At 47.6% G+C, this 71,732-nt stretch overlaps 4 protein-coding genes and 1 long non-coding RNA gene across 5 annotated transcripts; 1 reads left to right on the top strand and 4 right to left on the bottom strand.

The window, feature by feature from the left end:
• Positions 1-2,056: 2,056 nt before the first annotated feature.
• Positions 2,057-5,781, bottom strand: LOC127345726 (rac-like GTP-binding protein 5). The gene is made up of 7 exons (XM_051372228.1): positions 5,517-5,781; positions 4,532-4,619; positions 4,305-4,414; positions 4,153-4,216; positions 2,844-2,908; positions 2,681-2,746; positions 2,057-2,573 (listed from the first exon to the last, which is right to left on the bottom strand). The coding sequence occupies exons 1-7, from the start codon at positions 5,613-5,615 to the stop codon at positions 2,472-2,474; spliced, it is 594 nt and encodes a 197-aa protein (XP_051228188.1). The 5' UTR covers positions 5,616-5,781; the 3' UTR covers positions 2,057-2,471.
• An 11,861-nt stretch (positions 5,782-17,642) lies between these two features.
• On the top strand, positions 17,643-18,239 carry LOC127338871 (uncharacterized). The gene is made up of 2 exons (XR_007874528.1): positions 17,643-17,868; positions 17,943-18,239. It is a non-coding gene; the product is annotated as an uncharacterized lncRNA (long non-coding RNA).
• A 17,577-nt stretch (positions 18,240-35,816) lies between these two features.
• On the bottom strand, positions 35,817-37,141 carry LOC127345722 (glucan endo-1,3-beta-glucosidase GI-like). Its single transcript, XM_071828679.1, has one exon. The coding sequence runs from the start codon at positions 36,927-36,929 to the stop codon at positions 36,003-36,005; it is 927 nt and encodes a 308-aa protein (XP_071684780.1). The 5' UTR covers positions 36,930-37,141; the 3' UTR covers positions 35,817-36,002.
• Positions 37,142-41,123: 3,982 nt separating this feature from the next.
• On the bottom strand, positions 41,124-42,455 carry LOC127345723 (glucan endo-1,3-beta-glucosidase GI-like). Its single transcript, XM_051372226.2, has one exon. The coding sequence runs from the start codon at positions 42,234-42,236 to the stop codon at positions 41,310-41,312; it is 927 nt and encodes a 308-aa protein (XP_051228186.1). The 5' UTR covers positions 42,237-42,455; the 3' UTR covers positions 41,124-41,309.
• Positions 42,456-46,434: 3,979 nt separating this feature from the next.
• On the bottom strand, positions 46,435-47,680 carry LOC127345725 (glucan endo-1,3-beta-glucosidase GI-like). Its single transcript, XM_051372227.2, has one exon. It carries the CDS (start codon positions 47,545-47,547, stop codon positions 46,621-46,623), a length of 927 nt encoding a protein of 308 aa, XP_051228187.1. The 5' UTR covers positions 47,548-47,680; the 3' UTR covers positions 46,435-46,620.
• Positions 47,681-71,732: the final 24,052 nt, after the last annotated feature.

Below are 71,732 nucleotides of genomic sequence, written 5' to 3'. Positions count from 1 at the left end.
TTTTCACCTGCAATATAATGCTTAATATGTTTTCCATTAACAACATGAGGTTTACCTTGTAGTCCCCGTGAAGACGAATGGCTCCAGAGCGATACACCTCCTGCACAACTAATAGACCTTGCCATCTCGGTGTTAATTTACCTGCATAGATCTTGAAACGAGAGTTGAACTATAAAACTTGATCTCCTACTTTGAATTCCTTCCTCTTTATCTTTTTGTCATGCCAAATTTTAAATTTTTCTTTGAATAGTCTAGCACTCACATATGCTTTATTTCTCCACTCATCTAGTAAACTTAAATCTAGGATTCTTTTATCTCCCGCAGTTTTAGAATCAAAGTTGAGTTGTTTAACAGGCCATCTAGCTTTGTGTCCTAGTTCTACATGTAGATGGTATGATTTTCCGTAGACCATTCTATAAGGAGACATACCCATAAGATTTTTGAAAGTAGTTCTATAAGCCCATAATATTAGTGTACGAGTTGGGTTACGTTTGTGTCGAATATTAGTGCACGAGTTGGGTTACGTTGGATTCTGAGTTGTAATAGATGTGGATATGTTACGTGTAATGTTCAACCCTGGACCATCCATATAATGTGAGGGCACCACATGTCGTAACCCATAATGATTTGATAGCAGTAGGCGTGCAAGGGGAGACGGCGACCAAGGCGACCTGTGCAGCAATATCAATGGGGAGGAGCACCCATAATCATGCCCCGCAGAGTAGGCAAGTTGCCAAACTACGTTAACAAATCTCGGTGTCGTCATCGTGTATTGTGATTGCTTGATTTCTCGGTGGATTGATTGTGCGCCTACAACGATAATACAAGCTACTCATCAACCGTAGGTTATAGTCTAGCCAAAGAAACACTAGCATGTACGGAGTAGTACTGATTATGGCTTGATAATTATTACCGGAGCAATGTGCATTAACTTGTAGGGTTGATTACGAACCATTGGTTGAGAACTGTAGATCTGTGATGATCCAGAGATATATAATTGTTGGTACTCCCGGAATGCAGGATGATCGCGCCTAGTAGCCAAGTTTATTGTGATGACTGTGCAATAGCTTCTTAGTTCAGTTTTCATGGGAGTGGTGTTTTGGCACATGGGAGCATATGTTCCCTTTATTTTGAAATACATGTAACACATATTTTAAAATTTCAAAAAAGTTGAAACGAAAAATTCGTATGTACATCTTCACATGCTACACGCTCACAAAGTCGTTTCATGAAAAATCGACTTGTCGTGTGGCTTGTGTAAAAAAGACAAAATTCAATGCTTAAAATAATGCTTTTCAGAAGATAAATTTTCTCTTTTTTACATAGACCACAAAAAATATTGATTCCTCGCGAAACTTGACAAACACACGGTATAATATGGAAATGTACATATAGAATTTTTTGTCAAAATTTTTTGACATTTCGAAACATAATTTTTTGGTATAGGGAGCATATGCACCCGGGAGCCGAATTGAATTTCCGAGTTTTCATGCGCTATATCTTTTAGCTTCAGCCGCGTAGAGTAATCTTTTTTTTGGACTTTATTATCTTAAGGTTTGCCTGGTAGTTTATTTTTGCTATGATCCTATTATGATACAAAACTAGAACTACTTGGAACTGTTAACAGTTTCCTCTCAGTGTAACATATACACAGTACGATCGTGTTTAAAACAAATGTACATAGAATTCTCTTGCACACATCCTATTTCACTTCAACTCAACCCACCTCGATGATTTTCTATTTGAATTTTATGAGATCAGTTCACTTATTGTAATAGACAGTGCTCTTGACACCCCCAACTTATACAACATCAGGTAGATCTTGTAATGATTTCTACCTATTCAATGAAATGAACCGCAAAAGCTTTTTTTGTTTTCTTGAAAAACCATCAACTTGGATCTGCTCCTCCTCCTATTGTGCATCCTCTCTTAGCTGGCCTTGTCATGTTTTGCAACAGCTCAGTCATGCTTCCAAACTGTTTTTTTTTTCTCAGTCCGAACATTGCGTTGACACTGCAATTTCATCCTATTACACTAAATTTACAGCCAGGACTCGTCAAGCAAAGTTATATACGTATTACATGTTGACCACAAATCCATCATCTACTTTCCATCGATAGCACAGTAGCACAGTAGATGGCACTACACACCAAGTGCATCACCTGGATCTTACAGGACAGGCCGGAACATTGAACTGTGATGTTTTACTTTCAGCCTGAACACTGAACTCACACTGCAGTACCATCCATCACAAACAAGCACTCCATTTACAGGGCTGAATATGTATTACAGACTAATTTCCATGGATACAACCAGACAACCAACAACAGCGAGGCGAGGAACGATGGTCCTTTGAAGCGAGAGACTACAAAACCATCTGCCCGGCACCAGCCTGCCTCAGTCTACTTGTGTACCATTTCAGTCATAAGATGGCCCGGCACCGGCCTGGTTCAGTCTACCTGCGTACCATTTCATAAGATGGCACACCCTTTCCGCGCCTTCCTCTTCCTCCGCCTCTGCTTCGGGGGCTGGAGAACCACCTTGATCGCCGCGTCGAAGACAGCCTTGATGTTCTGCATGTACGTCGGCGTGATGCAAACAAGCGAGCACCACTCAGTAACCAAAGCTTTGAGTACCAGTCTTGTAATACCGTATAAAAAGAGAATTCTTATCAGCTTACCTGCTGCGTTTTGGAACTGCACTCGATGTATGCTGTCGCGCCGATTACCTTTTTCAGCTCCTCGCCCTGCATTCATTAATCAGTGAAACAGTTTACCGCCCTTTGTTTCCCTTGCTGCTGGGAGGCAACAGAGCACGGGAAGGTACAAGTTTTGAGTGACTACCTGAGTGGTGGAGATAGGAACCGCACCGGGGTGGTCCACGAAAAACTGTTCGTCATCCCGCAGATCTGCTCACAGTAACTTGATGGTTAAGCACCACTCATTATACTAACGTTTCTCACAGGCAGACCAGTAACAAACAACCAATAAGCAATGGACATTTTTTTTTAAATGATGCGTACAGCCACTGATTTGACAGCATTTCTTCCTGTTTTGTCAAGTGGCTACAACAGTTGGGCTCTAAGAACAACAGGAGTTACAAAGTCATACTGAAAATTTCCTAAAGCTCAATAAAAACTGGCCTGGGTAAACTTGGACATGAGCTACAGACTTTGACTTCTAACCAGACAGAACCTAATAATAATTAATTTATCTTAATTTCACAACCAGCAATTACAAATTAATCAAGGATGTCATATCACGTCAAATCATAATTTCACAACAAGCAATTCAAAATTATTAAAGAATGCCATGTCACATAATATCTTAATTTCCCAAACAGCTCAAAATTAATCCAGGATGCAAAGTTTACAGTGTAAAATAACTCCAATCACTAGTCATTATCTTGTGTAATGCCAACAATCTCTCAGCTTAACCATGATTTGATCCTTCATAGAAGCCAAAACTGCATATTTCAGTGGATACCCAAATAATAAACAAATAGGGAGTGGGCATCAAATTCCAATAGCTTGTTTTTCTCAAAATTTTGTGTGCAGATTATTTAGGTAAAGATGATACATAAGTATCATAAGCATCTGGACAGCCAAAACTGCATATTTCAGTGGATAACCAAATAATAAACTAATAGGGAGTGGGCATCAAATTCCAATAGCTTGTTTTTCTCAAAATTTTGTGTGCAGGTTATTTGGGTAAAGATGATACATAAGTATCATAAGCATATGGACAGCCATGAATAACAGTACAAGTGAGTTTACAACAACAAACGATTCACTCCAATGGTGGTTTAAATAAGTTTTCTAGTTACCTAAATCAGAGAACAGCAGCTATTTACTCCAATGGTGGTGAAGCGCAACTGTCAGGTATGTGGTAACCATAACTCAGTAAAGCGTTCCAGCATATTTACAACAAAGACACCTATACTTATAAGTTTTCTAATTACTTAAATCAGTCAAAAGCCACTATTTACTCTAATAGTTAGGAAGCACAGCTATCACGTATGTGGTAATAACAACTTAGTGAAGTGTTGCACTACAGTACACATATAGAGGAACATGACATTTCACACAAATACAACGCAACAGGAGATGTTTGTATAAAATAAAATGCAATAATACGAGACGAAGGGCATTACCGAGCTTTGTGCCAACAAGAATGATGGGCACACCAGGAGCATAGTGCCTCAATTCAGGAATCCACTGCAAAAAAGGTATAGAATTTCATAAACCCACAACAGCTCATCAAAGAAAGAGTGTTAGAAGCGAGGAGAACAGGATCAGTGCATGCCTTCTTGGAGACGTTCTCGTAGCTTGCTTTGCTGATGAGGGAGAAGGCGAGCAGGAAGACGTCGGCTCCGCGGTAGCTCAGCGGGCGTAGCCTGTTGTAGTCCTCTTGTCCTGTGAAATGCATCAGATGGAATCAAAGAATAAGATTTGCTGGTACTCGTTATATATGTTCATCAGTAAGTTAACAGACCTGCTGGCACTGCAAAGAAAAACAAATCAGAAGCATACCTGCTGTATCCCACAAGCCCAGGTTGACGGTGCTTCCATCAACGACGACGTTTGCGCTGAAGTTGTCAAAGACAGTCGGGACATAATCCTGTACGTCCCGAGCAATATATACTAAGACGTGAGTCGGAAATGCTATACTAGATATGGTTACTGTATTATATTGATATATTGAGATATGCAGATAGCTTGCAGCTGGAGAATATTCACAGTGAAATAGAGTAGAGAACTAAGTTGTTTTGTTTGGCTGGGAACAAGAGTGGTACTAGTGAGATTATACTATTTTTGTGTTTGGGTATTCAGGTGGATTGCAGATATATAAAAAGCAGAGGCGGTACTAAGTAGTAAGACATGTATGTACATGGGCTGTCATAACTCATAAGAATGGAGAAAATCAGGCAAATAATTGAAAAATTAGGCGTGGAAACTGATGCGAGGGAAGCCACTAATTCTGTCAGTCACATGAACCTCCATCCACATATATTGATATACTGCATAAATACTGCTGCCTAATTCAGACATGGAAAAACAGGGGCACTACTAGTAAGACATGTACACAGGTTGTCCCTAAATAAGAATCAAGATAGTTAGCCATGGAAAATTGATGCTAGGGAAATCACTAATTCTGTCTCTGACATGTAATTTGGTTGGCCTAAGAATTTAGATAATCAGCCATGGAAAGTGGCTCTAGGGAAATCACTAATTATGTCTGTGGCATGAACCTCCATCTCTCTAGATTAGAAGACGCATGAAATAATCTTAGATACTAGTTATGCAAAGAATGGGATCTATCCACCCATCCTAACCGAGAATAGAAGGGGGCAAGGGAAGGAGTTGGTACCGACATACTAGGCAAGAGACAAAAGAACCTACTGTGTGTTTTAGATCAGAAGAGAGACGAATTAAGCTTAGCAGAATCGTACTAGCTAGGAGAAGAAGGGATCCCCGCGGATTCTCAGCTAGGAGGGAGGAAGAGAGAGGTGCTGACCGTGGGGAAGGTGTTGGAGGTGTAGGAGATGAGGAGGCAGGTCTTGCCCACGGCGCCGTCCCCCACCGTCACGCACTTTATGAACCGGGACGCGCTCATCGCCGCCGCCTCGCCGCTCAGCTCCCTCGCCCCTCGGCCCACGCAATCTCCGCCGGCGAATCCCTAGGTAGGCCGGCCGTCCGTCGGAGAGAAGCAGCAAGCGAGTGGGGGTGGAGACTACCAGCAGCAGCAGCGGCGGCGGAGGAACTCCACTCTTGCAACCAGGTCCAGCAGAAATACGTATATTCTATTCCCGCTCTGTTCTGCACCAAGTCAAGTGACCGCGACTTTTCTGTTTTGTCCTGAAAAAAATAAAATAAACCCCCTGCCGGCCGGCCGGCCGGCCTCATCATGCACACTAGAGCGCAAATAAACAGTAATGTCTCTCCCTCACAAATTTTGCCAAATGCAGAATACTCTACTGTACTCAGTACATGTATATGTCTCTTCTCCTGTTGCTCTTCATTGATGACAAAAGAGAGAAATGCACTTCAGTACATGGAATGTCGAGGACCTGCACTTTTTGAGAGCATGTGTTTCATTTTTTTTAATTACCACATTTTTTTTACTTAATAATACAGTAGACAAAAAGAAAGAACCACTTTATGTTAAAAATTTCTATTGCAACTATAGTTGTGTTTTTTTTGGAACCCTACCCCTATAGTTGTGTTTTTTGATATATTTTGTTATTCATTCTTATGCTCTACCCACATGAGTCAAGTGTTGACCAATTAAACTAGCAACATAGAAACCATTTGCAAATCGGTAACTTTGATGACTCAAAATACCTTGTAGACGTGTGTCGAGAGTGGGAGGTGAGGGCACAGTTAAATTAGCGAGGATAACAAACTCGGGATTTGGGTTCGTGAAACAACTTGCCACGAGAGAAGTGGATATTTTATAAAGTTCTCTTTGTTTGGTGTTTTGTGAAGCCCCCTCTAGTTGTGGTTTTGGGATATAGTTTAATCTTCTTTCTTATTTTCTACGCGGATAACTTAAGTTAGCCTATTAAACTAACAACATACGTATGATCGAGACTGACAGCTTCGATAAATCAATGGCTACCTAGCATGAGCGTGCCGAGAGTGGAAAGGTCAGGCATGTCTATGGGTGTAAACATATCGGATCAGATTTTTCTCATACCATATCTTTTACCATATATTTTTCTCGGATCTGGATCGAAGCGGATATTGACCGGTTTCGGATTTGAATGCAGATATATCGGACTGTGGATTTGAATCGGAAACGGGGCAGACTTGGACCAGAAACAAACATAGTCAGATATATGCTCTCATTAGTAGATAGTTATAGTTCTTGCAAATCTTGAGAAGGATTTAAACCTTTAGTCTTCTGTAGTTAAGAAAATAAGTTAGTGTTGCGGTCAGAAACCCACCGGCGAGCAGCGACGGGCAACACAGTAGAGCCGGGAGGCTCCCAGGACTGCGGCTGGCCCTGGTCCCTCCGAGCGACGGCCCGCAAAGACTCGGCACGCACGTCCGATGCTGGTGCAAGGGCGTGCCACCTGACCTATACCTGGTCAGGAAGGTGATGGATGTGCCTCGCTTAGTTTCCTGCATGACATACACGTAAACATTAAATACGAGCCTCGATCGGCTCTCAGGTTGTCCTGAGCCGATCCACCCATGATCCGTACGAGGTGTACGAATATATGGTGGTCCTGCTTGATCAATATAAAGCTAAAACGACCTACTACGATTTAGGGTTTTCACCACATAATCGGAACATCCTACTCGTGATTGAGCCTGGCGGCCACGCACGGTGATCGTAAACCGACCCTAGACAAGGCCTAAAAACCAACACGAAGTTGATCCCCGGAACATCCTGTCTAGGGCTAGCAAACTACACCCTACGCGCCACTGGATCTTTCAACCCGTTTGTAAGGTCTAACTATGCAGATGTTAAACTAATCCTTGAAGAACAAGGAGCAATCATAACGGATCGGATCTACTAAATAATGATCAAGCGGGGTGCCGCCCTTACACCTAAGATAGGTGTAAGGGCGGCTAGATGTCTAAGGGTTGCACGACGACAGCATATGATACGATGAACAATGCTAACCCTAACACATCTAAGATAACTACGTTGCTCGCCATCAACAAGGCTTCAGCACGAGCAACGCATGAACAGCGAATAAGCGTGTACTGCCTAGATCGCAAGATGCGATCTAGGCAGCATGATGCTTACCCGGAAGAAACCCTCGAGACAAGGGAGTTGGCGATGCGCCTAGATTGGTTTGTGGTGAACGTGATTGTTGTTTATTTCATAAACCCTAGATACATATTTATAGTCCGTAGACTTTCTAACGTGGGAATAATCCCAACCGGGCACGAGCCAAACTCTATCTAATCGACACGTATCCTACTATATTACAGATACACGGGCAAACTAGCCCAAACTTTGCATATAAGGCCGATTCATGTATTCCTTCCATGTATATTCTTCAAGCCCATCTCCAATCGCGGCCCACCTTTGATCCGGTCAAATTCTGGTGATAACACATGCCCCCTGGTTTTGGAAATGACAATTCCAAAATCATTCTGCTTTTCCGTCATCGGGTCATGTCGTGGCAGAGCAGAACCGTCGCAGTATCCATCATCATGATGCCTTGCCTCCTCCGCTTCTCCGCGTGACCTGGCAAATTTTTTTTCTTTGGGCACCACTTCCTCGGAAACTGCTGTGGCATTGAATCTCCACTATATCTCCTTTTATTTAACCGCTCCAAACAGTTTGCTTCTTCATCCCCTTCGCATTAGCACTCCAAAAGCCCTCCTGCGCCACCATGTCTTCTTCCTCCTCTGCCTCATCGGGTCTTTCCACCCAATCCTCCTCCTCCCGCGAGCCGACGCCGGAGTAGGACCCAGAGGAGGCCCATGCGGCCAACACCCGCCGCGCCATCGAAGCCGGGGAGGAGTCCAGTCACGATTTCTCCGTCTGGTCTGAGGACGACAAGTCCTCGACCGACGGGGAAAGTGACCTCCGCTTCCTTGCCGACGGGGAAACGGAGGAGGAGAGCGATGACGATCGCTTCTCCTGTGATGACTTCACCTCCTCCGAGGAGGAGGAGGGGGAGGAGGAGGACGACACCTCCTCCGACGAACCGCCGGCCAAGCGCTTCTGCCCCTGGCCGGGGAACCTCAGCGACTTCGACAGCGACGACGACGACGCTGACGAGGAGGACGAGGACAACGAGGGCCCTGCCGGCGGCCGCTGCAGCAGCGACGATGAGCCCGCCGGGAGTAGCGCCGACAGCGGCGACGACGGCGACGACGAGGGCAGCGACGGCCCGTAGATAGGACCCTTAGCATAGGATCAGTAGTAGTAGATGGGGCAATGTATCCCCTAGTACTTCCTTTTGAGAGCAATCAGCTCTTTATGTAAGAAATCCTGTTTATCAATGAAGAATTTCCCCCAACTTGATTTTGCCGATTTCCTTTAAGCTAATTTAGTCGATTTCCCCTCATACTGACTTTGCCGATTGTTCACTTAGCCAATGCTCAATGAGCCGATGGCAACGCATCGGTCCTTCACAATCTACCCTTCAGCTCTTCGACTGATGACTTTGAGATCTGGTGGATAATGTGGAAGACCCTTGTCTTCAAGAAAGCCCTTAAATTCCTCCCACCAGCTCCAGTGATCCTCTTCTGCAAGAACTCACCATTTTTGAAGAAGGTTGCGACGCAGGACCAGCCGATGACACCCCAATCGGCTTCTAAAAACAGAGCATCTACCAGGCCAGCTGCCCCCGAGCCTCAGTCAAGGCGAGAATAGCGGTGAGGACGCACAGATCAGACAAAGGGCTTTGAACTCAGGTAATTCTGAGACAGCCACCATGCAGAGCCAGCCAAACTTGCCCCCATCGATCACCTTTTCTTCCGTTGAAAGCCGATATTGTAAACGAAACACCAACGGCTTAACTGGCGCAAAGGGTTGGAAGTCCTCGAAGAGAAGGTTCGGGCACCAAAAATTGGCTCATTGCAGCCGAGGAAGCTCTCATTGTTCACTCCCTCAAGGAAGCAGAAGGCCTCGAAGCTGAACTGAAGACCGACTTGGTGAAAATCCGCGTCTTGAACACGCAGCGGGTAGATCCTGTGTAATTGTACTAGAGTCGATGGCTGTGCATCGGCTGTTCATCGTGAAAAATATTTTTTTTTACTGGCCGATTTTTCTATCGGCCCCCCCCCAATATTTCACTGCACATGTATCACACATGTTCATCTGATTAGGTGCCCCCCCGAGCCGAATCTGCCAGGTAACTGCGGATATCGGCTCTGTAGTTAGCCAAGGCACTGTATTTGAACATCGGCTCCATTAGGACCAATGTTGACTTTTTCCAGCTCATCAGCCGACGTAAAACCGCTGCCCATTAGATCGGCGTTGAACACATGCAGAACGTATGGTGAGGATAATTTTGGCCGATTGCTGGAATCGGCCTCCATGTTAATTGAATCGCTCAATGAAGGTTTTGCAATGTTCCTCCATAGATCTTTGGGGCCGATCCCAAGGATCGGCCTTGCCACGTTTGTCCAAAGGTTTGTTCTTACTATACAGTCAGGCCGGTGGATAATACCAGCCTAACCCCGTCCTTCGTCACGTCGATGCGCTCGCAGTCGTCCAAATTGATGCCTGAGAGTGGCTCTTGGCCTGTTGTCTCCCAAACGTTCATGCCAGCCGTTGAAATCTCGGCTGAGTCATCTGCATGGACGACCTCTACTTCATCTCCATCCCACTGTATTAAGCATTGGTGCATCGTGGATGGAATGCAACAGTTGGCGTGGATCCAATCTCTTCCTAGCAGGACAGCATAGGTGCTCTTGCTGTCGACAATAAAGAACGTCGTAGGGATGGTTTTCCTTCCTACGGTCAGATCCACATTCAGAACACCTTGTGCGTCAGACGCTTGGCCGTTGAAATCGCTCAGTGTCACGTTGGTCTTGATCAGATCCGAGCTAGAGCGTCCCAACCGACGTAGCATGGAGTATGGCATAATGTTGACTGCCGCTCCGGTGTCCACCAGCATCTTGTTGACAGGCTGCCCATTGATATAACCTCGCAAGTACAGGGCCTTCAGATGTCTGTAGCTTCTTTCTCGTGGCTTCTCAAAGATAATTGGTCGTGGGCCGCAGTCAAGTTGTGCCACAGGTGCTTCGTCTAATCTTGGAGCACTAAACTCCGTCGGAAGGATGAACACCATGTTTGTGCCAGCCGATGTTTCATCATCGGCTTTCTTTTGTCTGGGGCGCCACTCTTTCCTTTGTGGCCGACCTTCTTCGTCCAGGGTTCGCTGAATTTTAGCGGCCAGATCAGGCCGCGCCTTCCTCAACGTGTGCAGGTATAACCTTTCGGCTTCCTCCAAACCACGTAGTCGCTGAACCCTACGCTTTTGGGAACGGCTGAGTCCATTAGGGCACCACCTTGGCCGGTGGTACTTATCTTCTTCTTCTTCATCATCGTCTTCCAATTCCTCGAGATCTTCCACCCGAGGGGACTCAGCGTGCTTGTTCCGAGGCGGGAGAGGCCCTAGACGTTTGAACACGGACACGTTAGCTGCATCCTTCTTCTTCTGTCCACATTCTGGGCAGTTGCCGATTGTAGGCAATCGGCTCATTCCTGAATCCCAGCAGTGTCTGAAGAAGGGACAGTCCCAGTGCCTATCCTCGTCGTCTTGCTCTCTTGACCTTTCCTTGGCGTGGCGCTCATATCTCTCCTCGTCGCGATCATGCCGACGATGTCTCCTGGCGTCCCTAGCCAGACGATCTCTTTCATCATCGTCGTTGGGTCGTCGGCGTTGGTCATATTGACTCACATACTTGTTGAGGAGGTGATCAGAGAGAGGTCGCTGATATCTCACATTCCTCACTTCTCCCTCTGTGATGTAGCGCTTGCCATCGTGACGGAGCCGATCGCGTGGAACGGCTTCCTCTGTGTCCTTGCTATGAGAGCAGCTGCCCTCGTCTCCGTCCTTACCAGAGTGGTGTCCAGGTCCTACCATGTTGATGTTGAACGAGAATCCTGGCTGGCACCCTCCAGGGTAAGTGCACTCCACCATGTTAACGGCGAGGAAGGGGTGTGTGTCGACTTTCATGGCGTACTGGCTGAAAATTAGACGCCCTTGTTCTATCGCCATTTGGACCTGCTGCCACCACACCCTGCAGTCGTTGGTGGCATGGGTGAACGTGTTATGCCACTTGCAGTATGGCTTTACGTTCAGCTCCTGCGCCGTGGGGACCTTGTGGCCTTCAGGTACCTTTAGCTGCTTCTCCTTAAGTAAGAGGTCGAAAATCTGCTCAGCTTTGGTAACGTCGAAGTCAAACCCTCTTGGAGGACCTTGTGGCTTAACCCACTTGCAGGACACGGGGCTTGCCCCCCCGAGTCCATTCAGCCACTGCTACCTCTTGATCTCCCGCAGAGCCTTCGTCTTCATCTGCCTCAACCAGGACCACCGCACGCTTGAATTTATCCTGGTATACATCTGGGTGGCGCTGTTCATATATCGATGCCTTCGCACCATGTGCGCCCAGTGAAGGGTAGTCTGCTTGGGAGGCCACGTCCTTGATCGGTGATGCGAGACCCACCACCGCCAACTCGACTGCTTCTTTTTCAGTCACACGAGCCGAATAGCATCGGTTCCTAACGGTCCTGAAGCGCTGGACGTATTCTGACACTGTTTCTCCGCGCTTCTGTCGTACTTGTGCTAAATCGGCAATGCCAGCCTCGGAAGCCTCTGAGTGATACTACATGTGGAACTGCTCTTCCAACTGCTTCCAAGTCCGGATTGAGTCTGGTGGCAGCGATGTGTACCACCCGAAAGCCGATCCTGTGAGGGACTGTGCGAAGAACCTCACACGCAGCTCATCTGATGCTGAGATCGTGCCCAGCTGTGACAAATATCGGCTCACATGCTCGATGGAGCTGGAACCATCTGATCCATTAAACTTGGAGAAATCAGGGAGCCGATATTTGGGTGGTAGCGGGATCAACTCGTACTCGTTGGGGTACGGCTTGGAATAGCCGATTGTCCTCCTTTTCAGCACCATGCCGAACTGGTCTCTCAGGATTGTACTGATCTGATCCGCGGTGCTGGCTGCAGGAGTCGAACTCTGAAGATTCGCCGGAGTGGCATACTTAGCCAGCCATGCTTGCTTTTCCAGCTCTGAGCCAACTGCAGGAGCTGTGCTCTGGAGGTTTGTCGGAGTGGCATACTTAGCTAGCCACGTCTGCTTCTCAAGATCTGTTCCCGAAGTTCCTCCTGCTGTTCCATAAGTCCCTGCTGTTGCGATGCAGTTTGTGAGTGCCCGATTCTGCGATCGACACGTATGTGCACGTGTATCCGTGAGGGATCTCCTTAGGCGCCTCATGCAAGAACTGGTAGTCACTAGGGTCACCACCGATCTTGTAGACGACGTATGCCGGTGAATTCGACACTTCTGGTGCTGCCAACGCGAATGGCAGCGGTGGACGGGACTGGAGTGGCATCTCTCCTTGGTAAGTCCCTAGAGCTGGTCCTGACGGAGAGTACTGATGCCTCATGATTTCCTGGATCACCCGAAGAGCGACACGCTCGAAAGTGTTCACCAGGCTCTCAGAATGGCGGTGCAGCGAATGAGCTACCATGAAGTTAATCTCCTGACGTAGAGACCTGGTGCGTTCTTCTGACGGGGCGGACAGGTCCACTCCATCCAGCGCGCCTTCAGGTGAGAACCCTTTCCACCTGATGCCATGTGAGCGGGTTCTGTGAAAAGAGCCGATGAGGTCGGCTTCGAGGATTGCTTTGACCTCGTCATACTTCTTCTTGAGCTCCTCGGTCAGATCCTCGTACGTGACTGGAGTGCCTTCCGCCATCTCAGATGTAGATGGCGATGCGGTTGATGTCGAAGACTGTCCCACCGGGCGTGCCAGAATGTGTTGCGGTCAGAAACCCACCGGCGAGCAGCGACGGGCAACACAGTAGAGCCGGGAGGCTCCCAGGACTGCGGCTGGCCCTGGTCCCTCCGAGCGACGGCCCGCAAAGACTCGGCACGCACGTCCGATGCTGGTGCAAGGGCGTGCCACCTGACCTATACCTGGTCAGGAAGGTGATGGATGTGCCTCGCTTAGTTTCCTGCATGGCATACACGTAAACATTAAATACGAGCCTCGATCGTCTCTCAGGTTGTCCTGTGAATCGGCTCAAAGAGCCGATCCACCCATGATCCGTACGAGGTGTACGAATATATGGTGGTCCTGCTTGATCAATATAAAGCTAAAATGACCTACTACGATTTAGGGTTTTCACCACATAATCGGAACATCCTACTCGTGATTGAGCCTGGCGGCCACGCACGGTGATCGTAAACCGACCCTAGACAAGGCCTAAAAACCAACACGAAGTTGATCCCCGGAACATCCTGTCTAGGGCTAGCAAACTACACCCTACGCGCCACTGGATCCTTCAACCCGTTTGTAAGGCCTAACTATGCAGATGTTAAACTAATCCTTGAAGAACAAGGAGCAATCATAACGGATCGGATCTACTAAATAATGATCAAGCGGGGTGCCGCCCTTACACCTAAGATAGGTGTAAGGGCGGCTAGATGTCTAAGGGTTGCACGACGACAGCATATGATACGATGAACAATGCTAACCCTAACACATCTAAGATAACTACGTTGCTCGCCATCAACAAGGCTTCAGCACGAGCAACGCATGAACAACGAATAAGCGTGTACTGCCTAGATCGCAAGATGCGATCTAGGCAGCATGATGCTTACCCGGAAGAAACCCTCGAGACAAGGGAGTTGGCGATGCGCCTAGATTGGTTTGTGGTGAACGTGATTGTTGTTTATTTCATAAACCCTAGATACATATTTATAGTCCGTAGACTTTCTAACGTGGGAATAATCCCAACCGGGCACGAGCCAAACTCTATCTAATCGACACGTATCCTACTATATTACAGATACACGGGCAAACTAGCCCAAACTTTGCATATAAGGCCGATTCATGTATTCCTTCCATGTATATTCTTCAAGCCCATCTCCAATCGCGGCCCACCTTTGATCCGGTCAAATTCTGGTGATAACAGTTAGACACAATTTACACTACAACTTAAGAATTGATAGCATTTAGAGCTAAACATGCTTGTTGGTAACTCAATAAATAGTAACCTTGTGAATTGTCCTTAGCTTTTGACTCAAAATGGGATTATCCGGTTTAAACCTTCGAATTATCCTAATTAAATATTGGATAATCCATATCCGCATGCTATTAGTTGTACCATATCCTATACCGTATCCGGAGCACCACTTCAGAATCAGATATCCTTATCCACCGGATTCCTTAAAATCAGACATGGACACCTTAAAATGGATTCGGAGCCAGTTTTGACGCGGAAATTACCCTATCCATTTACACCCCTAGGCATGTCAAGTAAATGAGGACAGTGTCAGGCTCATGTTGATTTCAGATCGAGGTTGTTCTCGAAAAGGACGGAGGCGCTCTATCAAAGATGACCCCTGAATGGACCGTAGCGAACAAAAGGGGGGGGGGGTGAATGGGCGCTACGCAATTTTTATCCTTTTTCAATTTTAGTGCAACACCGAAGTAAAGGTGATAGCTTTGATGTTCGAGGTGATCCTAGTATGATCCTAGGCTAGTGCAACAAGCAAAGGAACCAAACAAGATAATACAGTTGAGGAGCGGGACAACCGGAGGGTGCGGAGACGAGGCGAGGTTTGTTTCCCGCAGTTCCTCCCACAAAAGGGAGTACGTCTGCGTTGAGGAGGTGCTAGCCTCACACAAGAGGCTAGACGGCCACACCACGAAGGAAGACCTCACCTTCTTCCTCGAGAGAGCTCCACAAAGGGGCTCCCCCTTCTCCACTAAGGCACCGGTCGAGGCGGTGGTTCCTTCACAAGGTTGGGGCGTGCTCCACAACACTAGGAGGCTCCCAACACCCTATGGGGCTATCACAACTCCAAGCTAGCCTCCATAGGAGCACTTCCTCCAAGATCCCACCGCAGGAACCCTAACCCCAAGATCCACTAAGGACTAGCAAGTATTGGTGAAATCTCTCTTGGTAGAACTATAGATCGGGATCTCCTCTACCACTCCACAAAGTTTGGGCAAGATTGGTTAGGTGGATGGGGAGATCCTCAAGGTTTGAGCTCAGCAACAATGGAGGAGAGAGAGAAGAGATAAAAATCGAGCTGGGGAAGAAGGGGCCTTTTTATAGGGCCCCTCAAATCCAACCGTTATGTGCAGTTCCCACACGACCGGTACTACCACTTGGGTAAGCGGTAGTACCGCTCTGGTTTGAATGTGCTCCACAGATTCGCCACGTGGATTCACAGCGGTAGTACCGCTGACGGTACCGCTCGCGGTACCGTAACGACCTCTGTGAGTCCCAGACTCCTCGCGGCACCTTGGCGGTACCAACGCGGTAGTGTCGTAACTTGTGTCACGGTACCTAAGCGGTACCAAGGCGGTACTACCGCTCGTAAGCGGTACTACCGCTTATGGTACCGTAAAGGTACCGTAACGCACTCTGTGGGACAGTTCAGTGCAAATACCCAGAGCGGTACCTCAGGGCGGTACCAGTAGGGTAGCGGTACTACCGCTACTGGTACCGGTATTACCGGTCAGGCAGAAACTGCTGATTTCCTCTTTCCCTCTCCAGCCATGTCACCTCGCAATACACACACAAAACCAGAAAACCTATAAGCTACGCTTCAGTCCTCCGATCATGAAGTGTTCAGCGAGGGCACCGTGCACTTGCAAATCTATCCAAGACAATCTATGCACACGGTTAAATTCATTCAAGTGGTGTTATCAAACACACAAAACACGGAGTATAGACTTTGCTCTTTCAACCCCCCTATCCATGATGTTCGTTGGTGGCCCGCTAGGCACCGCAAGCCAATGGTAGGTAACCTCATATTAATCAGTAGGAATCGAATTCTACCTTTTTTCTTGATCACACAACATAAAATCTTAATCTTAGATTTTGTGTATACAGTTGGTTTATGATTGCTTGAAATCTAGATCCATTTAATGATGCTCTATTATATTATAATTAGATTTAAATGTGCAAAAACTTTTTTATTTAGTCATACCTTATATTATTTACTTGTTAGTCAAGAGTTGAGGCAAGGATTTCTAGAAACCCAAAGGGTCACTGGTTCGAACCCGTCTGAACCCCAACTATTTCTTTGTTGCAAAGGCCCACTTTGTAAAGAGAGTAGACAACCCCAAAAATAATCTCAATTGATTGGAAGGTGTTTGGGAGATCTCCTAGAGCAACATGTGGGAGACGTTCTTAGGCATTTGCGCATGCTGTGGTTGGTGGTCAGGGTTGGGTAGTAAATATTAGGGGCAAGGGTGGCAACCCTAGGTGGGGAGGGAGGCAAAGTTTAATTAGTAGGCCAAGTTTGCGGGCTATATATCAGAAGCTATGCATTCTTTTGGGCTGTAGGTCTTTTGGAAATAAGTTGTCGTTTGTTCCATGTTATGTCGATTCCAGATTCCTTTGTTTCTGCAATGGAAAAGTCAAGTACTATTTTGTGGTTTGGGGGGACTGCATAAACCGACCAAGAAATCACAATGCATAAATATGATCAATTCTTTTGTAACCCGATTCACTGATGCCTCTGAAGAGTCTACGTCATGCTCTCATCTCCTCTCATCGACAAAGTTCAAGTCTAAGTCGTGTCACACGGCGCAACCCACACATGTTGTCTGACCAATAGCCTTTATTTATAGAGAGAATCTGGAGGGAAAATAGAGGGGGCATGGTTTGAAATTCGATGCTGCAAGGGAGATGATCAATGGAGATGGACGGATGAGAGGCATGAGGCATGCGGGTCGCTGAGGTGTCATCAATCAAAACATCTCGTCCGTAAACAAGGGGTCATTATTTTGACTCGTGTCATGAGGCATGTAGCAAGCAAATTATGTGAGCATCGACGGTTTGTAACCGATGGTTAATTAGGCGACTGCATGTATATACATACATGCACGCGCGACCTTCGGCGGACCGGGGACACATATATAGGCGTGCTATATATAGGGCCAAACATGCGTGGCGGGGCAAGGATCCACTCTAAGTAGCAGACATTAGTATTGTTTGATCGACGACAACTATGATGAGGAGCGTTGCGTTTGTGACGGTGATGCTGCTGCTGGTGGCAACGGCAATGGCACATATGAGGCAACAGGTGTATACGGATGAAGACGAACGGAATCACATGTTGGACCTCAAGGGCGTCGGTGGCCCGGAAGGCGCCGAGGCGCGCAGGCACCAAGACGTAGTTGATGGGTACCTTCGTTTTCTTTATCTATACTTACTACACAAGAACATTAATCTAGTTACGATTGTGTATGTGAGTGCAGCAAAAACGGCGGCGTGCACTCGGTGCCTCATAAATTTGCTCCTGGAGAAAAGCATGAAGCTCCTCGAGACAGGACGCCCTACTAAGAGTCGTGACCGACATCCATAGTTTACCCTAAAACCTACACTATGCTATTGCTTTGTCATGCATCATCAACATATATATCTTAGTTAATCAGAAGGAATTATATTCTTACTGTGTACCTACTGATCGAAAAGATGGCATGCTATTTTTAAGATTTTCACTGGCTTGAAATGTAGCAATGCACCATAGCACTATACGAAGTTTTGATTATCTTTTACCGAAAATTGTGTGTGTTTGACGAGAGGTTTGTTTACAACCCTCACAAATTTCTCACTCCGTCGTTGAAGGCTTCCCGTGTGTGTTGAGCTAATTTGGGTATTGGACAGGGGAGTACCCAAATTTGCATGTAGTACTATCTGGTTAATCCGAGAAAACCTAGCAGCTGAAGTGGGCGTAGAACAAGCCAGCATCAATGCTTGGATCTTCGCTGCATCTGTCGCGACACCTCTGCGGCAAATGATTAAGAACCAGCTGGGCGCTGCAGCAGTACCTCACTACCTCTGGGCCGTGGCATAATTAAGAACCAGCTGGTCTTACGGTTCGAGCACTCTGGCACTCTGCAGCGTGCATTTTCTCTGCAACGGCATCCTAATCCAGCCTCACACTAGGAGCCTTCTAACTCTGCCGGTGAAGCAAATGTATCTGAAAGGGTGCATGCTGAATTTCACGCGGCTTAACACAAATATACTGCAGAGGAATTGTGCCATAGATCTGCAATATGTAAGCCACATACTCAAGTTGAGTACAACCGGTCCGTAGTTACTAGCAACACTTGGATAACATAAGTTGAGTACATAACTAATTTTTTTATTAATTGCCACATGGCAAACAGCCAACAGGAGACGGTGCCATACGTAAAGACCATATAGGCCATAACAACTATGCCATACGAGTGCACCGCTTCAGGCCTGTAGCTCCACTGCACTAGCAAAGTGGCAGAGGTTTATGGATCCAAGCCATAGAGCAAGATCCTGAAAACTGAGGAGGTGGTCAGAATATCACGTTGAGGAGTACCCTGAACTCGCAAGTGTAAGGATGAGAATCACGTCGACGATCTACTTTGGTTGCTGCATGTTGACCCTGCATGCAGATGGGATATAATAAAAGAAGTTTCAGTCAGAATCTCAGCATGGAAATACCAAGTCGGTCTTACTATGTATGCTGGCTAAGTTAAGTATAGCATCTGATAAGAAAAATAGTATAGCATCCATATCCATTTCTTCAGCAAGAAAGGAGGCCAGAACCAACCTAAGACTACGTCAAGGCACAAATGGATAATTACCATGTCACTGACACATTCAACCGCCCTAGAAATTGTCACGACTGTGTACCTGGAGCAGGCACTGAAGGAGTGGAAACGGGCTGACTATCGTCAGCGTATCAAGGAAGCCCACTTGAGTGGAACATGGAGGCCCAGTGATGGGTAATACCCAAACAGCGATGGCGTGTACAAAGGGGATCGGCATGGCCGATCAGGAGGCATTCAATCATCTTGTAACTAATTAAGACATCCCGAGTGGATCATCCCTTCTCCCTCTTCCGAGCTAGCTCGTGATTCTCGAACCATGGCGTGACGCCTGGAAAGTGTATCGAATTCCTGATCATCGTTTGTTGGGGTCGTGAGGGATCTCACATTTGGTATCAGAGCCAGCGATCTACGGATCCGCGGCGTCCACACACACACAAAAAAAAAGAGAGAGAGAGAGAGAGACTCCAATCGGAAACAGATCTCGCGATCTCGGCGGCGCTGAAGACGGCGACGGCCATCGGAGGCGATTGGCGGGGTAGAGTGCTCGGGCACAAGTACCACGGCGGCGGGCGGTTGCTCTCGAACATCTCGAGAGTGGTAGAATCCCGGCCTGGCGGTGGACCCGTGTGCCATCGGCGGCGACTCTTTCCGGCGGCGGTTGACTCTTGTTCCCAGTGCGGCGGTGTGGGAACAAGCGACGGAGATGCAGACAACACAAGCGGATTTGGCGGCGCTGAAGCGGCAAGGAGAAGAACTGCAGAAGCAGTGTGCCGACTCGTCATCAACGCTCAAGTCCATCAACGACACTCTGAAACAACTCAGTTCATGGGTGCCACAGGTTGACGAGTCGTTGAAGGGCTTACAGGCAACAATCGAAGCGGTTGGGCAGAGAGTGACGACCCTGGAGGCGGAGTGCGTTCATGCGAACGAATTGCGCACTCTGGCACCAACAGAGGTTGAAGCACAGTATTCGGGTAAGATAATTCCAAACCAACACATGAAGATTGCTGTACCTGGCCGCAACCATGGCAGGCGCGAGTTTCCACATACTCCCGTCAATTTCGAGTTAGGGGACAACTCGGGAGCGGATCAGTCAACGGGGTTCGAAGACAGTGGGTATCCAAGCTCTCGTGGAGGAAGCTATCGATCAAGGCCGCCGAAAACAGAATTTCCCCGGTTCGATGGAGAAAATCCTAAATGGTGGAAAAAGGTATGTGAGAAGTACTTCGACCTATACTCTGTGGATCATGAGACTTGGGCCAACTTTGCGACGATGCACTTTGTGGGGAATGCAGCACTATGGTTGCAGTTGTATGAGGCGGAGCATGATGTGGATGGTTGGGAAGATCTGTGTGTTGCTGTACATGAAAAATTTGGAAGAAACAAGCACACCAAATATCTGCAAGCATTGGAGCGATGCAAACAAACGCAGACAGTGGAAAAGTACTACCAGAAATTCGAATCAATATGGCACCAGGTTTTGGTCCACAACAAGCACTATGATGAAGCCTATTTTGTCACCAAATTCCTCAATGGCTTGCGAAGTGATATCCGCAAAGCAATCAGGTTGCACAATCCCAGGACTGTTGATGCAGCATTAACATTAGCTGAAACACAGGAGGAACTCTTGGACGAGGACAGACCGTACAACAATACCAGAGCAAGAATGGATAGCAAAAACAGATTCAGCAGAACAGGTTCTCCAGGCAAAGGTATATTGAGCTATAATCCAGAGGGGAGTGACAGGAAACAAGAAGAACAACCAACAAACAAGGCTCCATGGAATGATAAACTCAAGTCACTAAAGGCACAAAGACGAGAGCGAGGAGAATGCTTCAAGTGTGGAGAGAAATTCATACCTGGCCACAAATGCAACAAAAGTGTACCTCTGCATATAGTAGAAGAATTAATGGAGGTGTTAAGTGTTTCCAGCTCTGAGAGTGAACAAGAGGGGAAGACGGCCAGTAGTAGCGATGAATCATTCATGCACATCTCCCAATGTGCGTTGGCAGGCACATCTCACAGAAAAAGCATCCGGCTACAAGGCACGATCAAAGGGAAGCAAGTGCTGATTCTCATAGACAGTGGTAGCTGTGGGAGTTTCATCAACAGTACAACTGTCAAAGAACTTGGGCTGACACAAACTGAGGTCGAACCAGTGACTGTGCAAGTTGCCGATGGGGGGAAAACAAGAATAACAACAGCTGTTACTGACATGGAGTGGGAATGTCAAGGAAGCAAGTTCAAGGACACATTTCGAGTGTTTTCGGTGCCATGCTATGACATAATATTGGGCATGGATTGGCTGGATGCGTGTGGAAAAATGTGGGTCGATTGGCCAAATAAAAAGATGAGGTTCAAACACTTGGGAAAAAGAATTACCCTACGGGGGATAAAGAATAAAGTGCAGAGTTGTGACATCATCTCAGCTGCTGAAATGGAGGAACTGATTGAACAAAGTGCCCTAGCGCAGATAGTGCATCTATGCCCAGTGGGTGAATCATACGAACCAACGGCGCTGCCTGCTGAAATTGAACAGCTGCTGAAGGACAAGGAAGCAAGCTTTGCCATGCCAACAAAATTACCACCGCATCGACCGTTTGATCATCGCATCGAGCTCATGCCTGGAGTCCAGCCAGTGAACCTGAAACCATATAGGTATTCTCCACAGCAAAAAGATGAAATAGAACGGCAGTTGAAGGAGATGATCGCACAAGGCATTATCAAACCCAGCCAGAGCCCATTTGCCTCGCCAGTTCTCTTGGTCAAGAAGAAGGATGGGTCGTGGAGGTTTTGCGTTGACTACCGTCGGCTAAATGCTGTGACCGTCAAAGACCGTTATCCTATGCCAGTGGTTGATGAACTGTTGGATGAGTTGGCAGGCGCACAGTTCTTTAGCAAGTTGGATCTCCGTTCAGGGTACCACCAAATACGCATGAAGGATATAGATGAGCCAAAAACAGCATTCAAAACCCATAGCGGCCATTTTGAGTTCAGGGTGATGCCGTTTGGACTGACCTCAGCACCAGCCACCTTCCAGGCAGCCATGAACACACTATTTGCTGATATCATCCGTAAATTCGTGTTAGTGTTTGTCGACAATGTTCTAGTATACAGCAAAACACTATCAGACCATGTGCAACACCTGAAGCAAGTGTTCCGAGTATTGGAACAGAATCAACTCTTTTGGAAGCACAACAAGTGCTCATTTGCACAGAAATCACTGGAATACTTGGGCCACATAATCAGTGCCAATGGAGTGGCCACCGATCCAGCAAAAATAGAGGCAGTACAAAAATGGCCGCAGCCGAAAAATTTGAAGCAACTCCGTGGATTTCTGGGATTAGCAGGGTACTACAGAAAATTCATTAGGCAATTTGGTGTGATATGTCGCCCTCTGACGAACTTGCTCAAGAAAAACACAGCGTTTGTGTGGTCACCTATCACACACGATGCTTTTATTACACTGAAGCAAGCATTGGTACAAGCTCCAGTTTTGGCCTTGCCTGATTTTTCTCATGAATTTGTGTTGGAAACGGATGCCTGTGCAACGGGCGTGGGGGCCGTCCTGATGCAGAGAGGACATCCACTGGCTTTCTTGAGTCGAGCACTAGGACCAAAAAACCAGGCCCTAACCATTTATGACAAGGAGTGTCTGGCGATATTGTTGGCAATTGAGAGGTGGAAAACATATTTGCAACATGGTACCTTTGTGATTCACACAGACCAGAAAAGCCTGACACAACTGGGAGAGCACAAATTCAACACCACCATCCAACAAAAAGCCTTCTTCCGGCTCATGGGGTTGCAATACAAAATCGTATATAAAAAAGGCACAACAAACATGGCGGCTGATTCGTTGTCTCGCAGGCCGCAAGCTCTCAATGCTGTATCCATGGTGACACCAAAATGGATGGAGGTTGTAATAGAATGGTATACAAAGGATGCAAAAACAAAACAGTTATATGCTGAGCTTAGCATCACCAAGACAAATGATCAAGGGTATTCTTTGGTGGATGGAATAATTCGACACAAAGGCAAAATCTGGCTTGGTACTCATGTTGAGGCACAGCGAGCCGTGCTGACAGCTCTGCACAACAGCGGACTGGGAGGGCACTCTGGACCATTGGTAACATACCAGAAAGTGAATCAACTATTCTCTTGGCCAGCCATGAAACAAATGGTGTACCAGTTTGTCCAGCAATGCAGTACTTGTCAACAAGCAAAGAGTGAACATAACAAATACCCTGGAAAACTCCAACCCCTGCCAATTCCACCAGAAGCTTGGCATTCTGTGGGCCTAGACTTCATCGAGGGACTACCACTCTCAGGCAAGTTTGACACAATCTTAGTGGTGGTGGATAAGTTCTCTAAATTTGGGCATTTCATTCCTTTGCGCCACCCATTCACAGCAGCCTCGGTGGCACAGTTGTACATGGACAATGTATACAAGCTTCACAGCATGCCCAAGGTACTTATTTCGGACAGAGACAAAATTTTCGTCAGTAGTTTTTGGCAGAATCTGTTCAGACTAGCAGAGACAACAATGAACATGAGCTCGTCGTATCATCCTCAGACAGACGGTCAAACAGAGAGGTTAAACCAGTGTTTGGAAACATACTTAAGGTGTTTTGTCCATGCCAAGCCAAAAGACTGGTCTAAGTGGATTTCGCTGGCTGAATACTGGTACAACACATCACACCATTCAGCCTTGGGGCGATCTCCGTTCGAGGTACTGTATGGTCGTAAACCGAGACATTTTGGCTTCCAACAGGGTGACTCTGCTGGGAACACAGACCTAGATGCGTGGTTGAGAGAAAGAGCTTTGGTATTGCCGGTGATTCGTCAACATTTGGAGCGTGCGCAAATGAGAATGAAAAAACAGGCCGACAAAAAGAGGCTGGAGAGATCTTTCAATGTGGGTGACATGGTGTACCTAAAGCTGCAACCATATGTGCAGGCCTCAGTTGTGCAGCGCGTGTCACAGAAGCTGGGATTCAAATATTTTGGGCCGTACAAGATCATAGCACGAGTGGGCAAGGTGTCGTACAAACTCCAGTTGCCTGAATCTTCAAAAATCCACCCAGTCATTCACGTATCGCAGCTGAAAAAGGCGATTCACCCTACAGACACAGTAAGTGCTGAATTACCAGTTTCTCTGCTTGATGTTTCAGCAGTTCAGCCCGTGCGCATTCTGGAGGATCGGCTGGTACGCCGCGGCGGCAAGCAGGTGCCGCAGCTGCGCGTGGAGTGGTCAGGTCTGCCACCCTCATGGGAGCCTCTCTTCACCATCGTCAACGCGTACCCGCACTCGCCAGCTTGGGGACAAGCTGGAGCTTCAGGGGAGGGTACTGTCACGACTGTGTACCTGGAGCAGGCACTGAAGGAGTGGAAATGGGCTGACTATCGTCAGCGTATCAAGGAAGCCCACTTGAGTGGAACATGGAGGCCCAGTGATGGGTAATACCCAAACAGCGATGGCGTGTACAAAGGGGATCGGCATGGCCGATCAGGAGGCATTCAATCATCTTGTAACTAATTAAGACATCCCGAGTGGATCATCCCTTCTCCCTCTTCCGAGCTAGCTCGTGATTCTCGAACCATGGCGTGACGCCTGGAAAGTGTATCGAATTCCTGATCATCGTTTGTTGGGGTCGTGAGGGATCTCACAGAAATTTGCACGGCATGAAAGACACTGAGATAATAGAACAGATAAACTTCAGAGCAGAGTACAGGACAAGGAAGAGAATGAGTTTAGACTTTAAATTGTATATAGATAAAAAGAGCTGAACATATGAAATCGTTTCTTGTCTGTATAAAGAATGCATAAAACAAAATGGTGACCAACAGACCAAGCAAAGGAAACATTTATAGAGTAAAATTTTCACAAAGAAAAATCAGAGGATGTAGGCAAAAATTCAGAAGTAATATTCCCTCAAAGAAAAATCAGAACTAATATAGCAGGTTCAACCAGTTATTGGAGTACAAGCACAAGCAGATTTCAGTGGACTAGAAAAACAGTACAGCATCTCATGTATATGGTACAAACCAAATCACACAGTGTGCACACTTGCACATAAACTAAGGGTTTAGTCCTCTCGGCCCCATTAAAGTGAAAACTGATCCTAAGAAAAAGACTAGAATAAAAACAGAAAAAGAGCACCCAAGCATGTGAACCACCAGAGTGTCTTGCTTTTAGCAAACAAGGAGGGGACAGAACCAAGCTAAAAACTATGCTAACCTCGAACAGAGAATTACCATGTCGTTGACATATTCAAATTCATCCACCCAAGAGATTTGAATAGCATGAAAGACACTTTGATAACATAACTGCATAAGTTTCAGATGACTTTAGACATCTGGGCTGTACAAAGATAAATAATTGTAGCAACTACAAGAATGCTAACCATGCATCAATATTGCCTTCAGTCAGAATCCCAGCATGAAAATACGAAATCGGTTCTTTATGTATATAAAAGAATGCATAAAACAAAATGGCAACAAACAGACCAAGTAAAGGAAACCAACACAAACTAAAGTCTTTACAAAGAAAAATCCGAGGATTTATGCACAAAATCAAATTCAGCACTATTATAGCATACTCCCTCCGTTCTGAAATACTCTACATTCACCTAAAATTTGTTCTGAATTACTCTACATTTTAGCTTTGTAATCAACAACGACACAGAAAGTGAAGTAGTCCTACTCTCTCTATTGGATGTCATTAATTTTAATGTAGCTTGGATTGGTTGTTCACATATCAAACTACTAGTATTATATGACTTTCTAATTGGTCTTGGCATTTGTAAAAGGTAGACTAAAAGAGAATGGATGGAGTATACAAACAATTACTGGAGTGCATACATAAACATACTTCATTGGACTAGAAAAAGATTATATCATCTGATATGTGTACGTCCGTACAAGTATATCGTTCATACTTAAGTAGAGGGTATGTGTGAGTTATAAATTAAGTAAGGGTTTAGTCCTCTGGTCTCCATCAAAGGGAAACTGAGCCTAGGCAACATAATAGCATAAAGATGGCAAAAACATCGCCAAAGCATGTGGACCATGATGGCCTCCATTTCTTGAGAGGGTACAGAGGGCAGAACCAAGCTAAAACTAAGTCAGCCTCGAACAGATAATTGCAATGTTATTGATACATTCCAGCCACCCTAGACACTGAGATAACATAACTATATAAGCCTCGAACAAATGGATCATTTTGGAACTGTACAAAGACAATAAATAAATAAATAAATAAATAAATAAAAGTTGCATCTATGAGCAAGCTTACCATCCCTCAGAACTGCTTACCTGAAACAAGACCAACTGTGCATTCCACAGCAGGATACGCCTTGACAATGTCATTTGTTTTCGTGCACCAATCATCACTTGGTGTGGCCTCATCTGACAGATCTCCAGGGCCACTCTTGTAAGCGTGGGTGCACATCTGAATATAACTTTCAGGAAATCAAGCTCATGATCCTCCCCTTTGACACCTTCAATTTCCACCTTTTGAAGACCAGCCAAGAAGATTGATTGTGTTCTCCAATTCTTAGTCTCATCACAAAGACAATCAGCTGGGCATGCATCTTTCACCTAAAACAAAATGTCGATTAGAACGATGACACATACATACTGCATATATTTCAAATGTATAGGCAAGCTGATAGATTACCTCTGATCCTAGTAGAACAATCTTAAGGTTCCGAATAGCTTTACGAATCCGATCCAACCCAAGAAAATATAACACGATTGCTCCAAACACATGCCCCTTTGTTCTGAGATGCAGGCCCAAACTAGAGAAGTTGGTAACCATATGTTTATCCAACTCTGCCATGAAGCTGAGCTCTGCATTTGGAAAACTAGATGAATCCTGCAAAACCAATTCAGCAATACATGATGAATAAGTTCAATGTAGCCAATACATTTGGTAAACTGGGCAAACATGACAGGAAATATACTTGGGCAAAAATGTGCAGGGACAGGACATGGACGTTGGGGAGCTGCAAACATGTGTCATCTTCATGGGAGTCGGTCAGCTGGTATCCCTCTGACGTTTTTAAGCCCACCTCCGAGAAGCCCCAAAGACCAAGCCCGTACATCAACCTGGTATACAAGCACCCCCATGAGACCTTCTCCACCATTGGCCCCAAGATGGACACCCCGAGGTCGCTGCGGGCATTGAAGGACGTTGTCAATTTTTTAAGCATGGGCGCCTCGACGCTGATCCGGCTAAGGCCTGTCCATCTGTTCTTGTGCTCGAAAAAAAGTTCCTCCAGCGACGCAGAGTGGATGGTGATGATGCCCATGTCCACCAAATCGGTTGCGTTCAAGCTCAGCAGGCGCAGGCGCGGGCAGCGAGGGATGAAGGTGGCGAGGTCGATGTTGCACCCCAAAAGTGAGAGCCTCTCCAGCGAGTGGAACAGGGCAAAATAGTTGGTTCTCTGGCTCAAGTGGAGGCCTCGCGCGCGCCTGCAGCTCTACGGAGGTGGCGCGCGCGGCAAAAGCAGGGCAGCTCCACGTCCACGGCCAAGACTTTCAGGTTCCGCGGGAGGGTGAAGCGGAGCTCCGCCGGCGAGAGCCACGCGGCGGCGGCCTGGAGCAGCGAGGAGACCCTGGAGCAGCGAGGAGACCCTGGAGCAGCGAGGAGACCCGGTCGTCCGGCCCGGGGACACGGATGTCGAGGAGGATGTGGCACAACCGAGGACGGGCTACGCGGCGGAACGCGGACTGGAGCGAGTTGAATGGGACGTCATGGAGGGTGACCGTGACCTTGGGGAGGCCGGACCAGAGGCCGCGCCACCGGCGGGAAAGAATGGCCGTGCGCGCGGCGGCGGCGTCGGTGACGAGGCGTTCGAGGACCAGGAGAAGCAAGTCGTCCGGGAGGGTGCTGATGAGGTCGACCCCTCGTCCGCCTGGATCTAGCTTGGCACGGGAGTGTCAGGATACTGCTGAGAATAGATAGCTAATAAACAGTAATTGGAAGATTTCAACAGTAATCTGAGGGAAAAAAGAAAGAACTTGCAAAATTGGGATAGGCAAAACTGGTAAGGAAGAGGAAAAATAGGAAGGATTTAGGGTTTCTTATTATCATGCCACCCGACCACCCACTCTCCCTGGTTATATATCCAGAGGAGCCATGATAATATAGCTTAATCATTACAATACTGTCATTTAGGTGCTAATAAATACTTAGCCAGAATCATTACAAATGGACCGTTGGATGGAGATCCAACGACAGCTTGGACAGGTTGATTCTAACTGAAGCTAGCACTGGGCCTGACAATACTCCCCGCTGAAAGACCAGACTTCAAGGATGGATATCAGGAAATGTTGATCTGATGTAGTCAGCATCTTCCCACGTTGCCTCCTCAGGTGTCATGTTTTCCCAGTGGATTAGCCACTGCGGAATGGCTACGTCGTATGCACCAGCCCTGCGAGGAACTTGACGGATTTGAAGAATTGACAGAGGTTTTACCTTGATCTTACCATCAGTAGTCAGTAGAGGCAAGCGAGGGTTGGGAACCGCTTTCGGCCCTAGGTGTTTCTTGAGTTGCTTGCAGTGGAAGACGTTGTGCAGCAAGGTTCCCTCAGGCAACTGTAGTTCGTAAGAGACAGTTCCTATCTTCTCCAGAACTCAAAATGGGCCGTAGTACTTCAAGCTGAGTTTGAGAGCATTTCCCAATCCTAGAGCTTTCTCTCGATGCGGCTGCATTTTAAGATACACCAAATCTCCTTCCACAAATGATCGTGGGGTGCGGTGTAAATCTGCATACTTCTTCATCTTCTGCTGGGCATATATCAGATTTTGTTGCAAGGTATTCATCCTGTGTTGTTGGCTAGACAGTGCTTGCTGAGTTTCTGGCAAGGCATTTGTAGGTATGGTGAGTTCTTGGACTTGGGGAGGTGCATAGCCATACAATGCTTCAAATGGTGATGTTTTGATAGAGGTGTGATAGGAAGTGTTGTACCACCACTCTGCATGTGCTAGCCACTCACTCCATTTCTTTGGCTCTAAGAAGGACATGCTTCTGAGATATTGTTCCAAGCATTGATTGATTCTTTCAGTTTGGCCATCAGATTCGGGGTGATATGCTGTGGAAAAATGTAATTCCACCTTTAGTGCCGAGAATACTTCTTGCCATAGCTTACTGGTAAATATTCTGTCCCGATCTGATACTATGAATTTTGGTAGCCCATGTAGCCGGAATATATTGTCCATGAACAGAGTAGCTACTGTGTGTACTGAGTAAGGGTGTGACATGGCTAAAAAGTGAGCATACTTTGTTAGCCGGTCAACGACCACTAGGATGACATCCTTTCCATGTGACTTCGGTAACCCTTCGACGAAGTCCATGCTTATTTCACTCCACTTGGTTTGAGGGATATTTAGAGGTTGTAACAGCCTAGGATATGGCACTCTTTCTGTCTTGGATATCTGGCAAATGGGGCATTGAGAAACATTTTCGTCAATGTACTGTTTCATGTTAGGCCAATGAAAACTATTTTTCAGCCTGTAGTAGGTAGCTCTCTGACCAGAGTGACCCCCAAAGCTAGATGAGTGAAAGGTCTGAAAGAGTTTCTGCTTCAGATCTGTAGAATTTCCAATGTGGATTCTATTTTTATATCTCAGGAGACCAGAAGTCATTGTGTAGTGTGGATGGCTGTTAGGGTCGATGGAGAGCTCTTGCAATAACTGAAGGCATTTGGGATCACCAATATAGCTTGCTTCAACATCAATCAGCCAAGTTGGGACAGCAGCCGAAGTATCCATACAGATAGAATTGACCTGATCTTTCCTGGAGAGGGCATCCGCCACTGCATTCTGACTACCTTTCTTGTATTCAATAAGGTAATCAAACTCTAGCAACTTCATCATGAGTTTGTGTTGTATTCCTTCTAGCAATCTTTGGCTGCATAAATATTTCAAGCTCTTTTGGTCAGTCTTAATTGTCAATTTGTTGCCAAGGAGGTAGTGTCTCCACTTCTTGAGGGATTCAAGAATGGCCATGGCTTCCTTTTCATACACAGAGAGACTTGATGTTTTGTGAGCTAGGGATTTACTGAAGTATGCTAGTGGTTTGCCCCTTTGCATGAGAACAGCTCCTATACCCGTAGCACATGCGTCTGTTTCCAAAACGAAGGGAATGTCAAAGTTTGGTAGACAGAGGACAGGAGGTGTAGTCATTGCAAGTTTTAGAGCCTGGAATGCTTGTTGTTGGTGTTCTCCCCACAGAAATGAGTTCTTTTTCAAGGCTTCATGTAATGGTTTGCAAATGCTGGCATAGTTCTTCACGAATCGGCGGTAGTAGCCCGTTAAGCCAAGAAAGCCTCGTAACTGAGTGATGTTCTGAGGGGTGGCCCATTTGAGAATGTCCACTATCTTGGAGGGATCAGTTGCTACCCCAGCTCCTGAAATTATATGGCCTAGGTATTCAACACTTGTTGTTGCAAACATACACTTGGTAAGTTTGACTTTGAGATTGTGTGCTCGTAGAAATTCTAAGACAGTAGCTAGATGTTGTTTGTGCTCCTCAATGCTCCTGATGTAAATAAGGATGTCGTCGAAGAAGACAAGCACAAAACGTCTGAGGTGTTGAGAGAATACCGAGTTCATCAACTCTTGGAATGTAGCCGGTGCATTCGTTAGACCGAAAGGCATCACCAGGTACTCGTAGTGGCCCATGTGTGTGCGGAAAGCTGTCTTCGCAACATCTTCTGGCAGCATCCGGATTTGGTGATAACCTGACCGGAGGTCCAGTTTGGAGAATATTGTGGCCCCGTGTAATTCATCAAGCAGGTCTTCAATCACTGGAATTGGGTACTTGTTTTTAATTGTCAAAGCGTTGAGTTGTCGGTAATCGACACAGAGGCGCCAAGTCTTGTCCTTTTTTCTCACAAGAATCGCTGGAGATGAATATGGACTAGTACTGGGCCTGATCTCACTCCTTTCTAGCAGCTGCCTGATTAATTCCTCAATAATATTCTTTTGCCTGTGCGGCATGCGATATGGTCGCACATTCAGAGGTGTTGCATTGTCTTGTAGAGGTATTGCATGGTCGCACGACCTAGGCGGAGGCAGTCCCTTTGGCTCGGCAAACACGTCCTGGAAAGCGCCCAAGACTTTAGCTATTTTAGGTGGTGTCTGCCACTGGCCTTCTTGTTGTACTTGTTTTGCACTAGGTTCTGTTGGCTGCATGTTGAGTTGTAAGATGAATGCCTCAGCTCCTTGTAGCAGTAACTTTGAGCAGGCCTTTGCAGAAATAATGCCATCTTTTCCTTGAACTTGATGATCAATTAAAGTGAACCAGCTGCCTTTATGGAATATAGAAATGCTTCTATTCTGCCAATCGATGAAGTTAGGACTGAATTTCTTGAGCCAGTTTGCCCCTAGGATAACATCATATCCTTGCAGAGGCAAAACATGGAAGTCATGAGTAAATTCTTTGCCTTGAATTTGATATTTGCATTGGGGTAATATAGAATCCCAAATCAATTCTCCTCCTCCAGCAACAAGCACTTGTTTTTGAGGTATAGGCACCAGTCTGTACTGGTTGTCGGTAGCAAATTTCCTGTCAAGGAATGTATTTGTACTGCCTGTATCGATCAATGCCATAGCTTGTTTTCCTCCAATGCAAAGCTGAACTGACAATGTTCCTTCCCCAGGCATGCCATGTAATGCTTGAACTGATAATTGCATCAGGTTAGCTGCTTGGGGATTTGGTTGTTGTTCCGGTGCAGGAAGCGGTGGCGGTGGTGGTGGTGGTGGTAGAGGAAGTTCTTGGTGTTCCTGTGCCTCAGGTTCCTCCAATTCTTCGTCATCACTGTGACCCTGCATCTGAATGGCATGTACTATGCTCTTGATGCCAGCACATTTGTGTCCATAGCTCCACTCCTCAGGACAGTACCAACACTGCCTCTTGTCTTTAGTTTTATCAGGAGGTGGTCTGATTCGAGGTTCTCTGTTCCCCATTGGCCGTTGTACAGTATTTGCTGACCCTTGTCTAGTATTGAAACTAGCAGAAGTGGTTTTTCTTTGCACAGATTGAAAAGCCAATTCCTCTTGCCTAGCATACCAATATGCTGCACGCAAATCAGGGGGCTTGTGCGTTTTTACTGCATGCTTCAAGGTATCTTTGAGGCCTGTGATGAATCAGAGCGTGAAGAAGTACTCCGGAAGATATGAGTGATCTCTTTTCATCATAGTCATCCACTCCTCAAAGGTGTCAATATATATGTTGACTGTGCTGAGTTGCTTAAGTTGTTGGAATTGATCCATGGACTCGTGAGCTCCAGCATCAGGAAATCTGTCAGTTAGTAGCTCACAGAAATGCTGCCAATTGAGCAAACAGAGTTGAACGCTACAGTTGTTAAGCCATGTCTTTGCCCGGCCTCTAATGTGAGCTGCTGCCCATTTCATTTTCTGATCATTCCCAATGCCGGCCAAATCAAAGACTCCTTCACCATCTTGAATCCACTGATAAGCATTATCTCCATAAAACAAGGGTAACTCAACTGTCGGGGAGCGAATGTGTGGTTCAACAATGTTGGTTTGGTATTTATGGTTGCGGTTGGGATGTGTGTTTGTATGAGTGGAATTGGGTGGGGTATTGGTGTGGGGCATAATTGTTGGTTGGCTGGTAGAATAAATGGGTTGAGCTGTGTAGGTTTGTGGGTAAGGGTAGTGTGGTGGTGTAGGGTAACCATTGTAAGGAGCTTGGTAGGGAGTGTGCTGGTAGTATGGCTGGTATGGAGGTGTTTGTGGCGGAGTGTAATGTGTGGAGTTTGGGTATGGTGGGGGTTGGTTATAGTACTGAGGTTGGTTGTTTGGTGTGGAATGTTGCTGGAAGTGTGGTGGCATAGGTGATGGATGGGAGGCAGAGGCAAAAGGTTGGGAATTTGGTGTTGTGGGTGCATGTATGGCCATCGAATTGGAGCTACTAAAATCTGGATGGGGAAGTTGGCGAGGGGAAAGGTTACCGAAGTGAAGCGGCCGAGCTTGTGGGGGAGCTGACGATGGTGTTGCCGAGTAGCCCGGCGTTGCCCCCTCCCAGATCGGGCTCAGGTTGGGCTGGTAGTGTGGTGGTGGCGTCGTCGTTGATGGAGTCCCGCCGGCGTCCGGGAGTTTCCCCAGCGCGATGCCGATTTGCGTGACCATGTCCGTCAGCGTGGATAGGTCACCCTGGATCTTGTCCACCGAAGATTGTTGCAGGTCGAGGCGTCGATTTAGGTTGAGGACCTCGCGAGGAAGACGACCCTGAATCTCCTCCTCCGCTGCTGCCTGGCGTTGCACCGCCTCAAGGAGCGCCGCTTCTTCCGCCGCCCGCTCCATGCGCTCCTGTGAACGTGTCCGTATGATAGACATGGTGGATTGTTTGTTCCAAGTGGATATGACCGGACACCCTGGGGGAAAAATTTCTTGCAGGAACGTTGCTCTTGATACCACTTGTCAGGATACTGCTGAGAATAGATAGCTAATAAACAGTAATTGGAAGATTTCAACAGTAATCTGAGGGAAAAAAGAAAGAACTTGCAAAATTGGGTTTCTTATTATCATGCCACCCAACCACCCACTCTCCCTGGTTATATATCCAGAGGAGCCATGATAATATAGCTTAATCATTACAATACTGTCATTTAGGCGCTAATAAATACTTAGCCAGACCGTTGGATGGAGATCCAACGATGATCAGGTACAGCTTGGACAGGTTGATTCTAACTGAAGCTAGCACTGGGCCTGACAGGGAGCCACTGCGTGCTCCCTCCTCATCCATGCCTGGGAAACCTCGATGCGCTACAGCCCAAGATCGACTGGATGCAGCGGCGGCGGAGATTGGGAACCGGCGGAAGCAACTCAGCGCCGACGGCGGTGGCGGATTTTTTTTTTTTTTGAGATATTGGGGTATTGGGGACTGGCAGTAGCCAGTTTTCCACAGCCCGAGTAAAGAATACGATTTAGCTACCGGGAATTTGTTATCTTTCATTCAAAGGAAAAACAGGAAAAAAAAGTGCAACTCATTTTCAGTTGCAGTTCTTCTTCTTCTGCCAAAAAAAAAGCAAACGCAATAAGTTGTACTTCCTCCGTCTTAAAAAACTACTCGACTTTTTCTAATAATGATGTACATATAATTAAAAAATATCTTCATATTTAAGACATTATTAGTGGCACAATTTCCATAATTAACTCTATTAAGCATGACAACAATAAGTACTAACATGTGAAACTCGAACATACTAGATGCATTAATCAACATGCATAGTACCAGCGCAACAGTAAAACATCAATCGCTAAACAGATCGAGATATCTCACACGTACCGATCTGGTGGAGGTGACGATGGAGGTGTACCAGATAACGTTGCAGCTGTAACGTTGTTAATGACAACGGGTCAAAATAGATGGCGTTGAAGACGATGGTAGGCAGCACTGCCTGACTTGGACGGAATACGACCCGTGGTGAAGAGCTTGAGGAGTCGCGCAGAGCGCTTCCCAAAAATATAATTCGCGTACATGATCACAAAGGCAACCGGTTCCAGAGGCCTGCTCTCCAGTTCGCCGGTGCACGCTGGTGGGCGGGATGGGGTAGGCTACGTTGGCAGCGCAAGCAGAGAGATGTGGCAAAACCCTAGCTCATGTATTAAATGTGTTTCTGCGGTAGCCAGACAAGAGATTAAATAGGTTCAGGAAACCTAGGCAACGTGGGCCGCGCCCATGTCGCACGTACGTTTTGAGTCGATTACATATATCACATGGTCTACGAGCGACCCGAACCGACTAACTACGATGCGTCCGTCTAGGACTCTATTCGTTTTCGTGAACTACAAAAAGAAAGGAAAGTCTCGGCTCAATTAGAGTCGAGTCGGTCGAGTCAAGTCGTCGACTCGAGTCGCTCTTCTCACTCACTTACTAGTGGTGGAATAACCGTCCTTATAAGGTGGTTTCACTTCCTCCTAACTTTTCATGTGGGACTAAATTTTCCACCACTTGTCACTCGCTAGTGAGTTGCTACCAACTTGGGCTCAAACACACATGAGCTGCCGCTATGTGGGCTTTAAAATTTATAGGGAAATCGGAAATCTAATATGAGCCGCCCGGTTGTTGTAGGTTTTAGCCCGGTTTTATCCTAAAAACCGGACACCTTCTTCTTAATTAATGGATGAGGCAAAGTTTTTGCCTCCATTTAAAAAAAAACTACATATGCGCCCAATATTTCAATAAAAAATTCAAATATGATTTTTAAGAGAATTATATTTGAAGATTCAAGTTAAGTCAAAAAGGGCAGAATTGGTATTTTAGAAATACATCCCAATAAATATGGGAAAAATCATTCGTAACCATCTTATGATTTTTATGACATGATTCTTAGTTTTGAGACTCATGAAATAAAACTCACAAGTCATGGAGCTGCTGGATGCACTGACATTCGTCCAGCGCCGTTCTGTACCTTTGACGTTGGTCGGGGCAGTCCTTTGTAGCAAGTCTTGCTAGTTGTTATATGTATCGGGGTATCACAGTCAACAGAAAATACGCACGCATGGATCAGAATACAACTCATGCATGTATACCTGTTTTATTTAAGGTGACGTGTCACGTATACACAGTCCCTGCGTATGTTACAATCCACACTGCTGCACTATACGCAGCTTATTTCGATTAACGACGATGCACACGTATGCACGTATTTATTAGCGCAATGTAGTGTAGGGACGACGATGCAGACTAGCTAGAAGCGGATGGGGTATGCGGGCGACTTGTCCGGGTTGAAGAGCCCAAAGTGCTTCTCCACCAGGTCCCCGAGCTTGAAGTTCTCGTTGAACATGGCGAAGATGTAGGTCTCGAGCGTGCCGGGCCTCTTGGGCGTGCCGCCGCCGACGTGGTCGATGAGCCCCTGGTTGTACGCCCTCGCGTTGTCCGCCGTGGCCGCGAAGCCGCTGGCGGACGGCCACCCGCTCTCCGAGATCACCACCCGCAGCCCCGGCGTCCCGGCCTTCTCCAGCGCCGCGTAGATGGCGTCCACCATGGCGTCAAAGAGACAAGTGTAGATGAGCCCGTTGTTGTCGTCCCGCACCGTGGTGCCCGGCTGGAACGTGGCGTAGTTGAGCTGGATGTCCCGCGGGTTGTCGCGGTAGGCGAAGTACGGGTACACGTTGGCCAGCAGCGGCGCGCCGGTGCTGGACAGGAGCCGGACCACGTCCGTCATGTAGGCCTGCGCGAACACGCCGGCGGAGGGCGGGTACGAGTTGGCCACCACGTCGAACCGCACCGAGGTGGACACCTTGATGCCGCCGAGACCGACCGCGGAGAGCGCGGCGTTGAGGTTCCGGATGGCCGGGACGATGTTCTGCGTGTCGCCGCCCTGGACCTCGTTGCCGGCGACGATGTACTTGATGGTCAGGCCCTGGTAGGCCTGCACGTTGGTTCGGACCCAGGCGGACGCGTTGGAGCCGCTGGCAGCGAGGTAGGCGAGCTGGTCGGTTCCGCCGACGTCGATCATGAGGCTGATGCCGGAGTTGCGCAGGGCGGAGAGGGCCTGCGCGTCGGGGGAGTAGAGGCGCATGCCGGTGATGCCTTTGGACCTGTACATCTGCACCACGTCGCTCCGGGACGGGAGGTTGTTGGCCACCATGCCGTAGCAAACACCAGCCACCATGGCTGGGCCGACTGGATCGAGGATCGAACGAGCACAAGCTGATCGAAATTTCAGCTGGTTAATGCTTCGTATGCTTTGCTCTCGATCCCTGCTGCGATGAGTACTGCAATAAGATAGGATTACTTATACTGGGAAGAAATATGCACCCATGTGGAGACTTGCTTGCATTATTATGCGGCTTCTTCATTCTTCCACAATCCTATTAAACACGTGTCACTTCACCCGGGCCATTTTAGCCTTGATTTTCCATGCTATAGCCGTACAACAGATAGGATTACTTATACTGGGAAGAAATATGCACCCATGTGGAGACTTGCTTGCATTATTAGGCGGCTTCTTCATTCTTCCACAATCCTATTAAACACGTGTCACTTCACCCGGGCCATTTTAGCCTTGATTTTCCATGCCATAACTCATATTGGTCGATGTATGCATTGACCGTTGTAGTTTGCTTGAGCAACTGGAGTTGGTCCATTGGATCATTAGCTAGAGTATCAGGGAAACGTTCAATTAACACTTGACTAAGTTCTGGCCATGTCAGTGACTGCAAATGAATGCCTGAGCTACTGATCCATGTGCTAATCCCCATTTGACTCTGCTGGCCACTGGAATTTCCACGAGGTTGAACACATCTTCACATTCAAGTAACCAAGCTCGTGGTGCATCTCCTGTGAAAATTGGTAGCTCCACATGTGGTGTACGCAAGTGCAAGTCACTGGCTATGTGTTGCTGTTGGAAACGGTGTGAGGGAAAAGGTTGGTTTTGTGAGTGATTGTGGGTATAAGGCATGGTTTGTTGGGTTGGTTGGCTGTATGGAGGGTGTGGTTGATTGTTGTGAGGAGGAATTTGTGGGCTATGGGTGGTGGTGGGGTTTAGTGGTGGTGGCTGTGGATGTGTGGCAGGCGTGGGTTGGTAGTACTGAGGTTGTGTGGACGGGTTGGTGCACTGCATCTGGTGATGGCGTGAGGACGAACCTGCTCCCATGGACACGATGGGCTCGCTCTCCGTGCTCACTGCTTTCTGACGGGTATCTTGTGTGCTCGGTGGCAGGGGCAACTGCGCTGGTGTGAGTCGACCCAGGTTTGGTGGGAAAGGTGGTGGATTTGGTGCGGAGGCTGATGGGGTGGGCTGTGGTGTAGGTATCTCAGGGATGGGGGAAAGGTGCGAGCTTGAGCGTGGAGGAGGTGTCACAAAGGTGGGAGCTTGGCCAGTATCGGGTTGTGGCGTACCTTCGGGCTGCGACAGCCGGTCGATGCTGGTCTGCATCCTCTCCATCAGCACGACCATGTTCTCCATCTGGTGTGTGAGCAGGTTGATGGAAGCCGTGGATTCCGCCTCGGTAGTTGCGGAGGCGCTCCCCACAGATCGCGCATCCCGCTCCTGGCGTTGCTGTGCTCGAAGCGCGGCAAGCTCCGCGTCCGTTGTCGACGCCGATCTGAGGATGGAAGCATCGTCGTTGCCTCGATCCCTTGACGAATTTCGAGATCGGGAGGAGTTCCTGGATCTGGGCCTGCTCGCCATGATACAGATGGGAGGTGGGTGGGAGGGTGGATGATTTGGGAGGGAGGGAGGGCTTCGCCGTTGCTTAGCCTTAGGTCCGAGAGCCGAATTGCTCTGATACCACCTTGTCAGGAGACGGTTCTCACTGACTTGGTTTTTGGCACAAGATAGAGAAGAGACGCTGCGGCGGCGCTCCTCGACGAAGGGAGGGAGACGATAAACAGGAAAAGTAGGGTTTCATATTTCATAGCGTGCCTCCCAGCCACCCACCCCTGCCCTTTATATACCAGGACAGGGTCACGCTTAGTTTGGTAAACTCGATTACAGACTGCTAATGATAATTAAGGCGGGAAAAACAGAAATTAAACACGATCACCCAGGACCGTTGGATCTTGTCGGAAACACTCTGAACCGCCCGATAACTGAAGGAGTATCGCCCAACCAGTCACTGTCCTGACACTCTCCAGCGAGCGGAACGGGGCAAAATAGTTGGTTCTCTGGCTCAAGTGGAGGCCTCGCGCCTGCAGCTCTATGGAGGTTCCGCGGGAGGGTGAAGCGGAGCTCCGCCGGCGAGAGCCACGCGGCAGCGACCTGGAGCAGCGAGGAGACCCTGGAGCCGGAGACCCGGTCGTTCGGCCCGGGGACACGGATGTCGAGGAGGATGTGGCACAACCGGGGACGGGCTACGCGACGGAGCGCGGACTGGAGCGAGTTGAATGGGACGTCGTGGAGGGTGACCGTGACCTTGGGGAGGCCGGACCAGAGGCTGCGCTACCGGCGGGAGAGAATGGCCGTGCGCGCGGCGGCGGCGGCGGTTACGAGGCGTTCGAGGACCAGGAGAAGCAAGTCGTCCGGGAGGGTGCTGATGAGGTCGACCCCTCCTCCGCCTGGATCTAGCTTGGCACGGGAGCCACTGCGTGCTCCCTCCTCATCCATGCCTGGGAAACCTCGATGCGGTACAGCCCAAGATCGACTGGATGCAGCGGCGGCGGAGATTGGGAACCGGCGGAAGCAACTCAGCGCCGGCGGCGGTGGCGGATTTTTTTTTTTTTTGAGATATTGGGGTATTGGGGACTGGCAGTAGCCAGTTTTCCACAGCCCGAGTAAAGAATACGATTTAGCTACCGGGAATTTGTTATCTTTCATTCAAAGGAAAAACAGGAAAAAAAAGTGCAACTCATTTTCAGTTGCAGTTCTTCTTCTTCTGCCAAAAAAGCAAACGCAATAAGTTGTACTTCCTCCGTCTTAAAAAACTACTCGACTTTTTCTAATAATGATGTACATATAATTAAAAAATATCTTCATATTTAAGACATTATTAGTGGCACAATTTCCATAATTAACTCTATTAAGCATGACAACAATAAGTACTAACATGTGAAACTCGAACATACTAGATGCATTAATCAACATGCATAGTACCAGCGCAACAGTAAAACATCAATCGCTAAACAGATCGAGATATCTCACACGTACCGATCTGGTGGAGGTGACGATGGAGGTGTACCAGATAACGTTGCAGCTGTAACGTTGTTAATGACAACGGGTCAAAATAGATGGCGTTGAAGACGATGGTAGGCAGCACTGCCTGACTTGGACGGAATACGACCCGTGGTGAAGAGCTTGAGGAGTCGCGCAGAGCGCTTCCCAAAAATATAATTCGCGTACATGATCACAAAGGCAACCGGTTCCAGAGGCCTGCTCTCCAGTTCGCCGGTGCACGCTGGTGGGCGGGATGGGGTAGGCTACGTTGGCAGCGCAAGCAGAGAGATGTGGCAAAACCCTAGCTCATGTATTAAATGTGTTTCTGCGGTAGCCAGACAAGAGATTAAATAGGTTCAGGAAACCTAGGCAACGTGGGCCGCGCCCATGTCGCACGTACGTTTTGAGTCGATTACATATATCACATGGTCTACGAGCGACCCGAACCGACTAACTACGATGCGTCCGTCTAGGACTCTATTCGTTTTCGTGAACTACAAAAAGAAAGGAAAGTCTCGGCTCAATTAGAGTCGAGTCGGTCGAGTCAAGTCGTCGACTCGAGTCGCTCTTCTCACTCACTTACTAGTGGTGGAATAACCGTCCTTATAAGGTGGTTTCACTTCCTCCTAACTTTTCATGTGGGACTAAATTTTCCACCACTTGTCACTCGCTAGTGAGTTGCTACCAACTTGGGCTCAAACACACATGAGCTGCCGCTATGTGGGCTTTAAAATTTATAGGGAAATCGGAAATCTAATATGAGCCGCCCGGTTGTTGTAGGTTTTAGCCCGGTTTTATCCTAAAAACCGGACACCTTCTTCTTAATTAATGGATGAGGCAAAGTTTTTGCCTCCATTTAAAAAAAACTACATATGCGCCCAATATTTCAATAAAAAATTCAAATATGATTTTTAAGAGAATTATATTTGAAGATTCAAGTTAAGTCAAAAAGGGCAGAATTGGTATTTTAGAAATACATCCCAATAAATATGGGAAAAATCATTCGTAACCATCTTATGATTTTTATGACATGATTCTTAGTTTTGAGACTCATGAAATAAAACTCACAAGTCATGGAGCTGCTGGATGCACTGACATTCGTCCAGCGCCGTTCTGTACCTTTGACGTTGGTCGGGGCAGTCCTTTGTAGCAAGTCTTGCTAGTTGTTATATGTATCGGGGTATCACAGTCAACAGAAAATACGCACGCATGGATCAGAATACAACTCATGCATGTATACCTGTTTTATTTAAGGTGACGTGTCACGTATACACAGTCCCTGCGTATGTTACAATCCACACTGCTGCACTATACGCAGCTTATTTCGATTAACGACGATGCACACGTATGCACGTATTTATTAGCGCAATGTAGTGTAGGGACGACGATGCAGACTAGCTAGAAGCGGATGGGGTATGCGGGCGACTTGTCCGGGTTGAAGAGCCCAAAGTGCTTCTCCACCAGGTCCCCGAGCTTGAAGTTCTCGTTGAACATGGCGAAGATGTAGGTCTCGAGCGTGCCGGGCCTCTTGGGCGTGCCGCCGCCGACGTGGTCGATGAGCCCCTGGTTGTACGCCCTCGCGTTGTCCGCCGTGGCCGCGAAGCCGCTGGCGGACGGCCACCCGCTCTCCGAGATCACCACCCGCAGCCCCGGCGTCCCGGCCTTCTCCAGCGCCGCGTAGATGGCGTCCACCATGGCGTCAAAGAGACAAGTGTAGATGAGCCCGTTGTTGTCGTCCCGCACCGTGGTGCCCGGCTGGAACGTGGCGTAGTTGAGCTGGATGTCCCGCGGGTTGTCGCGGTAGGCGAAGTACGGGTACACGTTGGCCAGCAGCGGCGCGCCGGTGCTGGACAGGAGCCGGACCACGTCCGTCATGTAGGCCTGCGCGAACACGCCGGCGGAGGGCGGGTACGAGTTGGCCACCACGTCGAACCGCACCGAGGTGGACACCTTGATGCCGCCGAGACCGACCGCGGAGAGCGCGGCGTTGAGGTTCCGGATGGCCGGGACGATGTTCTGCGTGTCGCCGCCCTGGACCTCGTTGCCGGCGACGATGTACTTGATGGTCAGGCCCTGGTAGGCCTGCACGTTGGTTCGGACCCAGGCGGACGCGTTGGACCCGCTGGCAGCGAGGTAGGCGAGCTGGTCGGTTCCGCCGACGTCGATCATGAGGCTGATGCCGGAGTTGCGCAGGGCGGAGAGGGCCTGCGCGTCGGGGGAGTAGAGGCGCATGCCGGTGATGCCTTTGGACCTGTACATCTGCACCACGTCGCTCCGGGACGGGAGGTTGTTGGCCACCATGCCGTAGCAAACACCAGCCACCATGGCTGGGCCGACTGGATCGAGGATCGAACGAGCACAAGCTGATCGAAATTTCAGCTGGTTAATGCTTCGTATGCTTTGCTCTCGATCCCTGCTGCGATGAGTACTGCAATAAGATAGGATTACTTATACTGGGAAGAAATATGCACCCATGTGGAGACTTGCTTGCATTATTATGCGGCTTCTTCATTCTTCCACAATCCTATTAAACACGTGTCACTTCACCCGGGCCATTTTAGCCTTGATTTTCCATGCTATAGCCGTACAACAGATAGGATTACTTATACTGGGAAGAAATATGCACCCATGTGGAGACTTGCTTGCATTATTAGGCGGCTTCTTCATTCTTCCACAATCCTATTAAACACGTGTCACTTCACCCGGGCCATTTTAGCCTTGATTTTCCATGCCATAACTCATATTGGTCGATGTATGCATTGACCGTTGTAGTTTGCTTGAGCAACTGGAGTTGGTCCATTGGATCATTAGCTAGAGTATCAGGGAAACGTTCAATTAACACTTGACTAAGTTCTGGCCATGTCAGTGACTGCAAATGAATGCCTGAGCTACTGATCCATGTGCTAATCCCCATTTGACTCTGCTGGCCACTGGAATTTCCACGAGGTTGAACACATCTTCACATTCAAGTAACCAAGCTCGTGGTGCATCTCCTGTGAAAATTGGTAGCTCCACATGTGGTGTACGCAAGTGCAAGTCACTGGCTATGTGTTGCTGTTGGAAACGGTGTGAGGGAAAAGGTTGGTTTTGTGAGTGATTGTGGGTATAAGGCATGGTTTGTTGGGTTGGTTGGCTGTATGGAGGGTGTGGTTGATTGTTGTGAGGAGGAATTTGTGGGCTATGGGTGGTGGTGGGGTTTAGTGGTGGTGGCTGTGGATGTGTGGCAGGCGTGGGTTGGTAGTACTGAGGTTGTGTGGACGGGTTGGTGCACTGCATCTGGTGATGGCGTGAGGACGAACCTGCTCCCATGGACACGATGGGCTCGCTCTCCGTGCTCACTGCTTTCTGACGGGTATCTTGTGTGCTCGGTGGCAGGGGCAACTGCGCTGGTGTGAGTCGACCCAGGTTTGGTGGGAAAGGTGGTGGATTTGGTGCGGAGGCTGATGGGGTGGGCTGTGGTGTAGGTATCTCAGGGATGGGGGAAAGGTGCGAGCTTGAGCGTGGAGGAGGTGTCACAAAGGTGGGAGCTTGGCCAGTATCGGGTTGTGGCGTACCTTCGGGCTGCGACAGCCGGTCGATGCTGGTCTGCATCCTCTCCATCAGCACGACCATGTTCTCCATCTGGTGTGTGAGCAGGTTGATGGAAGCCGTGGATTCCGCCTGGTAGTTGCGGAGGCGCCTCCCCACAGATCGCGCATCCCGCTCCTGGCGTTGCTGTGCTCGAAGCGCGGCAAGCTCCGCGTCCGTTGTCGACGCCGATCTGAGGATGGAAGCATCGTCGTTGCCTCGATCCCTTGACGAATTTCGAGATCGGGAGGAGTTCCTGGATCTGGGCCTGCTCGCCATGATACAGATGGGAGGTGGGTGGGAGGGTGGATGATTTGGGAGGGAGGGAGGGCTTCGCCGTTGCTTAGCCTTAGGTCCGAGAGCCGAATTGCTCTGATACCACCTTGTCAGGAGACGGTTCTCACTGACTTGGTTTTTGGCACAAGATAGAGAAGAGACGCTGCGGCGGCGCTCCTCGACGAAGGGAGGGAGACGATAAACAGGAAAAGTAGGGTTTCATATTTCATAGCGTGCCTCCCAGCCACCCACCCCTGCCCTTTATATACCAGGACAGGGTCACGCTTAGTTTGGTAAACTCGATTACAGACTGCTAATGATAATTAAGGCGGGAAAAACAGAAATTAAACACGATCACCCAGGACCGTTGGATCTTGTCGGAAACACTCTGAACCGCCCGATAACTGAAGGAGTATCGCCCAACCAGTCACTGTCCTGACACTCTCCAGCGAGCGGAACGGGGCAAAATAGTTGGTTCTCTGGCTCAAGTGGAGGCCTCGCGCCTGCAGCTCTATGGAGGTTCCGCGGGAGGGTGAAGCGGAGCTCCGCCGGCGAGAGCCACGCGGCAGCGACCTGGAGCAGCGAGGAGACCCTGGAGCCGGAGACCCGGTCGTTCGGCCCGGGGACACGGATGTCGAGGAGGATGTGGCACAACCGGGGACGGGCTACGCGACGGAGCGCGGACTGGAGCGAGTTGAATGGGACGTCGTGGAGGGTGACCGTGACCTTGGGGAGGCCGGACCAGAGGCTGCGCTACCGGCGGGAGAGAATGGCCGTGCGCGCGGCGGCGGCGGCGGTTACGAGGCGTTCGAGGACCAGGAGAAGCAAGTCGTCCGGGAGGGTGCTGATGAGGTCGACCCCTCCTCCGCCTGGATCTAGCTTGGCACGGGAGCCACTGCGTGCTCCCTCCTCATCCATGCCTGGGAAACCTCGATGCGGTACAGCCCAAGATCGACTGGATGCAGCGGCGGCGGAGATTGGGAACCGGCGGAAGCAACTCAGCGCCGGCGGCGGTGGCGGATTTTTTTTTTTTTTGAGATATTGGGGTATTGGGGACTGGCAGTAGCCAGTTTTCCACAGCCCGAGTAAAGAATACGATTTAGCTACCGGGAATTTGTTATCTTTCATTCAAAGGAAAAACAGGAAAAAAAAGTGCAACTCATTTTCAGTTGCAGTTCTTCTTCTTCTGCCAAAAAAAAAGCAAACGCAATAAGTTGTACTTCCTCCGTCTTAAAAAACTACTCGACTTTTTCTAATAATGATGTACATATAATTAAAAAATATCTTCATATTTAAGACATTATTAGTGGCACAATTTCCATAATTAACTCTATTAAGCATGACAACAATAAGTACTAACATGTGAAACTCGAACATACTAGATGCATTAATCAACATGCATAGTACCAGCAACAATGATAAAACATCAATCGCTAAACAGATCGAGATATCTCACACGTACCGATCTGGTGGAGGTGACGATGGAGGTGTACCAGATAACGTTGCAGCTGTAACGTTGTTAATGACAACGGGTCAAAATAGATGGCGTTGAAGACGATGGTAGGCAGCACTGCCTGACTTGGACGGAATACGACCCGTGGTGAAGAGCTTGAGGAGTCGCGCAGAGCGCTTCCCAAAAATATAATTCGCGTACATGATCACAAAGGCAACCGGTTCCAGAGGCCTGCTCTCCAGTTCGCCGGTGCACGCTGGTGGGCGGGATGGGGTAGGCTACGTTGGCAGCGCAAGCAGAGAGATGTGGCAAAACCCTAGCTCATGTATTAAATGTGTTTCTGCGGTAGCCAGACAAGAGATTAAATAGGTTCAGGAAACCTAGGCAACGTGGGCCGCGCCCATGTCGCACGTACGTTTTGAGTCGATTACATATATCACATGGTCTACGAGCGACCCGAACCGACTAACTACGATGCGTCCGTCTAGGACTCTATTCGTTTTCGTGAACTACAAAAAGAAAGGAAAGTCTCGGCTCAATTAGAGTCGAGTCGGTCGAGTCAAGTCGTCGACTCGAGTCGCTCTTCTCACTCACTTACTAGTGGTGGAATAACCGTCCTTATAAGGTGGTTTCACTTCCTCCTAACTTTTCATGTGGGACTAACTTTTCCACCACTTGTCACTCGCTAGTGAGTTGCTACCAACTTGGGCTCAAACACACATGAGCTGCCGCTATGTGGGCTTTAAAATTTATAGGGAAATCGGAAATCTAATATGAGCCGCCCGGTTGTTGTAGGTTTTAGCCCGGTTTTATCCTAAAAACCGGACACCTTCTTCTTAATTAATGGATGAGGCAAAGTTTTTGCCTCCATTTAAAAAAAACTACATATGCGCCCAATATTTCAATAAAAAATTCAAATATGATTTTTAAGAGAATTATATTTGAAGATTCAAGTTAAGTCAAAAAGGGCAGAATTGGTATTTTAGAAATACATCCCAATAAATATGGGAAAAATCATTCGTAACCATCTTATGATTTTTATGACATGATTCTTAGTTTTGAGACTCATGAAATAAAACTCACAAGTCATGGAGCTGCTGGATGCACTGACATTCGTCCAGCGCCGTTCTGTACCTTTGACGTTGGTCGGGGCAGTCCTTTGTAGCAAGTCTTGCTAGTTGTTATATGTATCGGGGTATCACAGTCAACAGAAAATACGCACGCATGGATCAGAATACAACTCATGCATGTATACCTGTTTTATTTAAGGTGACGTGTCACGTATACACAGTCCCTGCGTATGTTACAATCCACACTGCTGCACTATACGCAGCTTATTTCGATTAACGACGATGCACACGTATGCACGTATTTATTAGCGCAATGTAGTGTAGGGACGACGATGCAGACTAGCTAGAAGCGGATGGGGTATGCGGGCGACTTGTCCGGGTTGAAGAGCCCAAAGTGCTTCTCCACCAGGTCCCCGAGCTTGAAGTTCTCGTTGAACATGGCGAAGATGTAGGTCTCGAGCGTGCCGGGCCTCTTGGGCGTGCCGCCGCCGACGTGGTCGATGAGCCCCTGGTTGTACGCCCTCGCGTTGTCCGCCGTGGCCGCGAAGCCGCTGGCGGACGGCCACCCGCTCTCCGAGATCACCACCCGCAGCCCCGGCGTCCCGGCCTTCTCCAGCGCCGCGTAGATGGCGTCCACCATGGCGTCAAAGAGACAAGTGTAGATGAGCCCGTTGTTGTCGTCCCGCACCGTGGTGCCCGGCTGGAACGTGGCGTAGTTGAGCTGGATGTCCCGCGGGTTGTCGCGGTAGGCGAAGTACGGGTACACGTTGGCCAGCAGCGGCGCGCCGGTGCTGGACAGGAGCCGGACCACGTCCGTCATGTAGGCCTGCGCGAACACGCCGGCGGAGGGCGGGTACGAGTTGGCCACCACGTCGAACCGCACCGAGGTGGACACCTTGATGCCGCCGAGACCGACCGCGGAGAGCGCGGCGTTGAGGTTCCGGATGGCCGGGACGATGTTCTGCGTGTCGCCGCCCTGGACCTCGTTGCCGGCGACGATGTACTTGATGGTCAGGCCCTGGTAGGCCTGCACGTTGGTTCGGACCCAGGCGGACGCGTTGGAGCCGCTGGCAGCGAGGTAGGCGAGCTGGTCGGTTCCGCCGACGTCGATCATGAGGCTGATGCCGGAGTTGCGCAGGGCGGAGAGGGCCTGCGCGTCGGGGGAGTAGAGGCGCATGCCGGTGATGCCTTTGGACCTGTACATCTGCACCACGTCGCTCCGGGACGGGAGGTTGTTGGCCACCATGCCGTAGCAAACACCAGCCACCATGGCTGGGCCGACTGGATCGAGGATCGAACGAGCACAAGCTGATCGAAATTTCAGCTGGTTAATGCTTCGTATGCTTTGCTCTCGATCCCTGCTGCGATGAGTACTGCAATAAGATAGGATTACTTATACTGGGAAGAAATATGCACCCATGTGGAGACTTGTTCGCATTATTATGCGGCTTCTTCATTCTTCCACAATCCTATTAAACACGTGTCACTTCACCCGGGCCATTTTAGCCTTGATTTTCCATGCTATAGCCCGCCGTACAACAGAGATGCTATATCTTGTGCCATATTTCTTCATTTATAAGTTCACACAAAATTTGGGCAACCTCAATCCGTGGTGGGATGAGCACCGCAATTAGCTGCTACACTCCCTCTGTTCTAAAGTAAGTGTTATAAATTTATCTAGATTTACAATTTTTTACGAGCGGTTTTACAGTACTCCTTACGAATAGGTATGAGTATGAGTCAAATCTAACCCTTCGTGAGGTTATATTAGTCTTGTTGGTCATGCTAATGTAGGTAGTTATGGTTATTAGTATGGATCTGATCCCCCCTCGATCGAACTGACACCGCCGCATCCTCCATGGTGCACCACGGCTGCTCCTCATGTCACACCGGGGCAGTTCCTACCGCATCCATCTCCAGCATGGCAGCACCGCCGAGAAGGTTGAGGAGCACTGGCGGATACGAGGTTGCCCTTCAGATCACATGTGTCGTATTGTCGCCAACTCTACAGTTCGTATCCATGGGAACTTAGAGCTGGCGCCAACTCTGCAGTCCGTATCCATGGGAACTTGGTGCTTTCACTACCTGTGACCAAGTCCATGGCCTGACCATGATGTGCATTCTTTATGTCATCAGCAAATGCGAACAAGTAGATACAAGTTACATGGTAGGTGACCTCCCTCGTCCTCGCCATTTGCATCATGAGATCCTCTCCCTGACCTTTGAGGTTATTCATCGATCTACGCCTACAGCATCCCAACTGCAACAACGTGCGACATCCGCCACCTCTTCGGCTCATCCAATTGCACATGCCTCATCGTTTCAGTTCGTGAATGGGGATTAGCAAATGACCAATTTACCCTTGAGATCGTGGTACTCCATGAATTTTAACGACAATACTCCAGGACATCATTGGTGGAGTACCAAGTACTCAATCTTATCCATCCTAGTTCGGTGAATGGAGTGCTCATATTCTTTTAGGGTATGGTGAAAGAGTTCTTTATTTACACACCAAAATTTACACACCAAAATACGTCTAGATACATATGAATTTATACAAATCAGCGACACTTCATGTATAATAGAGGAAGTATTACTTATACAGGGAGAGATGCACGCATGTGACTTGTTTCCATTGTTATCTTCATTTCCATCATCCTAATAAACACACGTGTCGCTTCAGCCGGGTCATTTCAGCCTTGATGGACCAGCAGCTATGACCCTATGATGACAGAGCTGGTGTACTATATCTTGTGTCTTTTTTTGTTTATATGTAAGTTTGCAGAATATTTGGAGAAATATCTTGGACTTTTCCTCAGCAACTACTCGGATATGTACACTCTTAATTAGCTGTTGGAAACATTCGTGGCCTACGTTTGGCCACCTCTCCGACTAAATAAGCTGATGCACGCTGGATGGGATCAAACTTAAGTAAGATGGGATGGGCAAGCTGGATCTTATTCTTGCACGACTCGGTCTCGGTAGCAGCTTAGCGCTGCGTGCACGCGTTGGCTGGTCGCCCTCAATCGCGTTTAGCTTATTAATACGTGTCACCGATGAAAGGCATGTAAATCAACGTGTGATCATGTCATCGTTGCTGAAAACCGTGACGAAATGTCACTCCGCCGATGCAACGTACTACTATGTAGAACTATATATGTTTCGAGCAAGAATGGTCAAATCTCCATATGCCAAAGACGCCAGGGTAAATGATTTTTTTTAAAAAAATTTTGAAACATTCTTTTTAGAGCAGCAGGGATTGTAATGCCGAGCAGGAGTATTAGAAATGATAGTTAAACCTTTACATAACATGTACTACCTCTGTATCTCGAGACAAGGCGAATGATTTTTTTTGTCTGAACTCAAACAATGTAACGTTTAACCAAGATTTTAGAAGAAAAAAATCATAACAATATATTTAATGGTGTATGTACCTAATAAGATTGATTTGACATTCCAAAGGTTGATATATTTTTCAAAAAAAATGTCAAACTTTTGTATGGTTTAAATTTTGACAAAATTTATACGGAACAGGGAGTGCAACCCTACGTCATTTGGCTGGTCTAGATCAGGAGGGCTGTATAACCAACTAAAAGAAGAACAATCAATAGATACTTTAGGGAGTCTCGGTGCTCTAGACCTGTCCTAAAGCTAGTTTTTTTATAGATAAAATCGAAGATGACTGACCCAGAAGGCCGGGGATAGCATTAAAATACTTGAGATTTCGTTGCTTTTGGCTCAAGAGCGACAATTTTCATCTAAGAAGGAGGCCCAGACCAAGCCCTTTGGGCACATTTCCTCAGGGGTGAGAGAGTCCTCAAAATGAATATTAAATTTGGCCCGACAGGTCTTGCCAAATGTGCAAGCAAAAAAGAAAAACTCAAAGCACGCCTCCTTCAACCCCTGTAGTAGTGCTTTTTATCTAGAGCAAGAGTAGACGCTATGGAACTCGCACCTATACCCCCGGACAAATGCTATTCACACAAGAACATGCGCCATTGGAGATTTTTTTTTTGCGAAACACAGTACAATCAAAGACGCTCATACATACGCGCACACACTCACCCCTATGAAGGCACACACGTACACCCTACCCCTATGAGCACCTCCTAGAGACTGCGTTGAAGAACTGATCCGGCATGTCTTGAGATTGACGAAGTCACCACAGACGCCTCGTTGTCGACGGGAACGTCGCCTCCCACTGAAGAATATTCCGCCTTTATGAGACACCAAAGTGTCAAATCTGGGATTTGAACTCTGGTGGGCTGGGGGTGCCACTATCCTCCTAACCATCCAACCACAGGTTGGTTCTCATTGAAGATCATATATGTCTTCCGCAACAAACGCATCTTCCAGCCACATTACAAATTTTACTGGCTCCTCTTCTCGATGTTCGACATCGTCTGCTTTGTCTTTTTCGTGTCAAAGAATATGTCCATGTAGATGAACCTAAGAAAATCCCTGAACACTTTTGCTTCCACATGTTTTTGATTTGGATGATACTTTTTTTTTAGATAAAAGGCACTGAGTGCCCGACTTTAAATTAATAAAGCCCTGCAGGTTCACATAGATTCATTATATGCTGTGGCATACAACTTAGCCAAACAACTAAGAAAGCATAGATAAACTGGGGTCGGCCTCCCCTAGCAGACCGACAGCCAAAGGGCGAAGACTAGGTCGACATCCTCCCCGGGATGAACAAGGATTGCATCCAGCTTCAAGCGTCGTCCGGAAGATGGATAGCGTGCACCCGTCTGAGCTCGGAGATCAGCCATCTAAGCCAGGGACATTTCAGAGGCTTCGCCAGGATGAGCCACTGCTGCAATCAAAACAAGGTTTTAAAGATTATGTCAGCTGGGTGCCTAATGAGCTTAGCCTCCATGGTAAGCTTGTTTCTAATAAGCCAAAGAGCCCAGGATTGTGCCAGAAAGAGGCACCAAATAGTTCTACGCGCTATTCCCGCGAAATTAGCAACTATCGCAAAGAATTGCGGGAAGGAGGCAGTGCACCGGCTGCACTGAAGGATCTGCCTTAAGACGCTCCAGGAAAACACGGCCAGAGGACAAGTGAAGAAGATGTGATCCACCGTCTCCCGTTCCCCACAGAGAGAGCAGTTACCGTTGCCCGGGCCGTGCCTCGACATGATGTTGGCGCTAGATGGGAGACGATCCAGGACCAACTGCCACGCGAAGATGCGGATCTTAAGCGGTACTTTGGCAGCCCAAACGTCCTTGAAATGCGCCAAGGTCGCCCCTTGCGACAGATGCGCATACATGGACTTTACCGAGAAAATCCCGTCACTCTCAAAGCGCTAGGACACCCTGTCCCGTCCTTCGGAGAGCACGGTAGATTGGATCAACGACTGCAGCTCTTCATGGGATCTGACCAACTCATGATCCAGCCGTCTTCTGAATCTTAGCGGCTGTGTGGAACCACATACCTGTGCCACGGAGTCCATTTGTGAGCACGCAACGTTGAACAAGCCTGGGAACCTATCTTTTAGAGGCGCCTCCCCCGCCCAGCGATCCATCTAGAACTTAGTGCGGCGTCCATCCCTAATGGAATGTTTAGCGCCTAGCTTAAGTAAGTGCTTGATTCTATGGAGGCTGCGCCAAAATTGGGAACCCCTCTGTCCGGAAGCCGCAAAGATGTCGTCAGAGTTAACTTATTTGGCATTGATCAGTTGTCTCCACAATTGGTTGCCGTCTTGATAGATCTTCCAAACTCATTTCAACATAAGAGCCACACATTCATGAGCCTAGAATTGACAATCCCCAGTCCCCCACAGTCCTTAGGCCTGCAAACCGCTGGCCAATTGACCAGGTGGAGTTTTCTCTTAGGGCCCACCCCTTCCCAGTAGAACCTCGCTCTATGGGAATCAAACTTGGCATGGATGTCGTCTTGTAACAGGAATAAACCCATCGCGTACATTGGTAGGTTGGCTAGACAAGCGTTGGACAAGATCAGCCGTCCCCCTGACGACATGAACTTGCCCCACCACAGTTCCACTTTAGCAGCCAACTTCCTGAAGAGGAACAACCATTGTTCCATGGTCAGCGATCTATCCGAAATTGGGAGCCCGAGGTAGATGAACGGAAACTCCCCCAGTTTGCAATTCAGCTGGTCTGCCACCCTCTGTTGTCTCTCCGGTGATCTCCCCATGACAATCACCTCTGATTTGTGATAGTTGATTTTTAGGCCCGACATGTCCTCGAAGCACATGAGGATGAACTTAAGGTTCGCTAGCTGCTGCTCATTGATGACCCACAAGTATAGGGGGTGTATCGTAGTATCTTCGATAAGTAAGAATGTCGATCCCAACGAGGAGCAGAAGGTGTTGACAAGCAGTTTTGATGAAGGATTCACTGTAAATGCTCACAGACAAGTATTCAGAGGGTTTTGATGTAACAGTTGAATAAAGTACGAGAATGTAAAGTGCGAGAGTAACAATTGCAGCGAGTGGCCCAATCCTTTTTAGCACAAAGGACAAGCCGGTTTGTTTACTTATAATGACCAAACGTTCTCGAGGACACACGGGATTTTAGTCTAGTGCTTTCGCTACATACAGCTAAATAATCTTCATTGTTATGATAAGTGTTGTGTGGGTGAACCTATGCTAATGTACCGCCCTTCCTAGGACTAATACATACTTGTGATTATACCCCTTGCAAGCATCCGCAACTACAAGAAAGTAATTAAGAATAAATCTAACCACAGCTTTAAACTCTGAGATCCTGCGATCCCTCCTTCATCGATATACCAACGGGGGTTTAGGTTTCTGTCACTCCGGCAACCCCGCAATTAGCAAACGAATACAAGATGCATTCCCCTAGGCCCATAAATGGTGAAGTGTCATGTAGTCGACGTTCACATGACACCACTAGAAGAATAACACCACAACTTAAATATCACACCATTGAATATTACTCAACCATAGTTCACTACTAACATTTAGACTTCACCCATGTCCTCAAGAACTAAACGAACTACTCACGAGACATCATATGGAACATGATCAGAGGTGATATGATGATGAATAACAATCTGAACATAAACTTGGTTCAATGGTTTCACTCAATAGCATCAACAACAAGTAGAGATCGATACCGGGAGAGTTTCCCCTATCAAACAATCAAGATCAAACCCAAATTGCTACGGCGGTGACGGTGTCCAGCGGTGATGATGGTGGTGATGATGGTGGAGATGATGATGATGGTGATGGAAATGATGTCCAGCTCGATGACGGTGACGATGGCGTCGATTTCCCCCTCCCGGAGGGAATTTCCCCGGCGGATTCCTGCCCGCCGGAGAGCTCTTTTCTCTCTGGTGTTCTCCGCCCCGCAGAGGCGGCTGTAACTCTTCGCGAGGTACCCTCTGTGGCTTAGGTTTTTGGGACGAAGGATTTCGCGAAGAAAAGGAGGCGAAAGGGGTCGTGGGCCCCCTAGACCACATGGCGGCGCGGCCAGGGCATGGGCCGCGCCGCCCTAGGGTGTGGGCCCACCCTGGGTCCTCCTGGCCCCTCCTTCTGGCTTCCTTCGTCATCTTGAAAAATAGGATTTTTGGTATAATTTTCTCCCACAGTTGATCTTCCGAAATATTGCGTTCTGATGGTGCTTTTTCCAGCAGAATCCTGGCTCCGGTGCTTGATCCTCCAATAATGATGAAACATGCAAAATAGATGAAATAACATAAGTATTGTGTCCCAATATGAAATATATCAATGAATAACAGCAAATTATGATATAAAATAGTGATGCAAATTGGACGTATCACTCATCATCTTGGATCATGATAATTGTATCGTCTGCATACTGTAAGTGAGCGATTCCCCCGGGGATCAGATGCGGCACGACCCTAGCAATGTGCCCAGCATCGTTGGCTTTTGTCAAGATGATGGATAGGGATTCTGCCATGAAATTAAAAAGCAAGGGGGAGAGCGGGTCCCCTTGCCGGACCCCCTTTTGTTCCTGAAGAACGGGAAAACTTAGCCATTGATCGAGATCGCCGTCTGTCCGCCTGAGACCAGTTGTAGGATGCGGTGGGCTACCTGATACGTCTCAAACGTATCTATAATTTCTTATGTTCCATGCTACTTTTATGATGATACTCACATGTTTTATACACACTTTATGTCATTATTATGCATTTTTCGGCACTAACCTATTGACGAGATGCCGAAGAGCCAGTTGCTGTTTTCTGCTGTTTTTGGTTTCAGAAATCCTACAAAGGAAATATTCTCGAAATTGGATGAAATCAACGCCCAGGGTCTTATCTTTCCACGAAGCTTCCAGAAGACCGAAAGGGTTACGAAGTGGGGCGACGAGGCGCCGCCACCATAGGGCCGCGCGGCCAGAGGGGGGCCCGCGCCGCCCTATGGTGTGGGGCTTGATACGCGTACAGCACGCGTCCGTTGGGAACCCCAAGAGGAAGGTGTGATGCGTACAGCGGCAAGTTTTCCCTCAGTATGAAACCAAGGTTTATCGAACCAGTAGGAGCCAAGAAGCACGTTGAAGGTTGATGGCGGCGGGATGTAGTGCGGCGCAACACCAGAGATTCCGGCGCCAACGTGGAACCTGCACAACACAACCAAAGTACTTTGCCCCAACGAAACAGCGAGGTTGTCAATCTCACCGGCTTGCTGTAACAAAGGATTAGATGTATAGTGTGGATGATGATTGTTTACGAAAACAAGTAGAACGATTGCAGTGGGATTGTATTTCAGTATAGAGAATTGGACCGGGGTCCACAGTTCACTAGAGGTGTCTCTCCCATAAGATAAACAGCATGTTGGGTGAACAAATTACAGTTGGGCAATTGACAAATAGAGAGGGCATGACCATGCACATACATATTATGATGAGTATTGTGAGATTTAATTGGGCATTACGACAAAGTACATAGACCGCTATCCAGCATGCATCTATGCCTAAAAAGTCCACCTTCAGGTTATCATCCGAACCCCCTCCAGTATTAAGTTGCTAACAACAGACAATTGCATTAAGTATTGCGCGTAATGTAATCAGTGACTACATCCTTGAACATAGCACCAATGTTTTATCCCTAGTGGCAACAGCACATCCATAACCTTAGAGGTTCTTGTCACCCCTCCAGATTCACGGAGACATGAACCCACTATCGAGCATAAATACTCCCTCTTGGAGTTACTAGCATCAACTTGGCCAGAGCATCTACTAATAACGGAGAGCATGCAAGATCATAAACAACACATAGACATAACTTTGATAATCAACATAACAAGTATTCTCTATTCATCGGATCCCAACAAACGCAACATATAGAATTACAGATAGATGATCTTGATCATGTTATGCAGCTCACAAGACCCGACAATGAAGCACAATGAGGAGAAGACAACCATCTAGCTACTGCTATGGACCCATAGTCCAGGGGTAGACTACTCACACATCACTCCGGAGGCGACCATGGCGGCGTAGAGTCCTCCCGGGAGATGAATCCCCTCTCCGGCAGGTGCCGGAGGCAATCTCCCGAATCCCCGAGATGGGATTGGCGGCGGCGGCGTCTCGCAAGGTTTTCCGTATCGTGGCTCTCGATGCACCGGGGTTTCGCGATGGAGGCTTTAAGTAGGCGGAAGGGCAGGTCAGGAGGCGGCACGAGGGGCCCACACCATAGGTCGGCGCGGCCAGGGCAGGGGCCGCGCCGCCCTAGGGTTTGGCCACCTCGTGGCCCCACTTCGTCTCCTCTTCGGTCTTCTGGAAGCTTCGTGGCAAAATAGGACCCTGGACGTTGATTTCGTCCAATTCCGAGAATATTTCGTTACTAGGATTTTTGAAACCAAAAACAGCAAAAAAACAAAGAATCGGCACTTCGGCATCTTGTTAATAGGTTAGTTCCAGAAAATGCACGAATATGACATAAAGTGTGCATAAAACATGTAGATAACATCAATAATGTGGCATGGAACATAAGAAATTATCGATACGTTGGAGACGTATCAGGCCCCTCGCGCCGCCTCCAACCCTACCCTTCCGCCTACTTAAAGCCTACGTCACGAAACCCCCTGTACCGAGAGCCACGATACGGAAAACCTTCCAGAGACACAGCCGCCGCCAATCCCATCTCGGGGGATTCAGGAGATCGCCTCCGGCACCCTGCCGGAGAGGGGAATCATCTCCCGGAGGACTCTTCATCACCACAATCGCCTCCGGATTGATGTGTGAGTAGTTCACCCCTGGACTATGGGTCCATAGCAGTAGCTAGATGGTTGTCTTCTCCTCATTGTGCTATCATGTTAGATCTTGTGAGCTGCCTATCATGATCAAGATCATTTATTTGTAATGCTACATGTTGTGTTTGTTGGGATCCGATGAATATGGAATACTATGTCAAGTTGATTATCAATCTATCATATATGTTGTTTATGTTCTTGCATGCTCTCCGTTGCTAGTAGAGGCTCTGGCCAAGTTGATACTTGTAACTCCAAGAGGGAGTATTTATGCTCGATAGTGGGTTCATGCCTCCATTGAATGCAGGACAAGGATGTAAAGTTCTAAGGTTATGGATGTGCTGTTGCCACTAGGGATAAAACATCAATGCTTTGTCTAAGGATATTTGTGTTGATTACATTACGCCCCATACTAAATGCAATTGTCTGTTGTTTGCAACTTAATACTGGAAGGGGTGCGGATGCTAACCCGAAGGTGGACTTTTTAGGCATAGATGCATGCTGGATAGCGGTCTATGTACTTTGTCGTAATGCCCTGATTAAATCTCATAGTAGTCATCGTGATATGTATGTGCATTGTTATGCCCTCTCTATTTGTCAATTGCCCAACTGTAATTTGTTCACCCAACATGCTATTTATCTTACGGGAGAGACACCACTAGTGAACTGTGGACCCCGGTCCATTCTTTTACATCTGAAATACAATCTACTGCAATACTTGTTCTTTACTGTTCTTCGCAAACAAACATCATTTTCCACACCATACGGTTAATCCTTTGTTTACAGCAAGCCGGTGAGATTGACAACCTCGCTGTTTCGTTGGGGCAAAGTACTTTGATTGTGTTGTGCAGGTTCCACGTTGGCGCCGGAATCCCTGGTGTTGCGCCACACTACACTCCGCCACCAACAACCTTCACGTGTTCCTTGACTCCTACTGGTTCGATAACCTTGGTTTCATACTGAGAGAAAACTTTCTGCTGTACGCATCACACCTTCCTCTTGGGGTTCCCAACGGACGTGTGTCATCTGCACGCATCACTACCCCTGAGTCAAAACCTTTGCATCAAGGACCTCCTTGAGGAAATCCCAATTGACCCTGTCGTATGCTTTTTCAAAGTCCAGTTTGAGTAGGATACAAGCCTCCCTTTTGACTTTAACCTCATGAACGACCTCGTGCAGAGCCAGAATCCCATCCAAAATAAACCTCCCCTTGATGAACGCTGTTTGATTAGGGCTAATCACCCTATTGGCAATCGGGTCTAATTTGGTGGCCACCGCCTTTGACACCATTTTGAAGATCGCGTTGATAAGCGCAATAGGTTGGAACTGGGAGATGTGGTCCGCTCCCGGGACTTTAGGGATCAAAGAGAGGACCCCAAAATTGAGCCTGGAGATGTCGATTCTACCCAATAGAAAGTCATTGACAATGTGCAGGACTCCCATCCTGATCATCGGCCAGAATTTCTTGAAGAATTGAACAGGCCATCCATCTGGCCCCGGTGCCGTGTCTGATTTCATGTCCTGAACAAGATTGTCCAATTCTTCTTGAGAGAAGGTGCGCATGACCTCCTCATTCTCCTCTCGATAAGTAAAGGTGCATAAGAAATCATAATTGGTGATGGCAAACTTCGTTCTTGATCAGGGAACAATTAACAGATTATATTTATCTCATTGAGCAGCGCTCTCATGTTAAAGTTTATAAAGCACAACTTGCATACTCAATCATAATGGTCTTCTCATAATCATTGATAAATTGCAAAGCTATATTCATCCAGATAAAACTTGTACTAAACAAGGAAGAATAAAAGACATGATGAAGCAAATCACAATATAATGGTTTGATCACAACTACTCAAATGCTTGCTTGAGATGGAGGGAAATAGGTTTACTGACTCAACATAAAGTAAAAGACAGGCCCTTCGCAGAGGGAAGCAGGGATTAAATCATGTGCTAGAGTGACATAGGCATCCCAAATGGGCCTGCCGAAGATAGTACCCGGGGTTTACTGAAGGCCCACTACCCGAAAATAAGAAGATTCGGGAGCCCAAGATATATCAAGGAAAGTCAAGAGTTGTAATAGGAAGTGTTATTTGTAATATGGTGGGATGAGTTAGAAACCGTCCCGGACTCTGTAACTTGTATAGCACGAATCCCTCGGCTCCACCTCCTATATAAAGGGGGAGCCGAGGGACGAAGAGGGAATCGAATCATTGTCTACAAACCCTAGTTTTCATAATCGTCGAGTACTTTTCGGCTGAAACCTTCGAGATCTACTTACCCTCTACTTCCAACTAAACCCTAGCCTACAATCCATAGGCATTGACAAGTTGATACCTTGTCAATTGGCGCCGTCTGTGGGGACTAGAGGCGTAAGGATCTGATCTCGATGGCACGTTCAAGATCTTCGACATCGTCAACCGCAAGCAACACAATGGATCGAGGTAAACAGATCGCTGCTGGTCTTGTCGATTTTGTTCCTCACCCACCCTCCCGTTTGGATGCATATGCGTATCTGGCGGAGCCCATGGAGATGACGTTCGGAAGGTTTCACTTTCGCGTCGAGAAGGAAGGATCGTATCGTGTCGAGATTCCGGTTTCGTCGGGATCGTCGGCGGTCGATTCTGATTTTTCAAGCTATGCATCGTCAACCGAGTCAGGAGAAGAAGAAACTTCGGCGACACGCTACTTCAGCACCAGAGCAAGAGAGAAACTCGCCAAGATCTTCAACGACATGTCGTTTGAGTCATCTGCGGACTCATATATAAGCGATGGCTCAAGCGATGTCGACGATCCACGACTTCATCGACAAATCTCTCACAGTGGGCAAGGTCTTCATCAATCTCAACGATGATGTCACCAAACCCAACATAGATCTGAGTACAAAGTATCATCAGATTTATGCCATTGAAGATCAAGAGGAAACATCTGAGGCTTTCGACAGTTTGGGAAATCCATACGTCGATCCCTCCAATCTGCGCCAAGGCCTGGGCAACAAATACGTCGGGCCAGAGCCGCGAGATAGAGTTCAACTTTCGCAAGCAGCGTGGGACAGAGCCGCGAGAGCTATGAACGGTACAGAACCAATGGCTACCACGGCCACACCAGAGGAATTACAAGCATATCAATATAGGCTCGCACGAGCTGCCAGGGAATTGGAAAAACAGACAGCTGAGTTGAACAGGAGAAAGGAGGCAGCTTCTGCATCCAGCAGGAGAAGGGCAGATCTAAGTCGACAATCTCGAACTACGGGTGATAGCCACCGGGAGGCACGGAACAGAGCAAGATCAAGGCTGCAACACATACCCGAAGCAGAAAGAGAGCACTTGGTCCAAAACCTCGACATGTCCTTTATGTCGATAGATACAAGAGGAAACATCATCCCTAAGACACCAGAGGCTGGGTATATGGCAACACATGCTTTTATCCTTGCATCTAAACCACCTCCAGGTGATCCAAGGGAAACACTGTACAATATGGCGGTAGCAGGAGTTGGAGCTATGGGGACAGCGTTTGTATCAACGCCTCCTGAAGGAGCGGCAAGGCAAAATAGTCCACGACCTGCAGCAGCAACAGCGGCAGACTCGAAGGACCAAGTGGAGCAAGAGACACAGCAGCACAAGCAAGGGTCGACAGAGCGCGGCAAAGCAGAAGGGATCATCGGCAATCTCCAGAACTTAATGACGAGGATATGTGCGGCTTACCATGCTTCACGAGGAGAGTCCGAAAAACTCGAGTCCCCTCAGGATTCAAGTTACCCGATAATTTCAAAAAGTTCGACGGCCTCCAAGATCCAGAGGATTGGCTAGTCGACTATCTGGAGACGGTGAAGCTGACAGGAGGAACCAGGGCAACAGCTATGCAAAGCATCCAGGTACATTTAAGTGGAGCCGCACGATCTTGGATAAAGAAACTCGCTCCAGGATCCATCGACAGCTGGGAAAGTTTCGAGGATGTGTTCGTCAAGAACTTCAGATCCACGTGCAAAAAACCCGCGTCGTTAGAGGAGTTGAGAGCATGTCGACAAAAGCCAGATGAGCCAATGAGAAAGTACATCCAAAGGTGGAATATCATCAAAAACTCGACAGAAAATATATCTGACGAGAGAGCAATAGATGCGTTTGTCGCAGGAGTCAGGCGTGGAGATTTTGTCGAGGACTTGGGAAGGACCAATCCAAAGACAGTATCCGCGTTAATGGAGATAGCAAATAAATGGGCAGATGGAGAAGACGCTGTCCACAACAAACGGCACAGGTCGCCAGAGGAGGACCGTGGTCGAAACTATCAACCGAGGCGAAGATTTCCTCGGCAGTACCAGAACTACGACGCTCCAGGACAAATTTCAGCAGGATTTCGGACAAATACAGGAGGAAGCAATAGAGATGATTACCAGAGAAGCAATGAACAGCGAGGTGATAACAGGGATGATTCACGCAATAGGCAAAATAGCGGGCCTAGGTTCCCAAGGCCTTTCGTGTCCCCTGAAGAGATGATGAATGGACCGTGCCAGATGCATTTTTTCCTCGACAGCAACGGTAAAAGACAGTCAGGGCACTTGCAGAAAGATTGTCGAAATTTTCAAGCAATGTTGCGGTATGCAGAGAACGCTAATGCACGGGCAGCACAGAGAAATCCTCGAGAACCCAGAAGCGAGATTCACTTGCCGCCTCCTCCCGCGATTACAGACGACAATCGGCATCAGCTCAGAATAGCGGCAGCACCTCCACCACCACCTTATGTTGATCCTAACTCCAACGGAGCAGTGTCGATGATTCAGAAAGGAAGGCCGTCCAATAGAGCTCAGAAAGTAATCTCACGACAGGTGTTTATGGCAGAGAAAATGCCTCCACCAACAGTTGAGTACCTTAATTGGTCAGGACAAGATATCGGCTTCACAATAGCAGATCATCCGCAGCAAGTTCCTCGACCAGGGCAGTCAGCACTTATTCTGCCAGCAGTTATCGCAGGATTTGATGTCTCTCGAGTGTTCATAGACGGCGGCAGCAGCTTAAACCTTATGTATGCAGATACATTGAGGAAGATGAACATATCCTTAGCAAACTTGAAACCAACAGACACAAGGTTCCACGGCATCACACCGGAGAAACCAAGTTATCCATTGGGAAATATCAATCTCGACGTTCAGTTTGGGACCCGAGAAAATTATAGAATCGAGAGGCTCGAATTTGAAGTCGTGGATTTTCCGTCGCAATACCACGCTCTGTTGGGACGACCAGCATATGCTAGATTTATGGCGGTACCACACTATACATACCTGTTGTGGAGGATGCCTGGACCAAAGGGACCAATCACAGTCAAAGGAAGCTTTGCCTTAGCCGATAAGTGCGACAAGGATTTCCACCGATTGTCAGAAACTTTCGGGATGCAAGCTGAGTACTTGGCGTCAAAAAGCATGACTGATTACGACGTACTGCCAGACGTTGGAAGGCCAAACAAAGAATCAACTTTCAGTACCGAGAAAAATTCAAAAGAGGTGCAGATTCACCCGACAGACCCGAAAAAGACGACATCTATCGCAAACGACATGGATATCGCATAGGAAAGCGCGCTCGTCGAGTTCCTCCGTGAGCACTGGAAAATCTTCGCATGGTGTCCAGCTGACATGCCAGGAGTACCCAGGGAACTTGCCGAGCACCACCTAAACTTGGATCCACTAGCGAGACCAATCAAACAACCTTTGCGGCGTTTTTCGGAACCAAACCGCAAAGCCATGCTGTCAGAAATCAATCGACTACAAGAAGCTGGTTTTATCAAAGAGATATTCACAGAAGCCACATGGGTAGCAAATCCTGTGCTGGTGCCGAAGAAAAACACTAAGGTCCTTCGCATGTGCGTCGACTTTACGTGTCTCAATAAACATTGTCCAAAGGATCACTTTCCCCTCCCGAGGATCGATCAAATTATCGACTCCACGGCTGGATGTGAACGTCTTTCCTTCCTGGACGCATATTCTGGTTATAACCAGATCAGATTGAAAGAAGAAGATGATGTAAAAACCGCGTTTATTACACCTTACGGCGTGTTTTGCTACAGAACAATGCCCATTGGTCTAAAAAATGCGGGAGCAACATATCAGAGGATGATGCAGAAGTGTTTGGCGACACAGATTGGGAAGAACGTGCAAGTATACATCGATGATGTCGTCATAACATCAAAAAAAGGGGCAACGCTAATCGAGGATCTCAAGGAAACCTTCGACAACCTTGATAAGTTCTGCCTCAAACTGAACCCGACGAAGTGTTCCTTCGGCGTCCCAGCAGGAGAACTTCTGGGGTTTCTAGTTTCAGCAAGAGGGATCGAAGCAAATCCCGATAAAATACAAGCTATCGTAACAATGAGGAAGCCAACAAAGTTGAAAGAAATACAACAGCTAACTGGGCGAGTCGCAGCTTTGAGCAGATTCGTCGCTAGGCTGGGTGAAAAAGCGTTACCATTTTACGCTTTGATAAAGCAAGGAGATAAATTCCAGTGGAACGAAGAAGCCGACAGAGCTTTCGAGGATTTGAAGCGCACAATCTCGACACCACCAATTTTGGTGGCGCCAAAAGAAAGGGAACCTCTCCCGTCAGTATATCGCAGCCACGCCCCAAGTGGTGAGCACGGTGCTAGTTGTCGAAAGGGAAGAAGAAGGAAAACTCCACGGCGTGCAGAGGCCAGTATACTTCGTTAGCGAAGTTTTATCGCCCTCAAAACAAAGGTACCCTCAGTACCAAAAGATAGCATATGGAGTGTTCACAACAGCACGAAAATTACGCCACTATTTTTCGGCACACCCGATCATAGTGGTCAATGAAGCTCCCTTGTCAAATATATTGAATAACCCAGAAGCTACGGGTCGTGTCTCCCTTTGGGGAATAGAACTTTCCACTCGGGACATCACGTATGAAAAAAGAAAAGCAATCAAATCGCAAATACTGCCGGACTTCATCGCAGAGTGGATGGAGTTGCAAAACACAGGACCCCCAGACTTATCGAGAACCTGGACCATGAACTTTGATGGGTCCAAGAGACTAGAAGGGGCTGGCGCAGGAGTAGTACTCATATCACCTGAAGGCGACAAGTTGAAGTACATCCTTCGGATGACGTTCCCTAACGCATCTAACAATGAAGCAGAATATGAGGCTCTCATACACGGGATGAAGATGGCGAAAGCCTGCGGTGCAACTCGACTAAAAATCTTTGGCGACTCACAGTTGGTGCCTCAGCAAGTTATGAACCAATGTGACGCAGTCAATGATAGCATGATGGCATACAAGGAGGTGTACAACGAGCTCGAGAAGTTGTTCGATGGATGCGAAGTAAATCATATTAGTAGATTGAGCAACGACGAAGCCGACGTTCTTGCAAACATCGGGTCGCAATGCCTTGCGGTCCCGCTAGGGGTATTCTGGGAAGAGATAACAGAAAGATCCACTAAGTCGACAAAATCAAAAAAGAAGGAGAAGAAATCCTCGGGGGCTACCAAGGAAAAGCAAGAGGAAGAAGAAGAAGATCAGGACCTGGTCATGGTGATACAGATACCGTGGACGCAGCCGTACATATCATACATCCTCAGGAAAGAAATACCCGACGATCCAGTTGAGGCAAGGCGAGTAATTCGACGCTCCAAAGCTTTCACGGTGGTCAAAGGAGAATTATATAAACGAAGTATTTCAGGCGTCTTGCAAAGGTGTGTCACACCCGAAGAAGGAAGAATAATTCTGAAGGATGTACACGAAGGAATATGTGGCCACCACGCAAGTAGTCGAGCTATTGCAGCCAAGGTTTTTCGGGCAGGATTTTACTGGTTGACAGCAATCGAGGACGCCAAGGACATAGTAAGAACTTGCGACGCGTGTCAAAGGTTCGCCGCAAAACCTCATTCTCCAGCAGCAGAGCTAGCACCAATACCATTGTCATGGCCCTTTGCTCAATGGGGACTTGATATGGTGGGCAAGTTACACAAATCCTGGCCAGGAGGAAAGGAGTATATGCTAGTAGCTGTCGACAAATTTACAAAGTGGATAGAAGCGAAGCCGATAAATTCACCAGACGGAGCATCCGCAGTAAAATTCATAAAAGGCCTCGTTTTCAGATTTGGAGTGCCCCACAGCATCGTCACAGACAACGGCAGTAACTTCACATCCCACGAATTCAAGGATTATTGCGAAGAGGTGGGTATCAAGTTGCACTTTGCGTCAGTTGCACATCCTCAAACTAATGGGCAAGTCGAGAAAGCCAATGGCATCATCTGCAATGGTATCAAGAAACGCTTGTTAGGACCACTGGAAAAAGCTCGGCATACCTGGCCAGAAGAATTACCAAGTGTGTTGTGGAGCATCCGAACAACACCAAACACAGCAACACAGGAAACTCCGTTTTTCTTGGTTCATGGAGCAGAAGCAGTACTACCAATCGAGATAGAGCACAACTCTCCACGCGTCGTCGAATATGACGAAGAAGTGTCGAGAAAAGCGCTAGAAGACGACGTCGACGCACTTGATGAAGCTCGAGACGAAGTATTATCTCGGGTAACCAAATACCAACAGGACTTGAAGAATTACCACAGTCGACGTTTGCGGCCAAGATCTTTTCAGGTGGGAGACCTAGTTCTTCGGCTCACGCAAAAAAGTCATGAAAAACTCGAGTCACCATGGCTTGGCCCTTACATTGTCACGGAAGTAATCGGAGGAGGAGCATACAGGATAAAGGACAAGAAGACAGGGGTGGAGGAGCCAAACCCCTGGAACGTGGCGCAACTCAGGCGGTTCTACGCCTAGAGTCGAAATATAGTCCTTGTAAAACTTCAATGTACTGAAACGCCCGCGAGTTTTCAGACGCACTCTTTTCCTTTTTCGGGGCACCGAGTGGGGCCGGAGAAGGTTTTTAATGAGGCGGGCTCGCGGTGCTGCAATATAATAAAGATAGTGTCGATATACCTTTCTCTTTATCGACATGTTCAAAGTCTTCGCTCCGACAAATTTCAATATAGTTCATCAAAAAAGAAAAACCTTGCCTTGGTATTAAAATACCTCGTGAGCTAGTAAAAATACAAAATAGTACTCAATAAAGAAGCTCGGGGGCTCATATCCGACATAAATACATAAATGCCTTGGTTCAAAACCTCGCAATATGCAAATACAGTAAAGAGTCACCGAAATACTCGGGGGCTAGACAAACATACAAATATAATGATTGCTTCACAATATAATCACAGTCATGGGTCACAAAGAAGAATTATCTACAGGAGGAAAATAACTAGTCTTGATTCAGTATGTCATCAAGGGTAACTCTGTTTTATTCAGGAGCAGCGCCAAGAAAATCGGCATAGTGACCATCGGCAAAAAAGTCGGCGTCCATCCGAAGAAGGTCTTCAATCATTTCTTCGGCTATAGGCGAAACCTTCGTGTTAATTCGGTCAATACCAACTCTTCGACGTTTTACCTTCTGATGAACCTTCGCGACAACTTGGGTAAGGTCAAGATTTGAGTGGCAGATCTGGAGCATGATAAGAGCAAATCTGGCGCCAGCTACCAATTGAGCTTTGACAAAATCATGGATACTGCGAGCATCCTTGAATCTTTCCATCAATTCAGGAAGAGTTTTTGGTTGAATGTTCCGAGGAAACATGGAGTTATAAACCATGGACAAGGTCTTGGTACAGAAGTCAAGGAAATCACGAGTTTGAGAGGTGCGATCCTGAAATCTGACAATTTGGCGGGTCCTCTCTGGGGTAGCCCAAAACAAAGAACCATGGTCCAGGGAAAGGTTAACAAGGAGGTTCGTCCTAGCATTTACCCTCTCTTCCTCGGCAGCAGCATCAGTAAAGGAACCTATCAAAACAACGAAGTAGAAACCTTTAAGAGACATACCATGAAGATGAAAGATATCGTAGGATGAAACAAGCATACCCGACATATCTGCGCTGGCTTCATTCATCAATTTGAGCATGAAATTTTCTCGAGTAGTCGCCTTTTCAGCCTCGGAAGCAGCAATTTCCTTAGCAGCCACGGCCTCGCGAGCTTGCTGAAGAGCAACTTTTTCGGCTTCAGATGACTTACGAGATTGCTCCATCATCACAAGTGTTTGCTTCTTCGCATATTGAAGTTGCTGTCGAAGTTCATCCAGTTCTTGCGACAACGTATCGTCGACAGGTGCAGTATCAGCAAAAGTTCTCCTCGCGCGAGAAGAAGAAGGCGAAACATTGGAAGGAGCGGAAGATGGAGTATAGTTATCAAATATCAACTGAAATTTAAACAAGACAACATCAAAAAACAAGCAAAGACAGAAGTTTCATTAATCTCTTGGAATAATTACAAGGGCATTACAGTGGAGCTAAGGAAGTACGTGTCGCCAAATGACTACTTTGGCGACAAGAGCAAAAGAAACAAAAAGAAAAACAGAGACATGCAACTAGACCTCCGGCCTTGACGAGCTAGGAGTCGACGCTGGTTTAATCCCGAGATAGGCCAAGATCTTCTTGGTGTTGGGCTTGGCTGCCTTAATCAGCGACTTCCACCTTGATTGTTCTATCTGCTCGGTGTCGCCAACTTTCATCCAGTCAATAGTCTGTTGACTGTCAGCAACCAACGCGACAGTGTTCTCAACGGCAACCTTCATATTTTCTTGGCGCATCTTCAGTCCAAGGTCTTCCGGTGAATTGAACATCTTGGCAAGGTTAAGGAAAGTCGCAGGCTCCTCTTTCTTCGGGAAGAAGTAGGGGAACAATGCCGACAATACTGCGTTAGCATTTGACACACCTTCACGAATCTCGGACCCATGAAGCTCCAGATAGGAAAGTGCGTCAAGGAGCGGGTCATCGACAGGATTCATCATATCAAAATCCTGGTTTGTTTGGGCTATCAAGAAAACAAAGCATTAGTCAAAAGACAAGAAACAACGATTCTCATAAAAATAGAAGGGATCAGCAAGATTACTGAAAGTGCGGCGACTTTGAGTTTTCAGGCGCTTGAGGATTCCTTGTTCACGAGAAGCTTGCGCAGCTTTGTGCTCGTTTAAGGCAGATGTAGCATCCTCAAGTTTTTTATGCAGTTCCTCGACACCAGCAGCTTTTGCCTTGGCTTCATCAGCTTCGGCCTTGGCTTCGCTAGCAGCGAGTTCGGCTTTCTTGCGAGCCGCCTCACTTTGCTCAAGTTTTTGAGCAAGTGCGTCGGCACGTTCGTTGGCCTCTGCAAGTTTCTCTGTCGAGATATGAAAAAGAGAGAGAAGAAAGATCAAAAATCGCGACAAACAACTGGAGCAAAAAGCCAAGGAAAAACGGCAAGCATAGAAGTCGTTACCTTCGGCTCTGTTCGCATATTCACGGTACCCAATAAATTGGGATCCGATGCGGAGAAGCTCTTTGATCATGGGCTGTTCAAGACGAACACAGCAAGAGAAACATCGGCATGAAAAAGAGCGAGAAGGCGTGAAAAAAGCAAAATAAAAAATATAGATATCGGCAAACTTACATCATCTAAGAGTAGAGTCGACGAACTGCCCAACTGAGGGGCAGGTTCAACAATCTTTTCAACCCTTGACCTTTTTGGTGAAGGAGCAAGGGGGCTTGATGGTGGAGTAGTGGTGACGACATTTTGTTGAGGAGGCGAAGATTCTTCTCCTTCAATTAGTGTGTCTGAGGCAAGTACAGTGCGTGACGTGCTCGTTCGAGGAGCAACGTCAACAGTTGGTACTTCTTCCTCGTCATCACTATTGATCGAAAAATCGGCAGCATAAAAAACAAGACAAGATAAATATTTCGAGTACAAAAAGAGGGAGAAGTAAAGACGACTTACGAGCTGACGAGGGATTCAATATAAGGATCATAAGCTGCCTTCAGATGGGAAGGAACAACTTCAGCCTTGGAGGTGCCAGAATCCTCGGCATCATTCCTTTTCCTTTTGTTCCTTGGGGAAACAGCAGGAGGAAGAGATTGTGTCGACTCACTGGTTTCAGACTCGATTTCTTTTTCACGGGAAGCCGCAGATTTGTGAGAACCCGCGACTTCACTTTCGGGAATAGCAGAACCTTGAGTATCTTCGGCAATTATAGCCTGTTCTTCGACTTCTCCACCCTCAGGAAGAGGAGGAAGGGAAGTCATAGTAGGATGGTTCTATAAAAAATAGTGACAAAAGGAAAATTAAAGAAATGACAATACAATGAGGTGCAGAGAAAGTGCGGAACAAGATAAAAACTCGGGAAGACAAAATACCTCGGGGAGTGGATTGGCGGAGCTGTATGGTTCCACGCGACAAGAGGAAGGAATAGGGTCCTTGCCCAGGCGAGAAAGTCTTCGAATCAACTTCTCCAAGTCCTTTAAGGAAAGATCACTGGAGATTCTGTTGGCATCGTTTTCGCCAGAGTACGTCCAAAGGGGATTTTTGCGAGCCTGAAGAGGCTGCACTCTAATCCTAAGGAAGTATGCAGTGATTTGAACACCAGACAGCTCTTTGCCTCGAGTGTTTTGAAGTTGATGAATACGAGACATGAGTGCCTCTGTCGCCTTTTTCTCTTCTTCGGAAGCTTCGGCATCCCAGGAGCGGCGACGCTGAATTCTAGCACTTCCGTCGAAAGGAATTATGTTGTGTTCAACAGAGTTGGCGCTTTCTTCGTGAATGTAGAGCCACTTTTTGCGCCATCCTTGGACAGAATCAGGAAATTTGACGTCGAAGTAATCGACATCGCATTTAACACAGATAACAACGCCACCTATGTTATAAGTGACGTTGTGGGAGCCATTGCGGCGGAGGCAGAAAATGCGTTTCCACAGAGCCCAATTGGGAGGGATTCCGAGGAAGCATTCGCAAAGTGTGATGAAAATAGAAATGTGAAGGATGGAATTAGGGGTCAACTGGTGCAGTTGAATCCCATAAACGAAAAGAAGGCCGCGGAGGAAATCGTGAATTGGGGTCGAAAGGCCGCGGATGAGGTGATCAACAAAACTAACCCGGTACTCCATTGGAGGCTTGGGGTAGCTTTCTTCGCTGGGAAAGCGGATGGCGTCTTCCTTCTTCATGAGGCCAAGCCTCTTCAGCATGTTGATGTCCTGGTTGGAGATTTTAGATCTCTCCCACTCAAGATCCTCGGCGGCCATCTTGGATTCCGGAGTACTGTGGCGAGTGAGTCGCGTGCGCGGTGGCATCAACGGCAATGGGCAGAGCAATGCTCGTAAGTGCGGAAGATCAGAGAGAGTTGGGCGCAGGGGAAGCTTTTGCGAAGAGGAACAGATGAGCGGCGCAAGCGAGGGGATGAACGGAGGTTGAAGAAGGGTTTATATAAGAATCGGGTGAAGCAGTGTGCCGTTGGATGAAGAAATCGTGTGGTGCAAAAGATCTCCTAGATACAAGGGTAAAAAGGTATTTTTACTGAAATAGGCGTTACCGTACGTGCGCCAGAAAAAGCGGAGGACGTGTGTTCCCCACTTGCCCGACGTGTCAACATGGTACAAACAATGGACCCACAAGGCAGAAAAATCAAGACTATTAACAGGGATGAAGCATTTTTCATTAAGGGAAGAATGTCGACAAGAAAAATAAAAAAAAAAGATTGGCGACAGGAGGAATTATTAAATACTTCGGGAGCCTTTGATCAAATACAAGTTTTTGCCCAAACGCTCGGGGGCTACTTTGACAAAAAGTAAAATTTCGAGTATGGCAATATAGAAATTGCGGGAGCCTACAACCAAGCACAAGTCCTTGGCTGTAGCCTCGGGGGCTACTCCCATCGGGAGCGCTGTTCGCGCACCCGAGAGATAAAACAAAAAGAAGAAAAGAAGAAGAAAGAGATTATATTGGGAAATAATGACAATATAGCAACAAGGTGGACTAAAATGTTGAGCCTACAACCAAGCACAAGTTCTTGGTTGTAGCCTCGGGGGCTACTCCCATCGGGAACGCTGTTCGCGTGCCCGATGGAATTAACAAAGAAAAAATAGAAAAGCAAGAGAGTATATTTCGAGTTATAATTAACTCTACATATACTCCCATCGGGAGAGCAATATAAGTCATATTTGACTCGATAAAATGTGCCATTCCAACAGCCGGAAAAGCACTCGACAATATATTCTCAGAACGCCGAAGTTGCGATCAATTTCTGAATGCCGCAAATTTGCGAAGGTAAGACCCCAGATCCGTTCTGCTGGGCGTGGCATCGCCAAAGACTGCGCTCTGCTGCCTTTATCCGTATCAACAGATACGAAGAAAAATCCTAACAGACGCGTTAGGTACCCGATAAATTTGACTGGGACTCGACAGAATGGTAAGACCTTAAGCGGCACCTGTCGAAGTTTACACCAGTATCCCGAGATCATGTCCAGGGACGTGATTTTGAAGTAGGTTTTTGCGGATTGCCACTAGAGCAGTTAACTAGTACCTGATCCGTCAGATGAACTAGCCCCAATCACCATCATCCCTGTACAATATAGAATCTTATGTGAAGAAATATAAAAAAGTTAAAGCTTTCGAATAAAAATAAACAGTGGAGATTTTCCCTGATTCTACGATTCAAGCAAAATCTCGGGGGCTACTGACATAGGCATCCCAAATGGGCCTGCCGAAGATAGTACCCGGGGTTTACTGAAGGCCCACTACCCGAAGAATAAGAAGATTCGGGAGCCCAAGATATATCAAGGAAAGTCAAGAGTTGTAATAGGAAGTGTTATTTGTAATATGGCGGGATGAGTTAGAAACCGTCCCGGACTCTGTAACTTGTATAGCACGAATCCCTCGGCTCCACCTCCTATATAAAGGGGGAGCCGAGGGACGAAGAGGGAATCGAATCATTGTCTACAAACCCTAGTTTTCATAATCGTCGAGTACTTTTCGGCTGAAACCTTCGAGATCTACTTACCCTCTACTTCCAACTAAACCCTAGCCTACAATCCATAGGCATTGACAAGTTGATACCTTGTCATAGAGCTTTTTCAGTTTTGAAATCATATAGAGATAATAAAAGTAACATTTTGAGAGGTGTTTGTTGTTGTCAACGACTGGTAGCGGGTACTCTAACCCCCTTGCCAGACAAACCTTCAAAGAGCGGCTCCCATATTATTTTCATTTTGTGTGGCACTCCTTCCAACCTTTCTTTCACAAACCATGGCTAACCGAATCCTCGGGTGCCTGCCAACAATCTCATACCATGAAGGAGTGCCTTTTTATTTTAGCTTTATTATGATGATGACACTCCCCCCAACCTTTGCTTACACAAGCCATGGCTAACCGAATCCTTCGGGTGCCGTCCATCAATCACATACCATG

Source organism: Lolium perenne, chromosome 3 (genome assembly GCF_019359855.2).
Source record: "Lolium perenne isolate Kyuss_39 chromosome 3, Kyuss_2.0, whole genome shotgun sequence".
In the NCBI taxonomy this organism is placed as follows: domain Eukaryota; kingdom Viridiplantae; phylum Streptophyta; class Magnoliopsida; order Poales; family Poaceae; genus Lolium; species Lolium perenne.
Note: the sequence above shows the minus strand (reverse complement) of the source record. Positions and strands in the feature narration are given on the sequence as shown.

Excerpts from the sequence above, each read along its gene's own strand:
- LOC127345726 (XM_051372228.1), bottom strand. The coding sequence starts at position 5,615 with ATGAGCGCGTCCCGGTTCATAAAGTGCGTGACGGTGGGGGACGGCGCC. Across the intron at positions 4,620-5,516 it reads CCTCCAACACCTTCCCCACG|GATTATGTCCCGACTGTCTT; the intron begins GTCAGCACCTCT and ends CGGGACGTACAG. Across the intron at positions 2,909-4,152 it reads TCTTGTTGGCACAAAGCTCG|ATCTGCGGGATGACGAACAG; the intron begins GTAATGCCCTTC and ends TACTGTGAGCAG.
- LOC127345722 (XM_071828679.1), bottom strand. The coding sequence starts at position 36,929 with ATGGTGGCTGGTGTTTGCTACGGCATGGTGGCCAACAACCTCCCGTCC.
- LOC127345723 (XM_051372226.2), bottom strand. The coding sequence starts at position 42,236 with ATGGTGGCTGGTGTTTGCTACGGCATGGTGGCCAACAACCTCCCGTCC.
- LOC127345725 (XM_051372227.2), bottom strand. The coding sequence starts at position 47,547 with ATGGTGGCTGGTGTTTGCTACGGCATGGTGGCCAACAACCTCCCGTCC.